The sequence below is a fragment of the Poecilia mexicana genome, unplaced genomic scaffold (assembly GCF_051168715.1).
Source record: "Poecilia mexicana isolate PSO_F unplaced genomic scaffold, ASM5116871v1 scaffold_2, whole genome shotgun sequence".
In the NCBI taxonomy this organism is placed as follows: Eukaryota; Metazoa; Chordata; class Actinopteri; order Cyprinodontiformes; family Poeciliidae; genus Poecilia; species Poecilia mexicana.
In genome coordinates, this window is record NW_028263371.1 from 46,419,986 (window position 1) to 46,473,963 (window position 53,978).

The 53,978-nt window shown below is 37.7% G+C and overlaps 1 protein-coding gene across 4 annotated transcripts; it reads right to left on the minus strand.

Moving 5' to 3' along the window:
• Positions 1–31,571: 31,571 nt before the first annotated feature.
• On the minus strand, positions 31,572–51,695 carry kansl1l (KAT8 regulatory NSL complex subunit 1-like). Of its 4 annotated transcripts, none has more exons than XM_088001792.1 (16): positions 51,452–51,695; positions 48,319–49,420; positions 44,107–44,248; positions 43,236–43,388; positions 42,168–42,265; positions 39,079–39,253; positions 38,754–38,877; positions 37,919–38,050; positions 35,993–36,139; positions 35,408–35,508; positions 34,615–34,733; positions 34,363–34,420; positions 34,170–34,282; positions 33,923–34,043; positions 32,771–33,014; positions 31,572–32,515 (listed from the first exon to the last, which is right to left on the minus strand). In XM_088001792.1, exons 2-15 carry the CDS (start codon positions 49,368–49,370, stop codon positions 32,796–32,798), a joined length of 2,754 nt encoding a protein of 917 aa, XP_087857918.1. In that variant the 5' UTR covers positions 49,371–49,420; positions 51,452–51,695; the 3' UTR covers positions 31,572–32,515; positions 32,771–32,795. The 4 variants fall into 4 exon arrangements, with proteins under 4 accessions (XP_087857918.1, XP_014844352.2, XP_014844343.2 ...); XM_014988866.2 differs by having other exon boundaries at positions 44,107–44,251; XM_014988857.2 differs by having other exon boundaries at positions 44,107–44,254.
• Positions 51,696–53,978: the final 2,283 nt, after the last annotated feature.

Here is a 53,978-nt window from a genome sequence, read left to right on the forward strand (position 1 = left end):
TTTTATAACCGACATATAAAACGCTCTTTCTTAGAAAAACCTCCACACTAAGCATATTTTACTCATCCAGAAAGCAGATATTTTTATTTGGTCCTAATATTGGGGCTTTAACTTTCAAACTAACCATTCTTGATTGATAACTCCAAAATTATTTCTAGTTAGAAATGAGTGGGCAATTATCACAATATACGTCATTATTAGAGAAAGGTACTGCTTTAATAAAAATAATAGTTCATTTAACATTAAAGCTCTACTTTCCAAACCCAAAATCTGGCTTGGCTGGTTAACTATTTAATAAATGGTTTCAGCTATTTAATAGTAGTCAGCTATTTAATAAATGGTTTAATTCTTAAAGCAATATTTGTGTTTTTGGGGTCCTGAATGTTATAGTAATTTTTTTTTATCATCACTGTTATGGTTATCACAATAAATAAATCACAGAAATAAAATTTAAGCCCTTAATCGCCCATCGCACTGTTTTACAAATATGCAACAAAAGCGAGTCCTTATTGAAACAAAGATAAAATAATTTGTGCATTTTGTTACCAAAGAGATTAATTACATTTAATATCAATCTATAGCCACAATGCATTTTTACAACTCACTAGGCACAATAAAGGTTTTATATCTACCATTTAGGACTCTCTTCATACTTATGGCCAGAGTGGCAATGTTGTATTTCTCTTATGCAACACACAAACACACAGAGATGTGACCCCGAGTATACACATATCCTGATTAAGCACACGAACAGAGAAAGTGCTTTGTTGTGTCTCCTGAGACTGCACATCTTGCAGTCACCTGTCAGCCCACATTTAATGTAGTCTGTAAAAGGTGGCACATGTGTGTGTGCCTGCGTGCGTGTGTGCGTGTCGATGTCTTTCTAGTGATCAAACTCTGCTTGCTGTGAAAATGCAGCCACCTCATGTTTTGTGAATGAACCTACATACAGAGAGATAGTTTGTGCTGAATCTCTTGATGACTGTGAGAAAATAAAGTTTTAGATTATTCAGTACTATGAAAGTAGCTTATATAGAACATTTTATGTGAGAATCGTGTATTAATTATTAATGAATATGTGCTCTTGGGCTGTGGCCTTCACCTCCACCTATATGATGCTGCAGTTTAAAGTTATCTATCTTTAGATTGCAGTCGCATTCAGAGAGATATAACCATTTTGAACATTCTGCAGGGGTATCAAATTTTCACAATTTCCTCTTAGCCACTTCAAATCTGTAAGTTTTGAATACTATTGGACGGATTACTATGAAGTTTAACACAAATTTTAAGTAACCTGGTTTGGATCACCCCTTGACTTTTCCTACTGGGGCTGACATTTACGTTTTTAGTCACACATTGCTCCAGTCACCAGAAGAATTGCTGTGATGTTTGTTTGGTCGATTGATTTTACCCTCAGGGTGACCTGCTTCGACATTTCACCCAGTGCCAAACCAAGGTCAACATTAGAACTGTTCAAAACTTTGTGTATGACGACAAGCAGAAAGCATACATCAGGTTCATTGCTAACTATCCGGACATGTTAGTCATAGGAAAGTTTCCAATGTCACTGATAGCATGTCATCATACTGTTTGCCATTGTTTACCTGTTATATACAATACAAACATTCATTGGAGAGCCTTGTTCAGTATGTGGTGACCCCCACTTTTTACACCATTCTATTCTGGACTGGACGATTAGATTTACTAATTCTATTATTTTAAAGATGTATGAAGTGTGTGCTTCCTCTTGGCCTCAAATGTATCATCCATTTTCTCAATAAACCCCATAAGCCAATCAAATTAATATAAAACCATTAGTAAGCTTCATGTTACAATTCAAATTGTGAACATATTGCACTACAGTTTGAACATGCTTGATCATTGGTGGGACACTTGAATGGCATTGTTAAATTAAAGTTGTAATAACGTGAATGCGGAAAATGCCAAAATTAAGTAAGATGTGAAAGCTACCAAAAGATTCTTAAAATATATTTTATCGTATTTGACAAAAGTAAAAACTTTCAAATTAATTGTGAATATGAAATAAGTTTACTAATAGTGTTCTTTCAAAAGCCAAACTGAGTGAATTTGTCCTTTTCAAGGTAGTTAAATAAAGTTTAGTTTAGTTAAATAAAACTGATTAATATTAGTTGCTCTTACTATGTGGGCAAAGAGGATTATGTTAACATGTTTATTTATCTGTATATGTCACAAATGAAAACCAACATCCTTTATCAGAACATATTTATATTTGAAATGCTCAAAAAGCAGCTTTTCAGTATGACCTACTAGGTCAAAGACAAAAGCTCATCTCAAACAACAATGCCTTTATAAAAATTTTTTTAAAAAATCATAGGAAACACTCTCATAAATCTTGTGCAAACCTTCCCTGAAGAGCTGCAGGTATTATAGTTGAGAAAGGTTGGCTGATTATGGGATGTTGCTCAAATTAATGTGCGTAAAGACAAACAAGCAGCTACATTTGGCAATATAGTATATTTTGCAAGTATGTTTACATATATGACAAAGAAAAGGGGGGAAAAAGGTAAGGTGCCAAGCATGCAGATGAGAGATTGGAGAAAACCAGGAAGGAAACACAGACAATAAAAGAGTCTAGCCTGAGGAGTGGGGGGAGTCTGGGCCATTACATCACTGCTGCAGTGGCTGACAAACATCCCTTTTTCCCTCCCCGTCTCTCTCTCTCTCTCTCTCTCTCTCTCTCTCCCTCTGTGTCCTCAGACACCACCAGTGAATAACATTTACAGTGCTGTGAAAAAGGGTAGGACCCTGTAAATATTTCCTCCATTTTTTATTTATTTATTTATTTTTTTGCTGTTTGAAACATTTTAATGTTTTAGATTAAACACATTTTAGTACTGAATATCTTGGGTTTAGCCAAGATAATCTGCTGTCACCTTTTGGTTGATTTTGGTCTCTCCTGGGAAGGTTCATCACTGCTGTTTGTTTTCTCAAATATGGATTATTTGAATCATTTTGATTCACTGTAGTCCACAAGTATTACAAATTTCTTACCTTACCTTTTCCAAACTAATAGATGTCAGTGACTTTGCTTTTCTACTGTTTTTTTTTTATTTATTTTTTTTATATATATTTTTTTATATGATGGTTGCTTTTTAAAGATCTGTCAAAAATCATAGAACTTCTATTTAAAAAGATGTATTACAGCTCTAACTCAGGTAATTATCAGGCCTGGGTCTGGCTTGTGAAATTGAAACAATCTTTAATCACAGCTAATTCGTGATTAAAAAATGGGAAGAATTTATGTTTCACTTGGTTTTCAAAGCTTTTCTGCCTGCCTGAATGAAACCAACAACTATGTGTCGTGACTTGAAACATTTAAGCATGGCATAAAAACAAAAACAGAAGAAATCTGTAAGAAGCAAACATCTTCCAAACATCATCAATTTACTGTGACTAGAAAAGTGATAGATTTTCTGTGATATCTAACCTTTATTAAGTAGGAAAACATTGGGGAAAGAAAATACTTAATTTTATCTTTTTATATTTGAATTACGTCTAAAACATATTGTAAATGGTTAAAAAAGAAAGCAGCTGTAGAATAATCTTCAAGACCCTCTTCAATAATCAAACGGAAAGGTGATTGTCGTTTTAAAAGTAATAGTTTAAAAGTAAAAGATTATCCAGAACTATCATCGTCATGGTAACACCCAAAATATATAAGCTGTTGTAAAAACAAACCACATTCTTCTTCATTCAGCCTCACATTACTCAGAGGTGACAGAAAGATAAATTGTTTGCATATTTCACCCATGATCTCATCCAACAGCTTCTGTTTCGTTTATCTCCTCCTCCTCCTGCCCCCTCCGGTGTTTTTGTTGTATTTGTCTGTCTGTCTCTCTCCATCATTGCACTTTCAGATGTGGCAGATCCCTGACATCTACCTGACCCACCTGATCTTTATCTGACTTAACACTGAGCAATAAATCTCCCCAGGCTTTTTCTGACAATCTGCCAGATTGTTGAATTTAATAATAAGATGCCATCAGCCTCCCTGCCTGCCTTCCTCACTGCCCCGCTATTTTTTATCTTTATAATAATTAAGATATACCGTATCAAGAGTGCAGCAAACCAAGGTCGGGACCATTTGGCTTTCAGGTTCAGCAACCAGCTTATTTGATGGAGGGTGAGGAGAAAAGGAGGGATTAAACAGAGAGGAAAATGTCAAACAGACCTGCTGGGAAATGCCACAAACGTTTTTCCTCCATGAAGACAGCAGGGAAAAGAGACATGGGAAAGTTTTCACATCGAATTCTCTCATTGTGTTTGAATTGTGGAAGAAAAATGGTTGCTACACTGGAGGCATCTGAAGGACCAATATTAGTTTTAGAATCAGAGATTTTTGAGGAATAAAACACATATGGTCATATTTAGACTAAAAAAAACTAAGCATAATGAAAGACACAATCAACGATAAGAAAGCTGCTTCGAGTTAAAACTATGAATTTTACCAATTTCTAGCATTCTTGTTGTAGGTTTACCATAAATCTCAATCAGCTTCCCATCAAACTACAATCAGCAGGTAAGGTTAAAAAGATGTCTGGAAGTGAGATTTGGACATTTGACTGTGTTTCAGGTTAAAAATTAAGCTAATCAGTTCTCTAGCAATAAACTACAAGCAAACTCTGGTCCATCTGAAGGTGAGCGCCGCTCCACTTGCAAGTGATACCTTAGCTAATTTTAGGGAATGCAAACAGAGGCGGGAAGTTATTCTGCTCAACTCGCCTCATGTCCAGAGCAACATGATGGACAGCTCCCTGTTTCGCCTGCTGCTCATATTGAGTAGGACCCAGTATGCAAAAACAACAATTAAGTTTGAAGATAAAACAAGAAATTGCAAAAGTGCATACAAGTGGTGGTGTTGCCTATTTTTTATTTTTTTTTCTTGAATTATTTGTTGTCCTGCATGTTTTCCCTCCCAGTCTGTGCTGCTGAATGTGTGGCAACTGCATGTCCAGGTAAGTTGATTCACATTTAAAAGTGCAGCATTACAGTAAACCAAACCATATGAAGGTGAATTGTGTTTATTAGACCTGCTCAACATCCACCAATTCATGTAGTTGTTGAGTTTCCATTCAGTAAATTATGTTTTGTGGTTTGCTGTTAATATGAAAAGTACTTCACCATAATGGTGACAGTTTCAAGTAGAACAACATAACTTTGTTATGTTTTCTCCATGAAAAACAAACAAAAAAAAAACTTTAGGTCTGGCAGCCCTGCATGTTAGTTAACAGTAAGCAGTTTAGTCTGTTATGGGTTTTGCACATTCATTACTGCTCTTTGTCTTCCTGCAACAGATGAATGAACATTAAATAAACTCTAATTGCATTTCATCAAAATTTTGCTCATTTTGTTCCTAACAAGTCCCGTATGGACTGACACTTGCTCTCAGTTGCTCACTTCATCTTCCACAGCTGTCCTCGAGATTTGCCCCAGTTTGCTATTTTTGTCCCAAGAAGAAAAATAAAAAAAAAACTTTCATTTGAAGCTGAAAACAGAATATTTTTAAACCACAATAGTTAGACTCTGAGTAGCCCTGCAGTTTAGCTTCAAATAACAATTTACAGTGGTAAATTAGCCTTGTTTAGAACTTGCAATTTGTTGACAGCACTCAAGGGATCATGAGCAACATAGAGGTACACATAAAATAGCTTTGAGAACCATGGCTATAGATTTTTGTTTCCTTACAGCGATTCTCTTGGCACAACTTAACCCAGGTTGACGCCGACATCAAATAAAAACAACATCAAGATCTCAATCCTGCGCGAATGAAAGCCTGCGACATACCCATGGTAGTATTAGGAAATGTTTCTTTGTGATCCAAGTGCTTATGTCGGTGTTAAATGATAATGACATTTAATTTCGACATCTGTAGCAATAAGAATATTTTGAGTATTTTGCAAGGTGTATTTACTAAATGCTGACTTGAAAGGGGTGATTATTTATGCAATCACTTTTTTGACATTGACATTTAAGGGATTTTTTTTCTCAGTTTTTGGTAAAGAAAGCCTGTAAAGGTCGATTGTGACTGCATAAACAGAGAATCCTCTAGTTCCCAACATAAAAACACACACTGCATATACAAATATCAAATTTGATTTGAATACCTGAAAACCTGCGTTTCCAGGTATTCAAACGGACACTGGCATGTCAAGGAGACTGAGACAGGGAAGGAAACAGGTGCGACTCGAGAGAGTTGTATGTTTTCTTCTGCTGCTGGTTCTGAACTGAGACAACAACTGAGTCAATATGAAGACGGGCACACACAGTGACGCAGCATCTTTGCAGCAGCGTCCAAGGGCATATGTAGTGAGGAGAAATAGAAGAAACAGTAGACCAAAAGAGAGAGGCAGAGGTTTTAAAGCTCACCTGGCTAGTTTAAGTGATGTCCGTGTCTCGGCGGAGAGGATAACATCCGAGACCTGAGAGAATGAACAGGGATAAAGGCGGGAAACAGCAGGGAGGGGGGGAGAAAAAACAGGAGAAAGAGAGATTAGACTTGGGCTGGAAGTACTTTGGGAGTGCAGTGACAATTCAGTAAACACACACACACACCAGGCAATTTGATGAAAAAGAAGTAGTTGTAGATGCAGAGGTGAGAGAAAAAGGGTGAGCAGAGGTTCATGTGGGAGGGTAAGACCAACGCTGGTTTGAATTCAACCAAGGAGAGAAAAGGAGTCGTGTTCTGGCTGGGAACAGGACTCAAAAGAAGAAAGGGATGATGTGACAGTAGGAAAGAGAAGCGTATCGGTGAGAGTGGGTGTTTGCGTCTGTTAAAGCCACATGTGCAGCATTCAATCGACTGCAGCCACAATCACAAAAAAGGCCTCCTCACTTTCCCGCTACCCTCCTTTCTCACACACAGTGAAGTTGCTTATGAAAGTATGAGAACGACATGCTTCATTTATAAAAACTCACAGCTGAAGATGAGAGCAGATACAATATAAGTGGCTGTAGTTTAGCTCCCATTGGTCAGATTTAATGGAAAACGAAGGCTGTGGTTCACTGTAGAGGCAAGAGGGATATCACAAATCTAAACAGTCTGAATATCAGAAACCACCACAAAGCGACCATTTCACTCATTTTTTCCAGTTAGGCTAAGCATTTCTACTCAAATAGCATGTTTCACTAGCTTGATACTGTTTTTCTTAAGTTTAAGTGTCAGATATATGGAGAATTCCTAATATTATTGCTGTGATGAACTGGAAATCTGTCCTCATTGAACTACATCTTTGCAGCCTCCTCGACTTGTTTCATCATTGTCTTATATTTTCATTTTATATTTTGTTTTCCTTCTTCTCCTCTGTCCAAACTGAAGACTGTAAATAAGCAAATATAAAATAAATCTTGCAATAACAGATGGCATGTGTTAAATCAACAGAACCAAATATTAGTTTAAGGGTGTCCTGCACAGAATTTTGCAATACAAATATGAGACAAGAAGTGAGCTGAAGAAGCAGGTCCGAGGGACAGACATTCATTTGAAAAAGGCAGTTTAGAAGGTTATAATAAAAAATTAGCCAGGGGCATAGTTTATGCAACTAGACATACTAAAACTAAATTAAGCTGAAAGCAATGGTCAAGGTAAACTAAGATTCAAATGCAAGTAGCAATAAGGCAGAATAACAGCTCAAACCAAAAGGCAAAATAATAAGGAAATAAATTCCAATGTACAACAAACAAGAAGAAACTAGACAGATAGGAATTAAATGGTATGGCAGGACATTTGTAACAATAACGGCAAGAATCATCATGAAACAATAAGAATTGATGAAATAAACAAGGAAATGAAACCGCAAAAAAACCCAAATACCCGAGGATCATATTAGGGTCTCATTTTCTATGTTTTTTTTTTTTTTTTCACTTTTACTAAAAATAATTTTTGCAAGGTATAGCAAAATGTCTCCAAAATTTGTTTTGGTGTTCTTTTCCAAGATGTACACTAAATGTATGCATGGAAGGCGCATTAGTGGCATCTCTTCCAGTTAAGGAATTAAGATATTGATACCAGGCCGATGGGGATATGTCAATACTCTGGATTAATCATGTAGTACAATGGCTAACAGAAAGCTGTGCTGAACTGGTGGCAGACCCTCTTCCTGCACCTGCATTAACCTCAACGGTCACCTCTCTCTCAAGAAATCGATAGGTTGCCCTCCACCGTTTTCTGCCTGTTGATCTGTTAAAAACAAGAGCTATTCTTTATCAGATCAAATGCAACTTGACTAGAATTGGATTCCAAACAAACACACTGGCTGAACCCATCCATGGGCTCAGATTTGTTTTTTTGTTTTTTTTTTTTACATTAAAAGCATATTTTTATGCAGACAGCACAACCAGACACAGATGACAAAAAATATGAACTTGGACTTAGTTCAAAAACAGTGTGTTCTTTTTTAAAACAGTGTAGGATGATCCGTCTTTCTGACTTATCTTGAATACAACCTTTATTGTTGGTAATCAATCACTTTAAATATTAAATGTGAATCATAATATTTGCTTGAGACCAAGAAATCAGTCATATTAAACATAGGATGCATCACTTGGGACATGGTAATTGTCATGCCAACGGGAAAAACAAACAGGCCCAACCCTCGTAGGCATCCTTCATGTCACTTGATAAGTGGCAGTCCTAACCGGCACCGACACACTGATGACATCACTTTTACATGGATTTGTAATGCTGCTTTGACTCCCTCTACCTTGTTAACCTTGCTTTGGTAGCTCTTTGCGTAAATGTGCTTCATTACGTTCAATAAGGTTTTATTCATTTTCACTTCTTGCACTCAAGTTCAAAAATTTGAGTTTGATAAGATGGAATATGTGAAATATAAATGAAGTAATCCCAGCAGACAATTTAATACTAAGCATTAGCTCTTAAACAGAGGCTGTGGTGGTTTTCTGTGGGCTACTATAGCAGCAGGGTGTGTGATATATGTCTCGTTTGCTTTCTTCACAAAAGGGAGCCCCAAATTTACTGTGTCTTTAACAAGAGGTTGTGAGGCAACTCTGGTGCTCCAGCTGTGAAATAACTATAATTTCCCAACACGCTAAAAGCCAGACAGTAGCACAGAGCCTACAAGGGAATAGGGGGATGTTCTGAGGATGAAATGAGAGACTTGCCCAGTCCCTGCTAAACATTATGTTCGATTTTGCTTGATTGGAGCATGTTTTCCCAATTTCAACCAGTAAAAATTGCAGTAACATTTTATTTCAGAATAAAACATTTTGCTAATAAAAACTGTGAACATTTGCAGCCTCTGGCTCAACAGTTTCCTCGATGATTTTACAAGGCCACTTCCACAAAATAGGGAGAAACGTCATATTTTAATTCACTAAGAGGTGCAGTCCAAAAAAAAACAAAAAACTTCTTTCCAGAGATGCTTTCACAGCAGAATCCTCAGCAGGCTTTTGGACACTTATCAGCACAGTCTGTGTCATCCATGTTGCTAGGCAACACTGAAGCTAAATAGATGTTGGCATGATTCAAAAGAAACATCTTATAATGTACTAACACCAACGTCATGAAAGAGATGACAAAGGGAACACATTGACAGCAATCCCTTGAGACTTCATTAAAAATATTAAAGGTCATTCGGCCTCATTCTGGCGTTGTGGCAGGTCTTCTGCCACCAGGAATCGGCAGAAAGGAAAATAAAAAAAAAACGTTTGATGAAATACTCAGCATTTAGGAGTTGAAAGGATCTATAGAACATAAAACTATAAATCAGGCTATACTTGATAAAAAAAATCTTCAGTAGTTCTGGTTAAAACACTGAATAGACATCTGAATTTAGCAGATATTGATATACTGATGTGTAAAAAAAACCCCATCAGATCTTTGTCTTATATACACAGGGAAAATAGTAGGTACACCTGATAAAGAGTAGTAAACCCTGTTAAAATTAATTGACATTTTCATAATTATTCAGTGGAAGACAAAAATCTTAGATTAAGAAATAAATGGTATTCAAATCAAGAGTGAAACAATTGTTGGTGCCACTGCTGTACTTTTATAAGTCTTGTTTGCAGTACAGTCTACAGGTAACATTTCTCAAGTTTGAAGGACACAAAGAAAGAGATATTTAACTGTTACTGTCTAGGTCATCCAATCCACTGAGTCCTCTAATCTGGTCTTTTTTCTTCAGCTGAGTCCATAAGGTTTCTGAAGAAGTTAGGTCTGGAAACCTGTGGTGAAGGATCAAAGTTGATTTTGGGTCTTGAATTGTTTTTTGGTTTGGATTAGCATCCTGCTGACAGATCCGGTGTGGACCCATTTTCAGTTTACTTGCCCATTCACAGAGATTTTCTTTAAAATGTTTTTGGATTTAAAACTGTTCAGGACGCTACCATTTTATTATGGGCCCATCTGAAATGTTTACTAAACAGGTCAATCACAAAAAGCAGGCAGCACTGCGAGGATTATGTGCCTTGATTTCTCCATAGCATCTAAAACAATTCAGCCTTGTTTTGTCAAATACTCCAGAAGACACAAGTGGAGGCCTCAACAGTCACCTGGATTAATGATCACATGACAAACAGACCAGTTTGTGAAACTGAATGGTCATGTGTCTAACCAGGTGGTCAGCAGCACAGGAGCGCCGTACACTTGAGATCTCCAGTACGAAACAGACTCCCGTCATCCACAGAAATAATTTGATGCCAATGAAGTCGTCAGGATATAACATAGATGGTCAAGAAGAAAATTACAGAGTGGTGACAGACCGCTTTGTGGCATTGTGTGGAAACTTCTTAAATCCCTCATAATTTGCTGCAAGAGAGTGTATTTCTTCTTTAGGTCTGTTGTGGAGCGTGAACCATCTTCTGCCATCACCTGTTAAGGTTTCAACATCAAAGTCAGGGACTTAAAAAGGCTCAACAACCTGATTAAGAAGACTGGTTCTGTTTTGGGGACTACTGAGGAACCGCTGGAGATGATGGTACAAAGAAGGATTCTTTAAAAGAAATTATGGTGAGCCCTGAGCATCCTCCTCATGACAACAAAGTGTCTTCAATTAGAGGCTTCTTCAGATTCGCTGAAATACAGACAGCTACTAGATCCTTCCTGCCCACATCAAACAGCATCTACCACGGCTCTTTAAAGAAACTTAGATGAGTTACAACAACATTTGACTTCCCTGTGTTAGGTGTTTTTAAATTGAATTGTATTCTCATCCAACCAACGCAGACAGCACCCAAAAAAATTTCTGTAGATTTTTTAGCAAAGTTCAGGTTTACATTTGTGATTGTGGGAAAGGAAAGGCTTTTTTTGTAGCATCACTCCCCAACAACCCGAATTACTTACCTGCCTTACCATGCTATCTCAATATCTATTTCAGTAACATTTATTTATTTACTGAAATTCTGTAATAGTGAGAAGCAAGTTGGAGAAGAAAATAGGGGGACTCTGAAGATGTTTGGCTGAATTTTAGGGCACCTGTTCATGAAAACGGGGCAAGCATGGATGACCTCGAGTATTATTGTAAGACTATGATCTAACAGAGGTGAAAGGGGGCTGGGCGATCGAGGGAGACGACGATGGACGATGTTGTGATTTAACGTGTAGGAGATTTAATAGAGTGCTCTTACATTGTCTGAGAGGGCCAGATAACATTTAACATGTGGTCTGGCATATAACATGACATGTTTTTTTTTAATTCAGGCCATAGGATTGATTACTTCTCTGTCACATATCTCTGTGGCACAATATATAAATGTACATATTATCCTCACTTTCAACTCACAGCAGCTCAACATACGGACTGTGTGTGTTTTTAATTTACATGAGTAGAGTTTCAATTAGACTCAACTGTATTTGTTCTTCAACAACCTTTCCTATTTTCATATCAGATTTTCAATTTGTCCTTCAGCCAACAGAAGGTGCAAAGAATTGGGATGGAAAGAAAAATGGTTTAGCAGAAAGAAAAAGAAAACTATAAAAGATGGAAAGAAAAATAAGCTAAAGGCCATTAGTTCTGAGCTCCCTAGTGGCCAAACCTGGTATTGGTCTATAAATTGCTCAACACTTCTAAGATGGATATCAGCTTGTGTTTATGTGCTTGTACAAAGCCATAGTTTATATAAGCATAGTCAATTCTAATTTTCCAAATTTCCAGTATTTAATGTATGAATCCTGTATATGAATAAAATAAGCCCTTAATTTCCCCTCAGAGATAAAAAAAAAAAGAAAATCCCCTTTGAAAACAAGTTATTTTCACACCCAATAAGAGAGGACTTTCCCTACCAGTTTGTTTCCTGTTAACTGCAATTGGCTGTGTATAAGAGGAAGACAATAAAAGTAAAAAAGACTTCACACAATAAAGGACACATTATCCATCTAAAAATAGATGTTTTTTCCTTCTCTGTTTGACTCTTATCCTCCTGCCCTCACCTTATTCAGCTTCTTTACGCTTCTTTTCTTCTCAACATCATTTCTCCACAGCCTGACACCATATTTAGTGTCAAATGAAATGCCTGCCCTGTCTTTCTAAGGCACTGCCTGGTTTTAGATGGCAGTGCTCTTTGCAACTAAGCCAGCGTTTTCACAGCTTCCTTATGAATTTGCGTGGGCCGCTCTAAAAACAGAACTGGTCAATTACTGCATGTTATAAGGAAACTGATGAACACGTTGCATAAAAACTCACAATGCCCCTCGGTGCTCACGCAGAAACACAAACACAAAAGGTGATAGCGTTCACTGTTTGAGATTCGGCGAATTCAGCTTTTGTTGCCACTGAAGAGATGCTGTGTGTGATAAGAGGGGTTTGTGCTTTGGTACAACAAATGCTCCAAAGTTTTCAAGTCTGGAAGTGTGAAACCTACCAACTGTATGTGATAATTCACTACCACTACTACAGCGTACTCACATTTTCCTTTTTGTTTCAGACATCAAGACTTAACTTGCTTAAATCCTATCATAACATGGCACCGTAGACCTCACAAGATGCTCAAGATGTAAAAATAACTAGACCACTTCATGATCACATTCATTGAAGTCTGACATTATAGGTCTAGCAATATGCATATGAAATGGAAATTAAATATTTGTAAAACTACAAGAAATAAAAGATTAGATGATAAATATGTTATGCATTGCATATGTTGGTATGCACTTTGAACTACACCAACAGTAAAGTAAGACGAGAAGAGATGTGAGAAGATATACACAAGCACAATGAAAAGGGTCTTCAAACATAAATGCTAATAAATGTTTTATACAACTTGGAAAATATCAACTCCTAAAGTACTAAAGCACTTGAATTCGGGCCAGTGTTGAGAATATTTTGCAGAAATTAGCATAAAGATTACAATGCTGATCACATTTTTTGGTGGTCCTCGTGTATGAAACACCTTAAGATACATCAATTTTGTATTGCTCTAGCATAATCTAACGGTATTTTTATTTTTTTTTTAATCCAACCTTTATTTTTTATTGTACTTATTCAACGGGGTAAAAAATCCTGTTAAACATAAAATAAACGCAATAAAATGAAAAACAGATGCCACACTAATTGTCATCTTAAACAAAGTTTTTAATCGTTCCTTTGGTGTATAAATTTTGCATTGAGAAAGAGGCCCATTTTCTTAGCCACATGCCACTGAGCTCAATTAGGATTTATATTTATCAGTGAGCCCATTTGTAAGGGGGTGCTTATCTAAACATCACTATCAGACAACTGCAACAAGAAGTGGCATCTTGGGTCACAAAGTCTCCATAACCATTTGACCCCATCTACACTCAAACCAGTTGGTCAAGGAGAATGCCAGAAAAAACAGTTGTAACAAAAGTAAACCTCAGGAGCTTACTTTAGTGCTTTAGGAGACATACATTGAGTATATGAGCTTTTTTAAAACAAAGTGGGCTAGCAACTTATTTCCACTTTTAAGGTGATGCACTGCACCTTTTTCTGTTTCAAATGCTATCGAAACATGGTTAAAATGCATGGCATTATAAACTAAAAAATGAAATATTTAGTGATTAAATCAAATCTGCTGTGAGAGATGGGTCATTAGTGGACCTTTCAATGCTCTAAACATAGCACAAAAATAGTTTACCAAATACAAAATGAGCCTTTCTTTCATTGCCATCTACATCCTTTTGAAAAATTCTTGAAAAGCTGTATGGTGAGCTGAACAGAACAGAGCGAAAGAGAGGACCAGGGCTTTGGATCATCTGAAGAAATTGTGTAACATCTACTTCTTAACAGGAAAAGTTGTCAGGTCATGTTTGTCCACCAAACATCTTTTAGAAAATTTTCAGTCCAAGAATATTCTACTGCAATAGAAGATACATTTATTTTAGGATGTCTTTTTACACATTTTTACCACAGGTGCCAATAAATGTAGCTGATACTGTAGATTTCTCTTCAAGGCCAAATGGCCTCAGATAGGGTGTGATATCTGATTGTGTTTAAGTACCAGTATCACACGGCCAACTTTCAGGGGAGCAGTGAAATAGTGAGCCATACCAGGCAGCTCTGCTTGTGCTAGGGCTGAATTATGAAAGAGCCCAAAGGAGAAAGAGCATAGGGTAGGTTTTTCTACAGCCTGAACATTATTAAATTAAAAAATAATTCAGAACGATAAGAAATGCATTCCTTTACGTTTTTGAAAAGTCATTTTGATAATTTAGTAATGTAATTTTTTTTTATTTGTAGCAAACATATCCAGGCTTAATCTTTTAGAGGAATATATTTTAAGAGAGAGATATATTTGTTTAAATGAAGGAAAAACGTCTGAATTTAAAATTTTTATTTTTTCTTATACCTGAAATTGCTCACATTAGATTCGAGAATCTAACTTAATGTTTGGACATAGAATTGCAAAAGAGTCAGTGTGGTCTTGACTTTATGAATGACTCAGGGAAGTGGTCTTATTGTGGGGGAACTATCAAGTTCTCAATGTGTTAAAAAATAGTCATCAAAACATGTTTTCTTTTTCTAAGAATTCATTTTCCATCACTAATAGGTTAATAATCAAAGTAGAACTAATGACTCAGTAAAAATTACAATTATTGTGGTCAAATGTGTTGGCTCTGGCCGAATCCCATCTCCTAGTGTTACCATAACATTACGCCTACCACTACATGCTGGCACTTCGTACAAGTAAAAAAAAAATAGATTAAATATTCCACTGCAGAGTGAAATATATTCATGTTCATTAATGATCTTATGAAACAAGTTCCTTTAAATACAGTTACTAGCCGCTGAATTAGGTAGACCTCGCTAATTGAGTTTAGCCGCCTTTTGCTCTCAGATCTACCTTAATTCTTTTGCCTTATATTTAACAACATAACCGAAATGTTGCTCAGACTTTGGTCCATATCTACATGATAGCATCATAAAGTTTCATCAAAAGTATTGATTATACTTTCATGATGCAAGTTTACCATTATGACATCGCAAATGACAGATCTGATGATTGTGGAGGCCATTTTTTAGTAAAGGAATCTATCCTGCTGGAATGGATAGATACACTGTGGTGATAAAAAGATCAACAAGGTCAACAATCCCGAGGAGAGCTTTGGTATTTAAACAACGATTGATTGTTATTAAGGCATCCAAAATGTGCCAAGAAAATGTTATCCACATCATTATATGACTGCTGCTACGAGGCAGGTTGGATAGATACTTTCATGTTGCTTATGACAAACTGAAGTCAAGAGTTCAAAAGTTTCTCCAAGCAGTTATTGTCCAATTTCTGCGACCATGTGCAAAGTGTAGAATCCATTTCTGGTTTTCAGCACCTGGTGTGGTAATCTGCTCATCAAGGGTTAACATATTGTGCGTCCTTCAATGATCTTGCACCAGTTGGAAATTCTACTCTGACATCAAAAAGGCATGTTCTTTCACATAAATCCACTCACTGGATAGTGACGTTTTTTTAGGCCACTGAAAACCTGAAAAATGTTTTATAAAATGTTATATAAATACCAGAAGATTAGGAGACGTTGGGATACCCAAAATGGCCCAATAGGCACCAACAATCATGTCATGTTTAAATGCCATGTCACTTAAAAACCCCTTTCTTTTCTTCCTGATGTTTAGTTTGAACTTCAGCAGGTCACCTTCACCACTTCTAGATGTCTACAAGCATTCATTTGATGCCACTTGATTCACTTTTTGAATAGGTAAATAAATCCAAGAACACTAAACCCAGACTGGCTGGGCTCCACTGTAATGCAATTGCTGATAATCATTTGTCAATTAGTATATCTATTGTGTTACTGAGTCTGACGGTTTGTCTATACACACACCCATATATATATATATATATATATATATATATATATATATATATATATATATATATATATATATATATATATATATATATATATATATATATATATATATATATACACTAAAGGGGCAGAGGTTTGACATAAAGAAAAGGGGATTAAATATGTTTTTGATTTTAAAGAAGCAAACCACAGTCCAACAACACTGGTGAGTGCGGCGAGAGAGAGTGATTGGGGAGGGGGGGTGTAATTTATTCTTTCACTGCCTTTAATCTTTAATTGGCTGAATCGAATGAAACCACACTGAGCTGCTGAATACCTTTATACAATGTGGAAACATTTCAGCATTGCTGCTAAATGGACCACTTCTCAATTCTCCACTTGCAATTTAATAACATTCATAATATCATCAAAATTGAAACTCACAGTCTCCTAACTCACTCCTACTGTTGTGCCAAACATTGAAGGCTAAGGCAACAATGCGTTCACCAATAAATCCCCTTGTTGTATCGTTTCAGTTTAGAGCTTCATTTGTTACGCCGATGCAGATTGTCCTCGGTTTATACAGGCGTAAAAAAGGTGTCGCTGTCTCTCAGAGTTGAAAATAAAATCACACACCATGTCTAATATAAACACAACTGATACAATACAAGGCCGTACCTTTTGGGGGTTTCATGGGTCTGTGTGGAACAGTGTGTGTGTGTGTGTGTGTGTGTGTGTGCGTTCATGTGTTTGTGAGGTGCTGCTCAGGGGAGTGTGGAAGGTTGCTGTGGGTGGTAATGAGCAGTCGCTCCGTTTCCACAGCAACATTCTAACTCCGACAGTCTCCATGGCAACTGATAACAGCATTAGCTGATTCAGCCTAAGTAAAGGTTCATGTCAGAGGGAGGGCAATAGATTTTTTTTTCTTTTTCTTTTTCTTTTTCAAGAACGGCTGTTAAAGGTAAACAGTGACAGAAGGGTGGGATGTGGGGTGTTGGGACTCCTAGGAGGCAAAACGTAGTAATCTCCACATCTGAAGCAAGTGGACAACATATTCAGACACAATGACATTTTCTGCTGACAGCTTCCATATTTTCATGTAGTCTGAGTTCAGTGAGAAAACAAAGGAACCACAAAGAAGCACGAGGTCTTCAGAGATAAATGAGGAATTGACAGATGTAATGATTATCGAGCAGTTATGTTAAAATGCTTTGTTTAGCATGACTATAAATTAAAACATCACACATTTAATTTATATGCTTGATTAAATGCAAAAAGTAAACCATCTAATTTCCTCAGAAGCTATATTTCGGGATTTTATTAAATATAAGCCATAACCAAAAAATACTGAAATACATGCTGGAAATGTATCACTTTGTGTTTACTAAATCCTCATGATTTATTTATTTATTTAATCAATTACCTTTAAGATATTCTGTCTTGCTAAGATGCACTGGTAAAAATGGCAACAAAGTCTCCTTCAGGAGGTAAAATTGAAGAAACTAAGATGTCCAATGCAACCCAATGTCTAAAATCCAACAAATTCCCAAATAATGGGATATAAAAAACAACTAAACAATGTCTCTGAAGTTTAACAGTATCCATTCATAATTGCTGGACCTTGTCTGTACAGCTACCTAAACAATAGAAATACCTACTATATATTTAGCATAAAAGTTTGATTTTGGCTTTTAAGTCAAATATTACGGTCATATTTGCCACATTGAAAAAATAAGAAGCAAAATCAGCTTTTTGGACATGGGTGGTTTTCCTCTCTTCTTTCCCAACAAAGAGAAAAAGGGAAGAAAGAGAAAGAGAACCGGGGCAAGTAAACAACCAGAACATTAAAGCTCTGAAAGCAGAAATGCAGGATGAACGAAATTGGAAATTCAAGCAAGTGTGATATTATCATTGAGCATGGTAATGATAATATCAGTCATTACCATGCTTTCCACAATCTTAAATGACCTCACAGCACTATCTCATGTATCTAGTGTGAGCAGCTACTGCAGTGAGACTCCGTTAAAGAAATTGAATGGATAACAGCCATGAAAAGCATTCATTCATAAAATTAAGAAAACACACTGAACAATAAATATTGCATTTCAAAAACGTTGCTATATTAGCACTGTACTCATCAGTATTAAGACAAGGTACTTTAGCCATATTGTGCAAACAAATCAGTTCTGTTTTTAAATTGTTTGGTTCGCAATGTATGAACATCACAAAATGAGATGACAGGAAATTCAACATTTTGAATCTTTATAGATTTTAAATTATGTGTTTAGCTTCCAAGACACTGAATGTTGGAATTTGGGAATAAACAGAAGAAATTAAAAAATAAATAAATAAATAAATAAAATAGTGTTAATATGCGAATCAATTCCAAATACAAAAACATATCACAATATACATGATGCACACCACTGGCATCCCTGGTGTCAGTTTGTCAGAGCTTGTCGGACATCATGCATTTAACACCATAATGCCTTCTGACGGTGTTACACAAAGACAAATCCCCCAGTGGGGCTCAATAATTATTGATATGTCCACGTCCTAACTGGATTACAGCCTCTGGTTACCATGGAAAAAAAAAAAAAGTTAAATGTGCGTCACGATAAATTTATCCAACGCATAGTAATGAGGCAAACAAAGCAGAATGAAAGAAGTAAAGATTTTCTATACTCTTATCAGCAAAAGTGTGCCATTTATAAAATAATTTTATTCCAGCAGTATTCCACTGTACAGTGCTCTTTTACTGTAATATGCAAATCACAGAAAAGGCACATCTACTGGATACAGCATGGACTGGAGGCCATAATAAAGCAGAGTTTGTTCTCTGCATGTGTTAGAATGGTGGGTGGTAAGACTTAATGGCTTCCACTGGGAGCAGCAGCAAGACTCGGTGTACAATGTTAGCAACTAATCTAAACCTCATGGTGTTAAGGCTCATTACAGAATTAGAAGGGACGAGTCAGAGTGGGCTGGAAGTTGACAAGTCTGGCCTCCAATTGTAGCATTTGGTCTAAATACTTAGAGGAGCTGTCTGGATTAATCTGGTATCACAGCTAAGCAGGTTTTTGTTGAAAACAGCAAAAGAAAACATTGTTAAATTAATTGTTAATCTGTGGGATTAGTTAATATATATATATATATATATATATATATATATATATATATATATATATATATATATATATATGAAAATACTTTTTTTTTCTTCTCTTAATCTTTCTGGGATAAGACCACCATTCATGAGTCTCTGTGTATACCAGTACAGTAATCCCGTCCATTCTTTTCCTTTTGTGAAAGGGAATTTCCCTCTCACACTTAATCACATAAAACTACCTACTAATCCTAATCTAATAACTATTCTATTTTTTTTATCTTTTCTTTGTTCATATTTTTCAGTCTGCTTTTATTACTTTCCATTGAGAACAAATCTGTTTGAACACATACTCTAATTATATTCAGAATAAGTGAAAAGTAGTTACCTCTTCAAGCATTTTATTTGAAAAAGACTATAGAGAAAATATAAATGAGGAACTGAAATCGTAGAGAGACGTAATACTAAATGAATTATCACTGCAATATAAAAGTACTTACAATTAAAAATTATTGTAATTACTGAGACTAAGACTGAGCTTTTTTTTTTATTTTCCTCCAAAAAAGGATGAATTGCTTTGCTATTCATCCTACTGAGCTATTTGAAATATGAGGAAAAATATGGCGGCCTTTGTTGGGAAAGTGAAAATGAACCCTCACTGGGTCTTTTGGCACGATAATGATTCAAACATATGGCCAAATCAATACAAAAACGGTAGAACATAAACAATACTACCATTACCATATCAGTCCTTAAGTCTTAAAAACCTAGAGAAAATCTGTGGCATGAGTCAGGAGAAGCGATTATAAGAGAACGCCCAGAAGTCTGGATTATTTCGATCACAAGCGTCAAACTCCAGTCCTCCAGGGCTGGCGTCCTGCAACATCTATATGCGTCTCTGCGTCAGCACAGCTGAATAATTAGATCGTTAGCAGGACTCGGGAGACATTGACTTCATGAGGAGGTAATTCAGTCATTGGACTGAGGTGTGTTGCAGGACACTAGTCCTTGAGGGTTGAGTTTGACACCTCTGATTTCGTTTAGCTGTGCAAAAAGGAATGGTCGGGGACTAAATGCTGTTTTATTGGTAAACTAGAGCTGTACAAAGTACTGACAGAAAGAAGTGCCAACACAGATTCTGTTATATATATATATACAATATATATATATATATATATATATATATATATATATATATATATATATATATATATATATATATATATATATATATATATATATATATATACAAATATATATATATATATATAGAAAAAATATAAGAATTTTTTTTTTTTTACCATTTTTTTCTCCCACCTAAATAAATCTACTCACATTTTTTAGAGGGTGGATTTTTTTTTTTTTTGTGGTTCTATAAAGTTGTTGTTGTTTTTTTCTTCAGTCATATCTCAGTTGAATCTAGAATAGGCTTGTAGGATGTCAGCATCAGTATTAAATTCCTTTAATATCCCAGAGGTTCTTTGACACAAAAAAAAATAATAATTGTATGCAGACTGATAGTAAAAAGATGGAGTGAACCAATTTAAACACATTTACAGGGTAGTTGGTAATATTGTCAGAATACTGAAGAATGGCCATGTGCACATTGGAACAATGGTAAAAACACCCAGTTGTGTAATCATAATTGGTGTGAAAAGCACACCAGTGACCTTCTCTTTATGGTCCTCTAGTCGGCTGTTGAGCATTTTGCTTGATGCAGTTTACCAATAGAGGATTGATCATAAAAAGTTTATTTATTTTAAATGGAAAACAACATCTGCTTCTCTTTCAAACCGTGGCTTAATTACTGTATGTAGACAGCAGTTATGTAGCTTTAGAAAAGGAGGCGGAGGGGAGAATTCTGCTGAATCCTCCTTTCAAAACCCCCTCAAAGCCTTTGTTTGACATAATTGTTTCTTCTCGAGCTCATCTCGTATCTGCATCATCAAAGTCTGAACGCAACAACTTTCTGGCGTCCTCCAAGACTGAAATGTTGAATCTTACCGCTAATTCTTAACCTTCGCCAATTCTCTCTTTATCCGTCTCGTCATCTTCTAAGTCATGTTTGTCCTTCACTCTAGATCTTAAGGACATCAGCACCATTTTAAAAAACAGAGAAGCTTCTTCAAGTCCAGTTGATATCCACCCACCTCTGTCTTTCTGAAAGTTATAAAGAAACAAAGTATCATTTTACTTTGATCCTCCTACAACTCCCATTCTCCGAAGCTATTCTTTATAAATCCATCTCAGGATTTATAAAGAATAGCTGTCAAGCCAAATTCTGTAGGATTGTAAATCCCAATAAATATCTCAAAATAATTTGAAACTGTTTTTATCATTTGAGAAATATTTTCAATCAACAAACAGAGGAGCTCTTCTGCAACACGTAGCTGTGTCTTCCATTACTGACGTCTTAAATCCACATACTACAACTTTCAAAAAAGAAATCTACTTGCAATCCAAAGGACCAGACATAAACTTTGACGTGATCACTCTTTCCAGGATGTTGCACCTTGACTGTGGAACTAGCTTTGTTTGTTTTTACTTCGTACCGAGAGATTTGACTCATTTAAAAAATAAGCTGATGATAATATTCAAACCCTGCTTTTCTTTTAGATCTTTTAAAATAATAATTTGTTTTTAATCAATATCTGAATAAAAGTCTGAGTACAAGCCTGTTCAAATTGGAGCAACAGCAAACGCACAAAAAAAAAATACAGACAGGAATCATCAGATACTTCAGATGCCTGTCAGGTCATGTGTACCGTGTTTATATTTGTATGTAAATGTGCTAATTTGTGTGGATGTGTGCTTTCGCTTTGTGTGCAGGATTTCCTCAACCGTTTGTGACATAACTGGAAAAGGAACGACTTGCTTCCCTGAAGACGACAGCCGAGCAGATAAAATGGAAAACTTCAAAACATTTCAAGAATTATTCATGTTCTCCTCTCATGTCTAACTTGCAAGCTTTTCCATCTGGAATTCCCACAGATCCTCAAGAAGCTCAAAACTGCAGATCACACAAGCCGCAAAGTGTCTGGTGACAATATCGACAATATGGTGGGAATCTGGGAAAGCTGGAACAAAAGGCAACGGAAAAAAAAAAAACATAAACAAAAACGAAGAATGGATAACAGCTGAGACAATACGGCGCACTACATGAAATATACTTTTCTTGTACTATGTCTGTGATGAACAACAAATTTACCTGCCTTTATTATTATTGTAACATCACACCAGCAAGAGTCAAATTGGCCTCGGAAAGAAGTTCTCAAACTTCTTTAAAAGATCCATCAATTTGGTAAATGCCTAGTTTTTCCGAGTAGCTCCATATTGACAGACATTCTTAAATTGCTTCAAATCAAAACTTGGACTTTTTCAGCTTCTTGGGGTATGGTATAAGAACAAACAAATCACTTCTGTTTGTTGACATTTAGGATGCATTTAGTTGCACTACGTTTCATGTTTACTCAAAATTTGAAAGGACAGGTTTTCTTTTTAAAATATGCAAGTTCTATTCTTACTTTAATATAATGTCTAAGAAAATTGCCATTTCATTTTAATTTGGGAGGTAGTTTCAATCAACTTGTTGTAATTAAATGGAATTCTGACTCACCTTGACTGAAAGAGTCTTGGGTATCTTCTGTTTATTTTTCACCTATCAAACAGTCTCTTTGTTAAACAGAGGCATTATTCAGGACGTGTTAATGCAAATGGACAAAAAGCCCTTAATGTGCTGTTCAGTTAAGTGCTCTATGCTTTGTTTACTCTGCTGGAAGAAAATAAAAATAAAGATTTTATTGCAGTGGAGTGCCTTCATTTAGCAGCTTCTGTGTCTGGTCTACGTTGCAGACCTTGGGGGGGCGTCACCATCAACCTCTGTGCTCCATCAAGAAAAGCCATTAAGAGGAGCAGTAATATTAAAGCCGTTCACTAAACTGATGTGAAATGCAATTAGGCTGACAGAGTGTGTAGCCCGAGCAGTTTATGTAAGCTTGTTAATATTCAGAATCAGCACAAGCAGGATGTCCATCTGCATTCTTTCTCAGACAAAATGACAGACAAATAGATACGTCTGATTATAAACTGTCTGATTGCGGTTCCATAAACGGCAAATATTCAGCGTTGGGAACTGACAGGATTCACACTGTGCAAAATGCCCTTTCATTTTATACTTATAAATGAGCCCGATTCTCCAACCTATCCACGCATCTGTTTTGGATTTCTGCAAGTGTACCATGGCAACATTTTACCAAGAGACAGGGGTGAAAATTGGTCATTTTGACTCAGATGAAAGGAAGTCTGGCTGGGGAATACTCACCCCTCTGTACATGACTGATATCTGTTTAGCTAGTAAACACTTGCTAACAAGGATGTAGAAGGTTGTGGGAATTTCTTCGGCTCGAAAGGAATCGGGCTTGCTTTGAACCCATCTCAGGAGTGTTGGGTCTTTGATGGGAAGTGTGAAAGTGTTGCATAACACAGCAGTGAACAGGAGAAATTTTAATTGCATTTTGATATGCGTCATCATATCAATTTGAATTGTCTTTTTTTGCTTAAACCTCCGCGAAATAGTTTACTGTGTGTTGGATTTTTAATTGAATATAGACAGCAAACTGTCAAGGAGTATGAACTTACATTTTGCTTACTTGCTTTCAACATACATAACATATTTTTGAAATCATGTTGGTGTTTTAAAACTGCCAAAATAAAAATCCTCAGGTACATTCGATGTAACTAGTTTGATTAATGTTAAACCATTTACAGTCGTGAGATTTTCCTCCATTTTCAACCCTCTGTGGGTTATTGTTAAAGTGGCTGGCCATTTATCTGCATTTCTACACCCACACACTCTTCAACAGCCCTTATAAAATCCAAACTAGCAAAAACAAGTGCTATGAACATGCATTTTACATGTAATTGTAGCAGTTAACCAATTGGACAGAGCATCAAGGTAGCAAATGTTCACACCGGACACAAACATTACCCAAAAAAAAAATAAAAAATGGTCAAAGAGTGTGTGAAAAGAAATGAAGAAAATAGGCAAGAAGTGAAAACTGCATTAAAGTATTTGAGTACAGTTCAATACAAAAACCTGGGCTTATTTTAGGGGATCTGATGGCTTAAACCCAGCTGTTCCACTGGAATTAAATAAAATAAAGAGCAGCAATCCCCTAGCCAGTTAGACATACTACCCTTTGATTATCTAGCAAACCAGTCATTGGAGGACATACGGACAAATGTATGCCACAAGTCATAAAAGAAACAATGGCCCCAAATCTTAGACAGGTCATTTCCCTGATAGGGCGGATCATAACACAACAAATGAAGTCAACATTCTCCACTGTATCAAAATTTTAAGGCTAACCTAATAAGATCACAACTAATGCCATCCATTTTCTGTGTTGATCAGTTAGGAGTTATTAGCTTAACTATATGACAGTTCTAAAGAATTAAACATGCAATTTTATTTAGACTATAGAAATTGTTGTTCTAAATCAAATGTACACATACATCAGTGACCAGCATTCTGCACCATGCTTTAATAGGAATTTTAATGGTTATTCACGAACATTTGGGGTGATCTTAGCCGACACAATGCCTTTCAGATCGTGTTCCAAACTTTTTTTTTTTTGGCAAAGGCATTAAATTACTGTGATGAATGTATGAATCCCTGTCCTGCACCCATACCCATCATTTCTCTTTTACCCTTCCACTTTGCTTTAAGATGTTCTGTCCTTGAACACAAGGTAGATCTACTTTAGGTGCCTCGTGTGACAGATAATCCTGGATTTTAGCTCTGCAGTTAAAACCATTTTGAGAGAGTTTGGGTGCAGAATAGGACCCAAAATGAAAGATATGCAAGCGAGGGAGGGCGGATGATAGAGAAACAATAATTAGCTTTGCTTCACTGGTAAACAAATGAAAAAAAAAAAAGCTGTTCTGGCAAAATCCAAAGGCTGAAATTAGAATTCAGTACTGTCTTGAAAGCCAAATAAAATTCAAAGCAACAACATTTAGACCCAAAATGACAAACTGCAAAGAAGATATTGATAGAGGTTATAGAAACACACTGTTCTTCCAAACAGCAGAACATTCAAGAAGAGACGACGAGGTCCAAGAGACAATAACACATTTCATTAGCAGAGACAACAAGGCCGAATGGTAAATAATTTATTTGATGTCTTTTACCCAATTGTATTTAATGCAATCAAAAAGCATTAAAAGTGGAAAACAAAACCCTGTCCTTCATATGATTTAAAGGTTTTCCACAGTTCCTGTTTCCACAAGCAAATTCAGATATGTATGGTCTCTTTTAAAAGTATCTATACTTTTAAGAGATTTGAAATGCTCTTAAAAGTATTCATCTCTTTTAAAAGAGTATTTGCATTTTGTCAAGTTACAGCTTCATGTGTTATTGCATTTTATTGAAGGTTTTAATGGGTAACCCAACGCAAAGCACCTTATAGTTGTGAAGTGGAAGGAAAATACTTATTTTTATTTTTTTTGTTTACAAATAAATATAACTGAAAATTGTGGCATGAATTTGCACTTTTGCATTCACCTGCCTTTACTATAATCCCCCTAGATAAAGTCAAATGCAAACAATTGCCTTTAGTTAACAATAAATTAAGTCCATCTGTGTTTATTCTCACCTTCGTATGAATCGAGACGTTCTGTGAAAGGCCCAGAGATTTGTTAGACAACTTTGGTAAACAAACAAACATCTTGCATCAGAAAAACCACTGAACACCATTTGTGATTAGGGGACACAGTTGACATGTTAAAAATCTGTCCTCTTGTTCGATGCACACAAAGTTAAACTTTTTTGGCCTGCAAGTCAAGTTTTATGCATGACTGAAAACTAGCATTTAATTTCTTTATTTATTTATTTAAGTTTATTTGATAGGGACAGACACACACCGACATAGACAAACTGAAGAGAATCGTATGTTTGCGCCACAGTGCTTATAGCTAATCCGCAGCACTTGTCCCTAGATGGGTTTTTTCAACCTAAACACATCATCCCACTTTGAAACATGGAACATGGTGAGGACAGTGTCATTCTGTAGGAAGACATTTCCTCTGGAGAGAGCTAAAAACAGAAAAATTATTGAAGAAAACCTATTTTAAGCTGCAAAATACATAAGACTGAAGCTAAAGGCCACCTTCTGGCAGGAGAACAAGTTAAAACACCCAACCAGATCTACGAAAGAGTGGTTTAGATCAAACCATTTCCATTTGTTTAAATAGCCAATCAGTCTGGATCTAAAAAATGTTGAAGATAAGTGATGAGGCAAACAGTGAAAATTTTTTGTTCACCTTCTCACCATCCCATTTATGATTGGTTCTGCACAGGATTGACTCTGGTGTTGTATAGGTAAACTTTATGGCATTTTTTCTTCCACTTGACTATTATGTGCTACTTTGTGTGGATCTATTGTATTACATCCCAAAGCAGAACATTTCATTTTATGGTTGTACTAGCATAGAATATAAAAAAAAAAAAACTAAAGGATTATGTGTTTGCAAGGCATTGTATCTTCTTAATATTTTGAAATGAATGTTTTATTTGTCAATAAAGGATTCAACTGTGTTGTCACACTGAAGAAGCCTTAAAATGTAACCTGATTACTTGCATAGCCACACTGACCACTGTGATAAAAACTGGGAAAAAAAACCAAAAAAACATTTTTGAGCCAGAAAGGCAGCGATAGTAAACGACCAGGTGGCAGACATGTTAGTTGCGTGACAAAATGCGTTGGTGCTGCTGCCACTGAAAGCCTCTCTTTATTATACAGAGATTTGTTTCCCACTTTCTTCTGTCTCACACACAGAGATAACTGCACATGCAGCACTGTGTCAAGATGTGACAAACAAGAGAGGTGTGCGCATGTGACTGTCTGTGTCTCTCCATGTCTTCTGGCAGATTTTATGTCATTCATATCACTGAGAATTAGGATTAAGTTGCCTTATTCACACACACGCACACACACACACACACACACACACACACACACCAATCTTATGCAAAGCACTATCACTACTTGAGTGTGAACAGGCAGACAGCACGGCTACCACACCAAGCTGGCACCTCTTCCTGGACTGCTGACTCCAACAACTGACTGAGCTAATGACAATGATGATTCAGGGTGACGCAGTAACTGGACAGCTTAGGCTCTTCCTAGATGATTTTAGATGGTTTTCCTTTTGAACAGTCTGGAAAATAACCAAAATGGGCACTGGCTCCTTTAAAGTTTCAGTTAATTATCATCCTGTAGGGACCTGTAGCAAACTAAAAAATTAGCTCATCCAATGTAATTTTGCAATATAGAACTTAGTGTCAATTGGTAAAGCTTCCAATTTTGGAGTTTCACAAAAATATACATATATTTATGCATTCATGCTAGAGAGAAGAGCTAAATAGTGTGCAAAGGTTTTAAGGGCATCTTTATAGAATCTTGTTCTCCACTGAGAGAAAATGATCCAAGGAGGCTGTGCTATAAAGCAGATTACGTTTAGTTACTGGATATTCAGTTATGTGTCTGGCTCACAACTTGAAGGGCAAAAAGCAAATGCCTTTGCTTAGAGAACAGTCTGTATCACAGCAAGAACTGTCTTATTTTGCCATCTATTTTGGGCCCCCCTTGTTTTTTAGCCCAATTCTGCTCTGAACTTCTCCACAGCAGGGATGAAGATGGACACACTTTTCAGACATAATTAGTGAAAAATTCTGAAAACCACGCATGATGTTCTTTGCATTTCACGCCTATGTGCCATTTTGTGTTGGTCCTACATCTAAAATCCTACTGAAACACAAATTCATGGATCAAAATGTGACAAGTTTGGAAACACTCTAGGGGTATGACTACCTCGTAATACATTGTAAAACCCGGCACGCACATCTTAAAGATCCAGTTCCCCTCTAGGACTTAGGCAAAAACAAACAGTAAACAAACCCTGACTGGCTTGACACACCGAATTTCACCAAGTTCTTATCTAACTGCATTGCCAAAGAGTATCCAAATATATATATATATATATATATATATATATATAAATATAACTTAAATGCACACTGAATAAAGGAGATATTAATGCAGGTCATATGATGCAGATCACACCCACTTGCTGTGATCATTCACGTTAATGGCATTGTGTAACATGCGAAAAAAAATGTATAAATAAATCCTAGATGAACTCCTGCCAGCATAAAAAAGGAAAGCAGGTGGAACACTCAGCCAGAATCTCCAGACAAATACCTTCATGGTGCGCTCGGCAATCTGCAGGACTCCATGAATCCCACCCTCATCTTGAATGCATGAGGCATCAAAATGTATGTGCAGACACTGGAGCAAGTGGACTCCACAAAGGGAAATCGATATCCAACCCCCAGCCCCCAATATGTAAATGAGATGTGACTGAAGCCGGCATGCTCTAAGTGAGAAATCCATCTTGTGTGAGCTAACCAAATATCCATTCAGAGGGAGCAATTTGACCTCAGACGGGGTAAATTACAGGCTTTTTTTTTTTTTTACATTAGATTCACAATAGAGCAATGTATGAAAAAGTCATATTTTATTTCAGAATGAAATAGATTATGTTGACAATAGTAGGCTATATATTACTGATGTTTAACATGGAATGGGAAATATTAATAGCAGAAATGCAGATTATTGGGATGTGTGATCAATCAGTGGGGCACGCCAATATGACTCAGCACTGGTTTTTGCAGCTCTCTCCCCTTCTCTCTTCTCTGTCATTAGAGAAAAAATATATATAGCAAGCAACTATATTTAAGCACTTGTTTTTAACATCCATATTCATTCTATACTGTATGTTTGTGTAGCTATATAGTCTCTGGAGCCTGATGGTCATTCAGTGGCACCGCAGCCAGCCAAGTTCCTGCAGGCACCGCAGTAGGTGAAGCCTTTCCAAAGCCCAATGCAGACATTTTTTTTTTTTTTTTTTTTTTTTATCATTTAATTTCCTCACATAGAAACAGTGCGTATAATTGGACCAATAAGACACAGGACAATTAGGTCAATCAGCAGGTCTCTCCCTCCACAGAATCTGGGTTTCTAGATCTGTTGCTCAGCAGTGATTTCACATCAGATTAAAGCCGCAGAATCGTCCCTTTAAAAGCTGAATGGCACCACAGAACCACCACACGTACAGTCACAAGAACCGAGATCCAGTTCTGTTATGCACGAACAATGCCTCATTTTTTTCCCACACCTCATCAAAGAGGTTGAGCTCCTTAAAACATTCACTTATTGTCTGATGATAAGATTGCCTCAATGTTAATGTCTTAGGCTTTTTAATTGAGCTGCAGATTGTGTTTTCTGCTGCATTACAACGCTGGTAGTGAGTAAAAGAAGTATAAAATCTTTACCTGTTCGGCTCGGCGTCTTCCAGTAAAACACCGGTCTGTCCGACACAGAGGCAACGCAGCCTTTCAGTTACCGTAATACCGGAACTAGGCGTGCCGGTTCCTGTTTATACAGGTTACTACGGTGCTCTGGAGGAGCCATTCTTGCTAGAAACTACCATAGTGGTTGAATCAAAATATGTCTGCATTGTCATTCGTTTTCGGTAGTATGAGGGAAAAACAGAGTAAATAGTAAAAATTTAATGTAAATTAATGCTAGAAAGACAGCTATCACCGCCTGCCGATTCAGCTCCATGCACCAATAAAATGTGATAATGCTGACAGTCACCGTAAACATTTTTATGACCATAAAAAGTGGCACTTCTTTTCGGCAGGTGCGTAATAGCGTCGTTGATAGTGGGGGAAAAAAGACAACTGAAGTGTAGCTGTTTGTCTTATGAAATTTAATGATGATGATGGTTGAGACTTTTTTTTTATCATGTTGAAATAATACTGACAAAATATAGCAAATCAAACGGCACATGACAATAAAAAAAATTTTTTTTATTATTTTGAAAAATATTCCTTAATTGAGCCCTATATAAGATCAAAACAGTAAAGTAATGCATTTAGTGCACCGTTAAAAAATAATGAAAGGAGACATTTTATTGACAGTTCTTTCTTTATTGCTTTTTAATATTGTTATTTTGACAAAGTAATCCAAAACTATTCTGCTGCACTGTTTTTACTATAAATATGGTGACTTAGAGGCCCATCAAAAAATATCTTGACTTTCTGATGTGATGCAAGTCCATGGCAAATGGTAAGCTATTTTTTTCAAACTTTGATAGAAGGACGCCCTCTAGTGTGTAACTATAAAAATACATAAAAATAATAAAAGCAGACTGAGTCTATTTTAAAACCTATTATTAAATGTTAAATCCTTAACACGGTTACTTGCGTGTTTTTAGTTAAGTCAAAAAAGCTAAATATGTCCAGTAAGATTAAAGTGTAACCTTACTTAACCTTTAATGTTATTAGATTCATTTTGTTTCTCTTATTTGAGAAGCAATAGGCCAGCAGTGATTCTTTGCCTTTTATTTGAGACTAATTAGGTGATTTGTTTTACAGATGCAGCTAGAGACGAGATGAACTTAAGATGTAAAACCTTGGTCTTTTTAACCTTTCATCACAAGACCTGCTCTGTCAGTCATAACTCTAGCACTAGAACTAAATGAAACTACGAATCCTTCACAGGGAGATTTGAAGGATCAATTAAACTGTAAAATGTGCAGACTTGATAAGTGTATTTAAAGCACATTCTCAGATCACTATAAACTTCAAATGGAACATCATTAATGAAAATAAATAGTTGCCCTTGACATTTGACCAGATTCACATGCACACACCAGGAATCAGCCATGTCTGCATTACTAAAAAAAAATACTTAGATGAAACTGAGTTTATGACTTCTAAGGTCATGTACCAAGTCCTTGGTATGAAGTTAGACACATAAATTAATTTAAGTTAGAGGGGTGACCTCAGCCATCTGCACATCTGGCCTCTCATTGGTTGTCAAGGAAATTATAAGTGGGCATTATGCATTCAAGACTGAAGCACAAGCTGCTTCTCTCCAACTGTGGCCCAAAGAGCAGTGACTTTGATACATGTTAGTTATATCTTAACACTACATGAACTCACAGTATTTGATGCAACTATTAGCTTTTATGCAATAAATTAAAACATATTTTAAATGGTGGTAGCATACTTCATACAAAAACATGAAAAATAAGATCAGACCTTTTTAGGTATAGCACAATGAATAAGGGATATTTGAATCTAATCACTGCAGAATGTTTGCAGATTTTTTTAATGTACATACTGCACTTGTTCAGTCACATATTTTCAGATTACTGAGATTCCGATGGGTTGGTGGAAGAATGGTCAGACATGGTCAACAGTCATATGGACGAATTAGCTGATGGATTAAATAATGAACAGATGAATGATCAATATGCATCTTCAATCATCAATCAACATAAAAGTAAGCTGATTGAAGCAACTTATTTTTAGAAAAGCAGATGTTTCACAAGTAGACAGTTGCCAGGAAATAAGTATGCATGTTTTTTCCATACTCCGTCTTCTTTTTCCCATATTAAAACCTGCGAACTGCTCAAGTCAAATTCCATACTGTTCCAGGTCGTCAATAACAATAATGAGATTGTTTTATTATTCAAACAAAATGCATCTGTTGTGCTTAAAATGTATGAGCAACCTCTGAGAACCAGAAAAGAAACAAGCACACGAATCATGTAATAAAACATTAAACCCACAATGTTTACTATTATCAATATTTACTGTTTTCATAAAAAAAAAAAAACTTTTGCAAGAATTACAGCACATATGAAAATAAAAAAAAACCATGTAAAAACAATCAAACAATCAGATTATATAAATAAATGGATCTACTTGGGTCTTTAAATCTGTACATTTTTAAGAGACATCTTTGAGAATAAATAGCGTGTGACAACTGTAAACTGCTGCTCTACATCACAACACAGACAGCTCCCACATTTACATTAAAACCCAAAACTGCAGCAAGAGCCGCAGATGTCAGTTAAAACTGCTGTGGCACATCTCACAATACAAAATGACATTCGCATCAAAGTACTCAGATCAATACACTGAATGAAAAATTAGCATTGACTGTGTCCAGTATCCCTGCAAAGGTTTCCTGTGGACTTGTTTTGGCTTGTGGTCCCTGATGTAAGGAGAGCTGGGGAAAAAAAGGAAATACTTAAAAAGTGAACTGGTTAAAAACCGTGTGTGTGTTGTTTTTCCATAATTAATTCTATGTTTCAGCTGTTCTATGAAATTACTTTTTTATAGACTTAAATGACATTATCTAGCACCAATTACAACATAGCTGTAAAGTAAAATACCGTACAGCAGAAATATCTGTAAACAATCAAACTGTAAGTTTTATATTTAACTACAAATGTATAATAATAAAAAATGTCACCTTACTTACCTATAAAGATGTCATCGCCATAAACTCAGCTACCGCTGGATGCGCAGCTCTTGATCTGTCCACAAGGGGGCAGCGTAGTGCAGGCTGACTGAGTTGGGGACAGTTGGGAGTTGGAAGGCTTTGAAGAGAAGGAAAGGCAGCTGGATTCTGTCCACCCAGATGGGATTTTCACTTCATCAGATAGCAGAGTCGCTTCCTCACGCTCATCCAGAGGAAAGACTCGGGACTCCCAAGGTGCCTGAGGCTGCAGGAAACACAGAGCAAATAATGTGGGTTTTTTTGTCTGTTTGCCGACAACCACAAATCGTTTCCGTACGATTTATCAAACGCAATAAATCGAGTGTGAGACACTGTCGTTTCTTTCAGCTATAAAACAAATCCGCTAAATGCTTTCTCCAGACCAGTCCTTTCACTTAATGCACTCTTTGACGTCTGCTTGGTTTCGGTGAAGCTCGGGGGTTTCAGCGTTAATCGTGGTTTGTTTGGGTGCTGAAGTGCATGAGGCAGAGCTGTGGTGATGAGAAAGTTGATTAGAAAAGCCTGGATAAGTAGCAGCTTGTTTCCTCTCCAATCACAGCAAAGGAGAAAAGAGTCCTACAATCAAAGCAGGATCAGGGGAAACAAGTGGAGACAAGTATCTGCGGAGACGCTCAAGAAGCCATCGAGGCTTCACAGCTTGCCTAAGCCTGTCTGGAAAAGGCTGAGGATATTAGACTCATTACTGCTGATTTATATTCCTGTCCTGAGCCAAAGGGTAAATAACATCTTATCATTGATATGGATATTATAGAAAACACATTTCAAGTAATGTTGAGCATTAAAAAGAAAATGAGGAGTTTAAAAACAAACTGACTGCAGCCTTATTCAAAATAACAGTAATTTGTTCGTCCGACAGCGGGACAGGTTTGCTCTGCTCACTGATGAATCCTGGAATGAATAAAGGGCATAATAAGCAATTTAACTGTAAGGACAAAAACAAATACACATTAGTGGCAGAAAGGAAACAAGAATTTGTCTCAACCACTGACAAAACCCCCCCCAAAAAAACCTGAATATACAATTTGAGATTTGTCCTTTCTCTGTGGAATACTGTTATATTCTCCATTTTCGTTGAAGATTCGTCATTTCAGGACCAGAAGCTTGAGATCGTACCAGCCACTCCTCCACCCGCGGCTGCTCATCAGAATCCAGCTGAGCACAACCCCACTCCACTGAGCTCTCGTCTCCTGATGTGCACATCCCGCCCCCGCTGCTCGATAGCCTGCTGCCAGATCTGAAGAGGAGAGAGAGAGAAGAAAAACGTAAGCCATCCACAAGAAGAACATTTCTCTACGCTCGGCTTTCACGCGGATTGTTTTTACATAAAGATTTTCAAGCGAGTCCGTTTGTGTGCAGCCACCTTGTCGAACGTCTCCAGCACTTCCTCTTTTCCCAGGAAGTCCAGCGGCGCTTCTCCTTCTGCTCCAGAGCCTGGTGCCTCCGAGCAAAGATTTCGTCACAGAGATCCTCAATCTGCACACGACACAGAACCCACTGAGCGGTGAAATCAAGAATAAGATTAGCATGTTTACACCAGGAAGACTGAACTTTACCTTCTGGTTCTCCTCTCCCATTTTAGGAGTCAAACCCTGGATGTCGACCACCCGCCACCTAAATAAAAAGTAGAGACGGTTCATTACTGTTATAATTTATAAGATCGTCTTATTTCTACATTTTCTGGACGGTGGAAAAAGAAACTTACGTGTGTCTCTTCAGACAACTCAAGTCAATACGGTCAGTAAAATGAACACTACGTTTAAACTGAACTTGTTTTAAACTCCTTGGACAGCACTCGGGTTGTTTACCTCGGCGTCAGGATATCTTTGTACTGCAGTTTTTCCACTTTAGAAAGAGGAGGAATGACGGGAATGACGATGTCATCGATGTTGTACACTCGGCCTCTGTGGTGTTTGCGAAGGAAGCCCTAAAAAGAAGCAGAATATGTTATTGCATAAGCAGAGTTAACACTACGGCTAATATTTACTAATGTTTACATATTACAGTGGCTTAGCATTTCTATCTGTTAGATCTTTTGTGTGTGAAGATAACAACGTCCCGCACGACATTTGCAATTATTTCATCTGACATAAACCTGCATGTTTTCGAAAACAGGCCAATTATTCATCGGAAAGTCCCATTCAATGAACTGTATCCACCACGTCCTGTAGATATGAATCAGCAGCAGTAGAATTAGAAGCATAAGTATGCCGCAACCACAAATAACATGGCATTTAGGCAGCAATATGGAAAAAAATCTCTATAATTGACTTGCTGCATAATAAAAACCAGGACCTTCAGGGAAAAAAAAAAGTGTTTGGCCTTTTCCTGAAATGAGGAAGAGGGGCATTAAATAAAGAACAGTTGCTTTGATACTGATAATGAAGTTATTGACTTTGTGCTTCTTTTTGTCTTTCACTTCAGTTGTAATTTTCTTCGATAGGTTTAACTAAAAAAAGAAAGAAAAGGTTTGTTGCATTCAAGAAGAAACTTAAGTATGAATTTTGCTTTCCTAGCACTTGTTGGTAGCCAATAGTTAAGACTTTTGTCACATACTTACATACAGGTTGACACACAATTGAATGATACTGAGTATGTTACCCGTGAGCCCCGGCTGAGCGTGAACTGCCCATAGTTCTCCTCCAGCATGTCATTTGAACTGTCTCCAAGATCACACAGCTGGTACAAGACATCCTGATCATCTAGAAACAAACATATAACACACACTCTGAAAGTGAGTCTATATCAGGGACATAGCTGCAGATAGCAGTGTAGCTCACACCTTAAAAATGTGGTAAAAAATATAACCAAGTACTGTAGATGCTAAATGATCAACAATGTATAGCCATGAGCTAATTTCATGTCACAAATTTGAACACATTTTTCAAACAAAAAAAAAATCCTCCTTTTCTGACTTAGAAGTGACAGAAAACTGTTAGATATTTCACTAAATTGTATTTGTTACAGGCAAGATCAAACGTTTAAAACTTGAGAAATCAGTATATTATTTTAAATAGTTTTTGTTTCAGCGGGAGTGATTCTTGTTTCACCTTTAAAACTGCAAAGCCTTAAATTACGTTATACATTGTGGTTTAAATACAGCAAGACCAAACTTGATCTTACTGTGGGAACTTTTTCAGTTCATCCAGTTACAGAGTAAGCAATGGAAGACATACTGAAACCCACCTTTAGTCAGCCTGCAGCGCCGTCCTCTCTTCCTTTTTCTCTTATTGGATCGTCTGCGCTGACTCCAAGCAGATCCTGGCGACCTGATTGGTGACAGAGTCAAAACTCCCCTTTTCTGACGGCGCACATGCTGCTTGCATTTCCTACCTAGAAGTGCGCACACATGGCATAAATTAGAGTCTGTAATGTGTAATGTGGTTTTCACGCTGCTCTTCTAATACATTTTTTAGACCGGCAACAAATCGATTTTTAGATTCATTTTTTTTCTGATCACAATACTAGATTTTCATGTTACCTACATTTAACCCCACTATAGCATTGTGTAAGGATTTACTTTTTTTTTTTTTTTCAACTGACAGAGAAAATTTTAGAAGCCCTCAGCTGGAACAAAAGAGCCATAAATACTTTTAAGTTGTTATCTCTGAGATAATTAGAAAATTATCTCTGGAAAATAGAAGTTGTTGTCTTGTGATAACAAGATAATTGTTTGAGCTCATAGAGTGATAATGGCTTAAGAATGTGAATGTCTTCTTAACAGTTTAATAATCTTTGTTTGGGCTCCTTAAGATATTTCTTTGGCTTTGCGGTTTTAGAGGCCAAGATGGTGTATAAATGGATGGCATGCAAACTACATGATCCATTCTAAATTGCCTTGCATCAATCTCCTACTCTTAGAGTGAAACTTTTCTTAAAAAAATAAACTAATTTTACTGTGATTTTTCATGAACGTGGTTCTAGTCCAACTCTACATGCAAATTGCAGTGAAGTTAGTCCCTATCTTTGATAATTTCACTCTATGCATCCATATGTATTTAGTCAGGATTTTCTAAAGCATTAGTCCATAATGAGCTGCAGGAATTGATCGGAAGTTTCAAATGGTCCTATTCAATTTCAGCTTCAATGATAACAGTATATTTATGTTGGGCTGTAATTTTGGGTAATTTACCATTGACAGACTGCCTTCCGCTGCTATTGACTAAAGAGAATAGGATCATTAAAACCGACATGAAATCATCCATGAGCATGTGACGTTTTAAGCTACTGTATATTCAATCAGGTTCCTTTGTGCCTACTAGTTGCACTCTTTCACCTCCGTTTTGTCTTTATTGCTCCACAATACACTAAAACCAACCGTGGCGATATTAAAATCCCATGGTGATCTTAGGAAGTAAAAGCAGAAATAAAATCATAGAAACTACAGAAGCACATAGACATATTCGAACATATGATATGATATGTGATATGTCACACAATTTCATGCAGGTCCAGTGGGACATCTGACATGAATGAAAACAAGGGTGGAGTTGAGGCAGGTCCAAGTTTAAATATCAAGTTATTACTGTTAGGTCATATTCATTATTAAGGCAGGCATGACAGTACTGTGGCATATGCACAGGAATTTAAGTACCTCAACTTTACAATAAACATAAGTTTATAAAGTTATTTTTAGCGCAGTAAGAAGATCCACACGGCTCACTGTTGTTCTCCTGTACTTCTGTAATTTCCCCTGGCATGCTCTGCCTCAACTTTTTATTTGATTCTTGACTGACACTGATCCATTCTTGTCTTGTTACTGCTGGATGTCGGTTTCTGCTCCTCCCACTTAACTTTTGAGAATTTGACCATAATCTCCTAAAGGAGTTCAAATCTGGGAAGTTTTCTCTTCCAACATTCTATTGTTATGTCCTCTGAGCAACTCTGTTGCCCAGGCCAGTAATTCTTTAGATACCTGATGTCTGTACAGTAGATTTTAGGTAATAGTTTGTCCTGATCATGTTGTCATTTTAAAGAAAATTGGGTTTGTTTTTTTTTTGTTTGTTTTGTTCTCTCAGTGTCATAGTAAAACAGAATAAAATATTTTTGAGTCAACAGATAAAACGGGGAACAAACTGTGATGTGAACACAGTTCCTTCAGAAGGACCTTACTCTTGTGCCTTGGTGTGGAGCTGACTCGCCCATAGTTTGGTGGGTTGGACAGTCTAGAATTGATAATTAAAGGTCTCTGAACCCATTCTTCTCTGGCTTTGAATTGCTGAAAATGATGGCTTGTAGTAACACCTGAGAGGAGAGAATACAATCTTTAAGAACTTGGTAAAAAATAATAATAATAATACAGTCACAGGAACCAAATATATTTGATCACTTACAATTCTCAATAGACCAAGAAAAAAAATTAGCTATTTTTTGAATAGGCTACAACTTCAAAAAGACGAGGCACACCATGATCAAAATGTGCTACATTGTATGAGATATCAAACGGGTCTAAATCATACTGTTGCAACGTTTGTATTACTTTTCGGTGTTGGAAGACATGCAGGTTTAGGTAAACAACACCTAAGCATTACCTTCAGATGGATCTGACACTGTGACAAAGGTCATGTGATCTCAGCTACTGTACAGTGAAACATTCCACCACTATGGTTCAATAATGACATTGCCTAACCTAGTTTCTGTCATGTAAGGATGCAGAATGCTTGGATTGGCTCCAGATTTTCAAATAATCGAGTCATTCAACCAATATATAATACCAGATCTATAGAAACTCTTTACGTACTACGCATAGAACACTGAACTTTGCTACCAAGACGGTCGAGCAAACTGATGTAAAATGGGGCGCATCAAAAGTGGTACATACTTCACAGAAATTACGATTTTACATCTTAAAGGTAACCTTATAGAACGGGTGAATGGTAAAATGAATACAATTCTGAATTATTTCCATATGGGGGGGGGAAAAAACAATCTTAATTGGAAGTCTCACCAGAGGAAAGAGGCACCAAAGGGTGAAGTCTCGACCTGCAGCTGCAGCCAGGTTTTGAGCACAAACAAACAGAATCACAAGAGTTACACGTGGGGAAGTGAGTAGATACGGGCTTTCTTGATTTCTGGAACAAAAATAAAACAAAAGGAGGGAAAAATAGATTTTACCTCATTCTGTTAGCAAGTAGATAGAGTACAGTTTTTCCACATAAGTAATTAGCTGTCACATTTACTAACATGAAGACAGATACTAGAAGGATGCATATGCGTACGGTACATCTGCAGCAGGACAGACCAAGAGAAAGAGGAGCCTGCATTGGGCATACCGGTGAACTGGTGGTGTAGCAAGAGGTGACAGAGAACAATCTGCGTTTGTGGCAAGAGACCATGGGCCGGGTCCGGGCGCACACACACGATGCATCGACTCTGAAGAGCCTTCTGCCTTTCAGCCTCCTTCCCTTAGCACTCCCAGTTAGAAAAACATCATCTCCTCCAGGAGTACTGCGGGAATGAGATCAGATGAGATCATGAAGATGCCACAGTTGTGACTCATGCACTAAAACAGGCCATTTTTTTCAAGCTGCTGTCAGAATAGAAGTTTATCACTGGTAACTGATATATATATATATATATATATATATATATATATATATATCCTCTTGTTACTTTACAGTTAATAAACATCAACACAAGGCTTTTATTTTCACTCACAATGAGGTGTAAAAAAGGCAACCATGCAGTCAGACTAGACAAAGCTGTTTGGCTGCTTCGATTATAAAAAGTCATAAGCTGGATAATAAATATTAGAACATCATAAAATAAACATTTTGCCTATTTCCCTAAAAGAATTTAAAGCAAGTCTTTAAATAAGTACTGGAAGATTACTGTACACCTAAAACTTACTGACTGAAATCTTTGATCTGCAACATGTGATTATCCCTAACGAATAAAAAGTATTGCCACTGTTGCATATTTATTATGGCTCATGATTATAAAATAAAAAATAATAACAATTCTGAGCATTCAAATAACACATACTTTTTTATCTTTACGGAGAATGAGAGGTAAAAGAGCCAGAAGACATTATTCATGTCGGGCTGGAGAAAAAGAAAAATGTTTCACTGCTTTTCTTACCCAAAGTTATGGCCCGTTAAATAACAGAAAAGCAGCACAGAACTGACATTTAAAATATTTCCCTCAGCCAAGTCAGAAAAACTACTGAGCTGGGAATTATAGCACCACCGCAAGCATGCAGGCGTCAGCAAATGACAATAGATTTAAGACTCAGTGATTAAAACTGTTTGATCTGCAACATTAGATTAAGACTTGAAATCCTGACTGTGCAGCCACATGGTGCCTTACCTTCTGTTTCCACTGCTGCTTGCCACAGCTTTATGTCAGGCATGTTGGATCTGTGTATGTGCTGGAGTTGCCTCTGTAATTATTAATGCTGATTGAGCAGCTGTGCAGTGTTGGCTTTTGAGTAGCTGTTTGTGAATACAGAGTAAAAAGAAAGAACATACTTGTCCACTTCTAAGGTTTTAATAATAATGACAACTCATATTTGATTCTTCAAACATTTTATCTTAAAATGTTATACTTTTTTTGATTATTATTTTGGCAACCCAGTCAACAGGCAGTTAATTTGTGGATTTTGATCTTTGGCAATGATTAACTAATCATGAACAGGTCAATATTTTTAGAAAACCAAAAGCTTTCACGGTTTAACAATCTGAAACAATAGGGCGTATAATAACGCATTAAGCAGGGCGGTCATATTTCGTAGCTCTTGGTCACCATTAGGTTAGTTTTATAATGCCATTTCCAAACAGCCTGGCCTACATTCCTACACAGCGAGAAAGATCATTCACAAGTGGAAAACCGCACAGCTGGTTTTTGTTCAAGGAAGGGACGGGCCTGCAAGTTCACACAAAAGTTAGAGAAATCCTAAAATGTAAAAAAAAAATAAAAAAGAATTGTCCAGAAGAAGTTTATCAACCATTTGCTTCTGAATTCCTCTAAATAGATGTGAATGTTAAGTTGCGATACATCATGTGTTTCACCACTCATGGTGATATTTACCTAATGTCCTTTTAAATTTATGTCCTGGTGAGTAAAGTCAGCTAAAGTGTTTCAATAGAAATGCTTTAATTAGGTTGGGTTCTAATACCCATAACTATATTGAATAATTGCACATACAGAGATTTTTTGTTTTCATCTAGAATGCCTTTACTGAAACAGTTAGTGTTGCTGTGATCTTTAATGTAAACCTAACTGTATTTATATTTATAAGACTAAATAATAAGCCCGAGTCATCTTTTTATGGCTGTATTTTAACTGTTGTCAGCACAAGAGCTGAGACAATGAAGGGGACATCTGGGGCACAACAGACCTCAAGCTTGAAAAAAAAAAAAATTCTGCTGTCAACACTGTGCTGTAAAAGGGCAGCAAAGCAATCAAACATGCCATCACATCCCATAACATAATTTAAATTAATGAACCTTTCTGCTGCAAAACAAAAATTATTCATGAGCTGAAGTGACGTTACATTATGTGCGCAAAAACTAGAGACATAAGAATTTGCAATTAGTGCTTTTAGTGTAATTAGCATCTGAAGCTAACTGTGGCATTTCTTTTATTTTCTAGACGGTAAACAGATTTGCAAGTACAGGACTATATTTTGTCTCGCTGTTTTCCAACTTTTAAAGTCCTTTACTCTCCATGTCAGACAGATAGAAAGTTCTAACATGAAAGGCAAAAAAAGCAACATTCTGTATTCTTTCCAGTTTCTACTGTAGCTGTTTGTTGTTTTCATGTTGCGTTCTGAACTTTTCTCCTGAGACGTTATACCGCTGGAACAGTGTGACATGACTTCCACAGCTCTAAATGTTGCCAGCAAAACACATAAGGTCATCTTTGACCTTCAAGTCATCTATTGATAAATTTTAAACATTCATTTTCAAAATGTGTGCAACACTGTTTGGCTGTAAGGTCTCCTCTGTAAAATCAAAGCTCCAACAGACTCAAGAATAATCTGGGTGGTCTGGGGTTTAAAAACAAAACCAAAAAAAAAAAAAAAAAAAAGTTAAATCTGAATAATGACTCTCAAATGAAGCCAGTTTTACCTTTGTTGGTCGATTTGTTGTCATGTTAGAATGCGACAGAGCAACCACTGTAACCTAAGACATAATCTCAAATATAACCAAAAATATGCAGCAGAGCTGTGGTAACAAACTCCACCCAAACTCTAACCTCCACCCATAGCATGAGGCTGAAGCAGGATGAATATCCAGCTGTCAAAACAGACAATGGTCAGGCAGATTTTCTCAAAGTGTTTACAAGGTGATCTGAAGAATAGGGTATCCATTAACTGCAACTGAGGAGCAGCCCGGATAAGAACAGGAATTCTACACACCTTGTGAAGGTTCCCCTTTCCTTTGAAGACTGTTTAGAGAGAGGTGAAAAACTCAGGGGAAGCATCAGACTGTTTACAATCTGGCTGAGCTGGGCACTCTGCAGAGAAGGAAACACAGAAATCAAGTTAACCCAGAAACAAAATGAAAGTGGAGCTTTAGCCAACTGCTTGCAAACCTGTATCGTACTTCATATCAATAGAAACTGCTGACATTAAAGCCTGTGCTGCCATAAGACTATCAAAGCTGCAGAAGGTAGCTTTTATAAAAGTGTGTTGTTATTTTGTTTTTTTTTTTACATTTTTCTTTAAAACGTTCACTATGTCATGACAATATAACATGAGACTGATAATCTGTGAAAAAAAAATGAGCTCAACTAGTCTGAGCATTCACAGCAGGTAACTCTGTAGGGAAGGAGATGCAGCATAGCAGAGAGCAAGGGGGAGGTTGAGAGCAGCATGTACATTAGGGTGATTGACAGTGGTAAGACCCGCCTCCTGGCTCTGATTGGTTATTTCTGACCAAGTGGTGCATTTCTGCAAATATGCAAGCTTCATTTATTCACATTTTATCTTTCTCTGTCATGACATAGTGAAATATTTAACAAATATGTTAAAATACATATATTATTTATAAAAGTTACCTCCTGCAGGTTTAATTCAAAAGGAAATACAAAACAGAAAATACTAAGAAATCACCCAAAAATGATGCTCCTCTGTGATGTGTTCATAAGTATGGATCTATTTCACTTTAGTGAACATTCAACATCAAGATTACACTCAACTTCAAAGTCCATTAAGACTGGGAGTGCATACCATGTTATATTAATATGCAATTCTACATCTGCCTCAGCCGCTACAACAATTAACACGCTCTTCCTCCCTCCTGGGATAATTAGAACCACCTGACATCATCAAGCAGAAGCAATTTATTCCCTCCACCTGCAGCTACTAATTTACCATAACAGCACATGGGTCGAACAGCGAGCACTGTGTAAGTGATGAGTCAAATCCTCACAGGCTGACACTGGAACACAACGTTCCAGTCAAGAAAGAGCTCAGCCACCGTACCTGTCTCTCGATGTTGTACAGGAGGCGCGTGGGACTGCAGGGCTCCGCGTCGGCGTCTGAGGCCGTGCAGGAGAGGCCGGCCATTTCTCTCATCAGGGTCTGCTGAATCTGCCTGTCGGTCAGCGGCTGGGATTGCGCAAGAACCACCCGGCCCTAAAGCGCACACAAAAGAGCACAGATGCAAAAAGACAGATCTTGTATGGTATCCTATGTTTTACTTAATGATTTAAATAAAAAAAATTTCTACAAATCCACAGCACGTGGACGCAACAATCAGAATTGTGTGGTCGATTTCTGTTTTTAGGTTTTAGAAAAGACTCGACCTGCTGAGTGTGATTTAATTCAGAATTTCATCAAATAATAATATTAGAGGATATAAGAGCATGATATAAATGGTGTTTGGGTTTTTTTTTTTAACCTATGCCTCCAGGGACACTAATAACAAAAAGGAGAGGCGTCATATTGCTGTAAAGCTAAATTTACATTTTTTAAATAAAACCAAAATGAAAAGGATAAATAAAAAGAAAACTTTTGTTGTAACATGTTGACCTTCCTATTAGCTGCTCAAAGTCTCACGCTCTCGCTTTCCTGTAGACTGACTGACCCACAGACATGGGTATACTGAGTACAGCCTCAATATAGTTTTTTCAATCTCTAAGCTTCAGTTTTAAACACTTTACTGGTCCAAAACATAACTACCTGTCAGTGTTTTTCCGTTAGGAGCTGCATTCACACCCAAAGAGTTTTGGTTTACGTTTTTGGATAAAGGTCAAACTTTTGAGTTCATCCCTGGTTGGGGTTGATCAAGCTGACTACCACCCTATTCCATCCACCAGCTGATTTCTCTGCGCATCTCTAACATCCATCATACCTTGGTGGAGCGTATGTGCTTGTGCAGCTCCACCAGTTGCTCTATTCTCCCGTCCAGTTCGGACATACGGAGCTGCAGCCAGATCCATCTGCTGCTCAGCTCCGCTCGTTCTTCCAGCCATTGCATCTCACTGCTGCTGCTGCTGCTGCTGCTGCCGGCACAAGGTGAGAGATAGATGGTTGTTTTAATCTCATTTCCCAATGTGTCAGCTTCACCTTTGTGAAAACAAGCAGGCGACCTGACAGGAAGCGATTATTTTAAAGGCCGCACTCGGAATGAACAAAGTGTGTGTAATAAAACTGACTGTGTGTAAAAGGTTACAATAGGAGCAAAGCAAGTGTGTGTGTGTGTGTGTGTGTGTGTAGGTGTGTGTGTGTGTGTGTCTGTGTTTGTGTGTGCTTTGTGAGGCTGAGTTCAATACCACAGCAGTTGCCATGGCAGTGCTCTTGGACCTTGGCTTGCAGGGACTCCCCCACTTCAAACACTCTGATCCAGAGGGAAAGGTTAGGATTCCTGGCATAAAGCTATAGACTGCACACTCCCCAGTTAAATTCAATTTAATTAAATACCTAAAGACAAGATTAAGTCATACAGAAAAGAAAATATCAGTGAAAGCCACCCTGTCAGTGTGCTTCAGTGAAGTCTGTTTGTTAAGAGGCTAATTGCCCCTTCCCAAACACAGACAATGCCCAGTCTTGGCTTGCCCTTTTTCGCTTTCCACCAGCATAATGAGGAAATTCCAGGAATTTTTTTGCCAAGCGCTGGCTGGAGGAGAAGGGGAGTGAACAAAGGAGGAATGACTTTTTTGATCATCTTTCCGGGAATGTTCCCCAAACTGTGTATTTATCACAAAGTTAATGAAACCAAGTAAAACATCAGCTGACATCCTGTGAATACAAGTCAGAGTGAGAACGCTCCTGGTTCTCGCAGCTAAAGTGAGAACCCCGAGCTGAAACAAGAGGCTTTACCTCATTTGACTGTCTTGACTCATGCAAAGGAAGTGATGCAATCAAACTTAAAGATTGTCAAAGAATCTTCTGACCACATAGAATATGTAATCTGTTAAAACAGTATTGAGAACTCTTTAATTTTTTCACACTTTTTCCAAAGACTCTCTTGTTAAGAAAATAATGTAATACTTTCTGTCTCCAGATGTGTAAAGCTAGATAAAATGAAGAGGATTTTTTTTCTCTCTCTCCATTTTTACACACCACTTTGTGTAGGTCGATCAAAAGAGACCAACAAAAATAAGGTGAAGTTTATGGTTGAAACATGTCAAAACATGAGTTCAAGGAGTATGAACAGTTCTGTAAGGCACTGTAACTAACAAACTGAGTAAACAAGCTCCAGCTACAAATGCAAAACTTAACCAATTACACTTTTAAAGCTGCATCCCATCAGTGCTTCAACTGTTCCCACACTGTGAATGCAGAGAGTTAAGTATTTCCACTTTTTTTTTTTTTTTGAACGGACTGTAATGATCCATTTCCTCACAAGAAACAAGCAAACCACTTAGAGAAGGACCAAGCTATAAAATTCGTAAAGTGGAGGCTTAGAGCTAAATCACAGGGAACTGCTCCATACCAGGAAAAACTGTGGGGAAAAGGAACTGGTTGACACTTCGAATCTGGACAAGAAACACAAACCCACAACCCAACACACAAATATGAATATATTGGTTTCCACTTGCAAAAACTATATATTTTTTTTTTTTGTGACTTCTCAAGTTTGCCAATTCCTTTACATTAGGAGCTAGAGCGATCAAGTTTCCCGTTTGATCAAAGTGTCCTGTAAAAGCATTCGCCAGAGCAGCTGCTGTTGCCCTCAGGCCGTGTCTTGTGGAAATTCCAGAGTTTACATAAGGATCTACATTCTCCAGGGAATGCACGCATTGTGTTAGCCATGTTTTAGTAATGCTGGCTGTGCAAACACCAATATCAGATGCTAATGACAGGTACAAATGTCAAACCCATAAAACCCTGCTTTTCAGCACTGTTTTAGCACAGAGGAGGAAGTGATGTCACTCTTGCTCCTGATTGAAATAATTGTTGCCCGCTCATGCACAATGCCAAGAAAACATCTTTTTTTTTTTTTTAACTGTTCATATGTCTTCTACTATTAAAGTTCCAAAAGAGAAACAGAAATCAGCTCAAGTCAGTATCAGTAAATCAAAGTTTACCACAAAACTGGAGATTGGAGAAAAGCCACAAAACCCTCATCAGCGCCTGTCTAATATAATTTGTTTAGCTCATGGTCTCAATCCATGGCTTTCTTTTTCCCTGGGGTAAAAATATGACAAGGCACAGAACAGAGGCCCATTTCACTGAGCTGCTCTCTACAACGGGAAAGACAAGAACACATGGCGTTCAAATAAGGCAGATGGGTCATGGGTCAAAGAAAACATCTATTTTCCTAAATCTGCCCATATTTCAAGTCAGAGTAATAATCAATCAATCAAGTTTATTTGTACAGCACATTTCAGCAGCGAGGGGGTTCAAGGTGCTTTATATAATAAAAACAGAACATTACAATGAAAAGCATTAAGAAAAGCATTTGTAACTGTGATAAACAAGGCTGGACTGTGGTAACAACGTCAAGAAAAAAGTTCTTGGTTCACGAACTACAAGAGTGACGTCATGAAATTTCCTCACTGACAATGTAAAGGTTCAGACATATCAGTCCTGTTTAGTCCACTTTGATCAAACTCTAGTTTGTTTGTCTAGAAAATCTAGTTTGTTTGGGGAGGTGTGAGAGCACAATCAAACTCTGATGTGGACCAAAAAAGCGAATCTGAACTACCTGAAAAGCATAATTCTGCTCAGCAAAGTTTTTAAATCAACCTGCCTCTGTCAGGATGTAGAGGATGCAGGGACTAAATAAGGACGGCACCTCCGGCGTTCAAAGCAAACACTGAGACGCACATCGTCAACTAGAAACAGTGAAGAGCTGAGACATGATGGCAGAGTCTGGGTGGGACGCTGCTGGCTCGCTGGCAAGCCCGTGTTTATTTCCTAGCCTGCGGGTAGAGAGGGAGCTGGCTCGTCAGACGGATCTGTTATGACTGCCGCATGGAAAGAAACAACTACGTGTGAGCGCTTAGCTGAGAAAAAAAAAAGAAAGAACGTCAGAACACCCACCACAGCAGAGAGCACAAAACATGTACTTATGACAGCCAGAGCGTGAATGTCTCTGAAGGCCAAGTTAAACATGCAAGCAGCAACTGGGGCTGCATATTCACAAATTCCCAAAGCTAATACTACAACATGAAAATCTGTTCGTTTCAGAAATTCACCACTCAGACCCCACTTAACGTTATTTTTTTTTTATTCTTTAGTTTTTCTTACGGGCTGCCTTCCATCCCCTGAAATAAAGCGAGACAACACCTATGTGAACTTTCCACATAGGTCTGAACTGACAACATGGGCTCCTATTCCTGCAGCCAAATCCTCTGCACTCCGAGTGTTCTTCAGCATGAGTAGTTAACTTCACATCTGACACTGAAATGATCTAATTTTATGCTTCAAAGGATTTCCAGCGTCTAGGAGACCGAGCTGGTTTATTTAGCTGCACGGACCAGCTGCACAAGCAAGATACTCACAGTGGCCCTTTGTACACAAACACACACTAGAGCTTACATTAAAGGAGTGCATCCTTTCTCTGGAAAGTCCTCCCCTTTAAAGTCCATGCTTTTCGACACATTGCAGATCAGAAGTTGTCATACGCCAGTGGTAAAACTGTTTTATCTTGGAGTTGGAAGGATTAGAAGCAGACCATCTTTGTGAATTAAAAACGAGCATTAAACATATATAAAAACAGTACATTTATTGAATAGAAAGTTTTCTATTCATAAAAGGTACAAAAAAATGAAAAGCTGGAACACAATTGAACACAATTAGCTTTAGCCCAGATAGAGCAGGCCAGCCTTCAGGCTTCTTTGACCCTACTGAAAGTAAAAGGAACATGCTTAAAAGCTGAGGCAGTGCCAGGAAACCAAGACCTCGTCAATGACTGCAAAAAGTTTCTCTATGATTTACTAAGGAACACTGAACCAAATATCAGTGAGGTTTTTACATAATTCATGCCGTATGCATATTTTTTATCCTTCCCAGTGAATTGCAATTCACTGGGTTGTTTGAGTCGCTCAAAGCCAATCTAGACAGTAGGGTAATATAAATAACAAACTGACAAGATTACCAACTTGATGATACTCACAAAGGCGAAAGCATGTCTTCCTCTAACTCATCGTCAGAGCTGCTGCTGCCTGTGGCCTCCGAGTCCAGGGCTTCCTGCAGGCCTCTGAGAACCATCTGGTTGGACTCGCAGAAATCCGCCACCTCGGCGAAAAAAGCCGAGGCTGCGATCGACTCTTCCCAGGGAAAACAGGGGTTGCTGCAGCTTTGTGGCGGCGTGGCAGAGTCCAGACCGTCAGGAGGAACATCTTCGAGCTGGAAGTGCTTCTTCAGGCCCTCCAGCTGCTGACTGCAGTGCTTCAAAGCGTGCTCGCCCAGCAGGGCTTGAAGTCTCCTTTGCAGCCTGCAGGCTCGACCTTGAAGCTCCGCGTGGCGGGAGAGCTGCTCCTTCGCTGCGTTCTCCAGCGGATTTCTAGATTCCAGCCGCTCGGGGTTCACAAAGCCAGTCCCGAACTGCCTTAGAGCCGCAGTAGGAGGAGGACAGAGCTTCTCTAATTCCTCATACATCATCTTGGGCTGGGTCGCGTACATGGAAGTGAGATTCTGAGAGGCTTGCTCGCCATGGGAATAGGAGGGACAAACACTGGGAAAAATGAGAGAGGAGTGGAGCACATCACCACCATCTGGCCCGCATTCAGGCTGAACGCTTTGTCCGTGCAGGAGCAAGGCCTCCTGGCTATTGTGCTCTGGAAGAGGGATTAGAAACATGTCCGTTGCACCTGGAAAGACTGTGGCCACTTGACGAGATTCCCTCTGGCATTTACTGAAGCAGGGCAAGCTGACGAGTAAACCGGGAGCAGGCCGGGCCACCATCTCACCCTGACCATGACACGCAGGGCCGCACGCGAAAGGACTGGGGTTCGCGGGGGGGTCTACGGGGTCCAGGTAGCCGAGTGAGCAAAGGTTCAAGCTGATTTTCTGCAGGTCGCCGTCATCTGCCGGTCTCAGGTGAGGCTCGAGCTCTACGGTGCACAGGATGGCGCTCGCATCCGAGTCCACGGCGACAGAGGCGGGAGGAGAGGAGAGGTGGATGCCGTGGTCATTTTTCAGGATCTTGGTCAGGGCCGGGGCCATTCCCCTCTCAGAGCCAGGCGGGAGGCTTCACGGGGCGCGCCCTGAAGGATCTGACACAGAGCAGTGCGCTTCGTTAACCTCAAATGATAAACACATTTGTATTTCAACGACAGTCAGACTGTACCACTGAGAAAACACACGAAGGGACGCGAGTAGCAAAAACAAAAATAAATAAATAAATAATGTTTTATTTTTGTAATTTTTTAAAAATAATACATGTATTTTAATTTTTAATGTCCTGATTTAAGTGTAAGATTATATTAACGTAAAAAGTTAAACTAAAGATACATAATTTAAGTGTATGTGTAGGTAAAAAACCTCATGCTTCCTGGTATTCATATTTACTCTAAAACTGAGCTTCTCTGTGGACAGACCACCTCTGTCTAGAGTGGTGCCCCTTTTTACATCAATAGGACTGCTACCGGCTAGATAGCCGGTACATTGTCTAGCAACCATGACAACTTAATAGACGCACTGAAAGCATGAGGACAGTGACGCCTGACAGCATTAGAGACGGGTGAACCTTTTCATATACGCAAACAGGGAATAAAGCGTTTTTTTTACATCTGTTGCTTCACACAAGGAATGTGGCAGCTGCAGAACATGTCCTCCATATGTCTGTTTGTGGCAGTTCTTGAAGCTCTGGCTCCCGCCACCGTCCACAACTTGTGAAACTGTTGAAAAGGCTTTTTGACTTACAATCCTCTAATTGTTGTGCCTGTCCTTGCTGCTTTTGCACCTTTCACTTCTACACTTTTTCCTCCTACTCAACGTCCCTAAATCTCCCTGGCTACAGCACTCAGTAAATTACCAGTTTCCTTAACAGTGAACTTGTGATGACCGTCTTCTGGTCGGCTGTCAAGTCATTGCTGTGCAGACCAGGGGTGTGCAACCTTTCAAATTTCAAAGACTCATTTTTGCCCTCATTGCAGTTTAACAAAGTCTTATTTGAGCCACAACTTGTAATCTATCAATATTTAGCCGGTACATTTTAAAGCCTAGAGTTAGGCTTTAAAATAAATAACGTAAATCTTTTTTGCAAAAAGAGAGATGGGTATATTTTTATTATATGGCATATTGTTATTTGTGGAAAATGAAGAAAAACAAAATTGCATAGTTTCCAACCTAATGACAAGATAAAACTGTTCTAAAAATACTAATGGTACTTTTAGTGCCATTCATTTGTGGAAATCTAATGCAATTATTCCATGAAAAAAAAAAACCATGAAAAATTGCTAAAATTGCATTTTTATTATATTTGTATTTAGAAACATGTCAGTAAATAGGTTTCTTTATTATTTATGCCAAAAGTATGAGAGTCATTGTGGAAGATATAAGGAGCCACAGTTACAGACCCATAGCATGAACATGACGTAAGACTTTTGTATTAATGGTCTGATAAAATGTTCTAACATTCTGAATTTTTTTTTAATTATTATTATGTGTGAACCATAATCATCAAAATGAACAGAAATAAACACTTGAAATATAGCAAACATCAATGTATAAGTTTAATCTGGAACTGAATTACAATAATAAATACATTTCCTGTGTTATGTGTGTCTTTTAAAACGTTGTTCTCATTGACCCCCCCCCCCCCACTCCTTTTTTTTACTTTAAGCATCTGCCCCTTTAACTCTCTGCACGCCCCTGCCAACGATCCAATGGTAACCAAGTACAACGTAAATAAACTGCAATAAAATTCGTCAACGGTGGTTAACGGTTAAAGAAACAGTTATTTCAAGACACCCTAAGAAAACCCGAATTACCCACCAGCCTTTTCTGCACTGTTTCATTCAGCGGGTAACTGTTTTACTATTTTTAACGGACTCGTCAGTAAATCTAACTTTTCCTTTAAGCTACTTAAACTTTAACCCAAACGGCTAAACTGACGGTCTAACTTATGAAAACTAAACGTTAGAGGGGTGCCTTTCAACTCCAGAACAAGTCAAAACTGAGCTTTACTGTAGTTTTACCAATAAATAAACGCGTAACTGCCCCGGGAGAGCCATGCACTGCGAAACATATGAGCACTCCCTAAACATATGAACACTCCCTAAAGTCTGTGTCCAGCTACTCACCTGACCGCTCATCGGACATCGTATGTTTCAGGGTTAGAGATCTAGAGCTGAAGATTTTCGAGCGTTTGAGAATCAAAACACAGCAGCCTGGGTGGCGTATATTGACGAAGATCGAGGTTCTGACTCGCACTGTTATTAAATATAAACTATGAAAACAATACGTTTTTCCCTTGAGGAGATTTGTCCCATCCTGCTCCCTCCTGCTAGCATCCGCTCCCCAGATCTCCTCTAGCCAACTGCAGACAGAGGCAAGATTCTAGGATCTGATCGACGAGGGGCTGAGCCAGACCTCTGCTGCCTTCACGGTCTGTTCGAAAGCTCGGAGCTGTCACTACTCCCTGCGACTCATCTCATTCTCTGAAAATATCGTTTCTCTTCAAATGGCTCTTAATAAAATATTTCAAGGACAAAGGCAGCGCGAAAACGAAAGAGCACACGTTGTTAATATAACATATTTCAAATTGGTCATAGATTGGCTGCTTATTTCACGCTTAAAATATTTGTAAAGAGAAATGGGTCAGCACCAAATGCCAGTGAATATTAATATTTATGTATTACCTGTGCTATTGTTAGTGGTAGCAGTAGCAACTGTACAAATTGAATTCAAAAATACGTTATTGATCCCAGATTAAAAGGCAAGTTGTTGTATCTCAAGTAATTTTTTTTTCGATTTTATGAAGAATCCTTCTTTGTTCCATAATCTTCAGATGTTCCAGAGTAGTCCCCAGAACAGAGCCAGCCTCCTTTATCAAAATATCTAGACTTTATCTAGACTATATCTAGACTGGCTATGATCCTGCTCCCCCACCAGATGACGACAGAAGAGATGATGGCATTCTCCACAACAGACTTATTGAAGTTATGCAGCAGACACTGAAGATCCGAACAGCTGCCTATTTTAACTACACATTCAATATAATATGTTAAAACAAATAATAAGCTATAGAATGCATGCAGCAAATCAAACGAAGAAACTAGACAACACCAACAATAATTTAAAAAAATAAATGCTGTTTCTCAAAGGTACTAGAATGAGGCTGAATTTATTCTCTGCGGAAATATTAACAAATAAAGCTGACAGAGTTCACTGTTTTGCCATCTACATAGCATTTGAAAAGCCTTATTTTTACTTTACTACAACCAACGTCCAATCTTGTTAACTTGTAAATATTAAAGAAAATGGGGTGTTTCAAAAAAATGTTGCCTCAAAGCAACAATCAACTTGGAGATATTAAATATTTTACATTTTTATGAAAGAAATGATGTTTAAGAAAATAAGCTTTTTTTCCCTCTCTCTCTCTTGTGTACCATTAAAGTACACTGTTGTCAAAAGGCAAAAAACATCATTAAACTTACAAAAAGGATTTTGTTAAATGAATCTGAACCACAGGAAATAAACAGTGAAAATAATAGATAATTGAGTGGAATATTTCTGTACAGTAGTAATTGCTTAGACACATACCACAAAGTAGCAGGGTTTTTTTTTTTTACTTAAATGAAGATAATGAAGAAAATAAAAATAACTAAAAGTACATTAAGCAATAAAATATTTTTGCAGAGAAAAAAACAGGCATAAATATCCAATTTTTCTGCAGGTCATGTATATTTTATTTCTGCTGCCAGCTGTTAAACCACCGACCTGCTCTGCTCCACATATCTGCTGCTCTCTGCCTGAACATAGACTGACCAGCTCCCAGGTTAAATGTGGTGCCCAACATGTAGAAACTGACCACTGTTGATCGTACATAAGAACTTATGAAAGCAGACAGATTTTGCTGAGACGTAAACACGTACTCGTGCCAGACAGCATAGGAAAAATACAGGAGACCCTGAATGACGCCAGTGATGGTGACTCTCAACTGGCTACTGAGCCGAGCACTGGAAAGGGACTGTTCATTTATAACCCTACGCCGAATGTGCATTCCTAGATAGACTACAGTGATACAACTAGAAGTCATCATCACAACAAAAGAGAGATAAAAATGATCCTTCTTTATGATAACCATAATAGCATATATATCCACAGTCTGGTTCAGCAACTCTTCCACCAGTATGGAGACGGGTGCCTGTTTCACCGGAGAAGTCATGTTGAGTTCAGATCCAGTAGAATAGGGAGCCATAATGACCAAGACTAAATCCAGTCAACCATAAATGTTTTCTAAAAGCAAAATGCAGAAGATGATTGGTTTGATGTTCTTCTTAAACCAGATGAAGATGGCTCTATGTGCAGGAACAATCTGAGTGTAATAGAAGAAGTTCAGCCAGACAGAGGAGGAAACGCTGCTGGACAAACAGCCAAGTGCGATCACAAGGTATACCTCAGTGATCCTGTCAGCAGTTTTCTCAGATAAAAACATCTTAAAAACTGTTAATAAATAAACAATGGTGCTGACAACCAAAGAGCCCAGAAGTATCTTCAGAGGTTGCTTGATCCTTTCTCTGCAGTGCGGACACACGATGCAGAAGATGTAAAATGCATTAATTATGAAGTTGATTACGCCGACAGGCCCATTGACCAGGGCCCAGG

Coding starts and splice junctions, on each gene's coding strand:
- kansl1l (XM_014988848.2), bottom strand. CDS start 49,370: ATGGCCCCGGCCCTGACCAAGATCCTGAAAAATGACCACGGCATCCAC. Junction 36,140..37,918: donor CTCCACACCAAGGCACAAGA/GTAAGGTCCTTC, acceptor GCGCACTTCTAG/GTAGGAAATGCAAGCAGCAT. Junction 34,421..34,614: donor AAAGATATCCTGACGCCGAG/GTAAACAACCCG, acceptor CTTTTTATTTAG/GTGGCGGGTGGTCGACATCC.